Here is a 72,089-nt window from a genome sequence, read left to right as displayed (position 1 = left end):
GGAGCGAAACCTGCCACCGGGAGTGTTTAAGATCCTCGGCCCCACCCGGTGTGACTGCTGAAGAGGAGGTTCGAGTCGGCGGTGCCAGCTGAGTACCACGATCTTGCTGACGTTTTCAGCAAAGATCTGGCACTCATGCTTCCCCCGCATTGACCGTATGATTGTGCCATTGATTTGATCCCGGGCGCTGAGTTTCCGTCCAGCAAACTGTACAACCTCTCACGCCCCGAGCGCGAATCGATGGAGACCTACATCCGGGACTCTTTAGCTGCCGGGTTGATCCGGAACTCTTCCTCCCCGTTAGGTGCTGGTTTCTTTTTTGTGGGCAAGAAGGACAGCGGACTCCTTACATGCATTGATTTTAGAGGGCTGAACGAGATCACGGTTCGCAACCGATACCCGTTACCCCTATTGGATTCAGTGTTCACGTCCCTGCATGGAGCCAAAATATTTACGAAATTGGATCTTAGGAATGCGTATCACCTGGTTTGGATCCGGAAGGGAGACAAATGGAAGACGGCATTTAACACCCCGTTAGGTCACTTTGAGTACCTGGTCATGCCGTTCGGCCTCACTAACGCCCCCGCGACATTCCAAGCATTGGTAAACGATGTCTTGCAGGATTTCCTGCATCGGTTCATCTTCGTATACCTAGACGATATCCTCATCTTCTCCCCGGATCCTGAGACTCATGTGCAGCATATACGTCAGGTCCTGCAGTGGTTGTTGGAGAACCGGCTGTTTGTTAAGGGCGAGAAGTGCGAGTTCCACCGTACTTCTTTGTCCTTCCTGGGGTTCATCATCTCCTCCAACTCCGTCGCCCCCGATCCGGCCAAGGTTGCGGCGGTGAGAGATTGGCCCCAACCGGCAAGCTGTAGGAAGCTGCAACAGTTCCTCGGCTTCGCTAATTTCTATCGGAGGTTTATCAAGGGCTATAGTCAGGTTGTTGGTCCCCTTACAGCCCTGACCTCCCCAAAAGTTCCCTTCACCTGGTCGGATCGGTGCGAAGCCGCGTTTAGGGAGTTGAAACGCCTGTTCTCGACTGCGCCAGTTTTGGTGCAGCCCAATCCTAGCCGCCAGTTTGTTGTGGAAGTAGATGCCTCTGACTCAGGGATAGGAGCCGTGCTGTCCCAGAGCGGGGAGTCCGATAAGGTCCTCCACCCCTGTGCCTATTTCTCCCGCAGGTTGTCCCCGGCAGAGCGGAATTATGATGTCGGCAATCGGGAGCTCCTGGCGGTGAAGGAGGCCCTGGAGGAGTGGAGACACTTGTTGGAGGGAGCTGTGGTTCCATTCACGGTTTTCACTGACCATCGGAACCTGGAGTATATTCGGACCGCTGAGCGTCTGAACCCCAGGCAAGCCCGTTGGTCTCTATTTTTTGGACGTTTTGACTTCAGGATCACCTATCGTCCCGGGACCAAGAACCAGCGGTCAGATGCACTGTCCCGGGTGCATGAAGAAGAAGTCAAGACGGAGCTGTCGGATCCACCAGAAAACATCATCCCGGAGTCCACTATTGTCACCACACTGACGTGGGACGTGGAGAACATCGTCAGGGAGGCCCTGACGCATTACCCGGACCCCGGCGGTAGACCACCTAACCGTTTGTATGTCCCACCAGACACTAGGACTGCAGTTTTGGACTTCTGTCACGGTTCTAAGCACACCTGCCATCCACGGGTGCAAAGGACTGTGGCAGTTGTCCGGCAGCAGTTCTGGTGGGCGTCTTTGGAAGCCGACGTCCGGGAGTATGTCCGGGCCTGTACCACCTGTGCCAGGGGCAAGGCAGTCCACCAACCGGAAAAAGGACTCCTCCAGCCACTGCCGGTGCGTCGCCCCTGGTCCCACATCGGCCTGGACTTCGTCACGGGTCTCCCTGTGTAGCAGGGTATGACAACCATCCTGACGATAGTGGACCGGTTCTCCAAGGCGGCCCACTTCGTGGCCCTCCCGAAGCTCCCGACGGCCCAGGAGACTGCAGACCTCCTGGTCCACCACGTCATACGTCTGCATGGTATCCCTGCGAACATCATCTCGGATCGTGGTCCCCAGTTCTCCTCACAAGTCTGGAGGAGTTTCTGTAGGGAACTGGGGGCCACCGTGAGCCTTTCGTCCGGGTACCACCCACAGACCAACGGACAAGCAGAGCGGGCTAATCAAGAGCTGGAACAGGCCCTACGGTGTATGACCTCCGCGCACCCGATGGCCTGGAGTCAACATCTGGCCTGGATCGAGTACGCTCATAACAGTCACGTTTCATCAGCAACCGGCCTCTCCCCATTTGAAGCGTGTTTGGGGTACCAGCCCCCATTGTTTCCGGCTGTGGAGGGAGAGGTTGGGGTTCCCTCGGTCCAGGCCCACCTCAGGAGGTGCCGTCGGGTGTGGCGTACAGCCCGCTCTGCCCTGCTGAAAGCCCGGACGAGGGCGAAGAGCCACGCAGACCGCCGACGTGCCCCGTCCCCACAATATCATCCGGGCAGGAGGTCTGGCTGTCAACAAAGAACATTCCTCTCAACACGGAGTCACAAAAGCTGATGGACAGATATATCGGACCATTTAAGATCACCAAAATCATCAGTCCAGCCGCAGTGAAGCTGAAACTCCCAGCTTCACTGCGGATCCATCCAGTTTTCCATGTCTCCAAAATCAAACCATACCACACCTCGGACCTTTGCACCCCCGGACCAGCGCCGCCTCCTGCCCACATCATCGACGGCGAGCCTGCATGGACTGTCCGCAGGCTCCTGGATGTTCGCCAGAGGGGTCGGGGTCTCCAATATCTGGTGAACTGGGAGGGTTACGGACCTGAAGAACACTCCTGGGTGAAGAGGAGCGTCATCCTGGATCTGGCCCTCCCGGCCGAGTTCTACCAGGGACACCCCGACACGAGGCGCCCGTTGGGGGGGGTCCTGTTGTGTGGGCCGCCCGAAGAGGAGGTACTGCTGGCCAACGCCAGAGGGCGCCCTAGCTGTTGTCGGGTTTCAGGCACCAGAGGGCGCAGTTACCACCCAGGAGCCAGGACTAACAGCTGTCAGTAATCATCTCATCACCATCCCATCCTATAAAAGACTGGAGGAGACACCACATCTCTGCCGAGATATCAGCTTACCTCTCAGGTAACCTCTCAGCCATTTGACTGTGCCATACGCACATGTTCTCTTTTTCTGAGTGTTGCAGGAGTTCCTGTCTACTACTGCCAGCTGGAAGCTGGGTTTGTGGTTAGTGGAGGAGTGACGTCTTCACCCCTCACTCCAAACCAGCTAAGTAGTACTTTTCAGGCTCTACATGAACTGTGTTTCCTGTGGAGGTGGTGGAGGTGTTTTTCCCACCCTACTACAGTGAGAACTTATTTTTGCTGACTGCTTACTGGGTGTCCACACACCCACCCTTAACCTGTTTTTGTTCCTGCCAGCAGTACCGGATCTGACAGCTGGAAGCAGAGGCCACCTGGGGACTCGGGACTTGGCGGCTTCAGTATACTGCAGGTCTTCGTTGGCGGTGGAACCTTGTGGGCCCCGGCTCTTCTCTGGATAGGCATCTCCTACCCTCGGGCCTGCCCACACGTCACTTATTGTATCTTGTGATTGACTGTCTAAAAGCAGTATTTGACCTGTTGTGCACTTTTGCCGCAATAAATTGTATTTACTGGATTATCTATTGACCGTTCATTTGCGCCCCCTGTTGTGGGTCCGTGCATTACACTTTCCCCAACAATTTTCCTCACTGTATTTCATGGAATAAAACGATCCTCTTCAGATTTTTACTACTGTGCTGTAGCACACTGTCACTGCCTGGCTCGCCTTCTGTTCACCACTGGAGCAGCTAAAGCACAACATAGAATAAAATTGAGAACTGCATATAAAATTAAAATGGGTATATTTATCTGTGTTATACCACCTACCACAATCAGACATGCTGATTTTGTTTTTACTTTGCAAACTTGATGTTCTTGTGAGAGCCTCACACCAACCTTTTAACATTTATAAGGGCCCCTTCACCCATAGTACAAATGTGGTCAAATTGCGCATGAAGTGAGCATGAAGCAGGAATCATATGCAATACGTGTAAAATTGTAGCTGCCTCTAACGCCTCGTACTCCTGTTGCTACAACTATTTGCACACACCAGAGTCTAAAAGACAGTGTGTGTGCTGTGAGAGCCCATCGAACCCTCTTGTGGCAGGTGTCGGCCAAATTCCAGGTGACACGCATGAACAGCTAACACCGCTCGTTTGGCACTTAGAAAATGTGTGGCCATTCACACTATTAGCATGAAAACAGTCAGCAGACTGTGAAATTTGTCTAAGTACCCCCACGAGTGTGGCTTGAAAGCAACACACATGTGGTGCATGTGCCTCGCACGTGTGTGTTGCATGCACCACCACCCCACCCCCACTTTCCCCGACACATATGGTGTGCCAGGGGGCACACTTGCATAAAATGCTGATATGTAAGTGCAGATCTGATCACATGGGGCTGGACAGCGAGGCCTGAGCACATAGCACAGAGAGATGCCTGACCACATAACACAAAGAGTGACACGTTGGTCTGGGCTCTGTACGGACAGGGGGTGCGTCTGCTCACAGCGGCTGCTGTTGTGATCTGTGCTCCTGGATGTCCCAGCTGGAGAACACCTACTGTGTTTAGAACGACATGAACTTACAACATTCCTCAGTGAGGCTTGTGTCTCTGCCTGCTGTCCTCACATGGAAGTTCATAAAAACATATATTGCTTTTGCGATTGGCTGGAGACCGCGCACATTGACAGGCTGTTCCAGCTGAAATGGACCGTTAGTTGATGTGGACATGCAGCAGGCGATCTGAACGTCACATCTGTCTGACAAGACACATGTATCATGTGGCACAGGACCATATGACAAGCCAACAGTGCGACAAATATACCACTTTCAGTCATGTATCAGCCGAAATATGCCATAACAAATGCTGTTTGGTCAGTTATCACAGCGTTTTTTTTTCTCTCTCTTTTTTAAAAAAGACATTCATCTGCTTGTTGATTTAGCCATTTCACACTCCTGTTATAAGACAGTGGTAAAGTTTGCATCTGGTAATCAGAGCTTACAGGAATCCCGTGAATGACATTTATTTTTTATTTAACCAGGGTTATTAGTATCAACCCAGTGACATTCACTAATTATATAACTGGTTTTTATTTATTTTCCTCCACATCAGTGGCATGATGTGGTGCACCTCGTCCCAGCTGCTTGCATGACGCCATCGTGCGCACGACACTCTTACGCGCATGATACCATTGCACCGAAATTGTGTGCGCCTGCCCGTCAGCTCAATGTTTTCGTGGTTCGCTCAAACGAGCTGTTCCGCCGTGACTCGCCCTGATTTGTCCTTATTCGTACTATGTGTGAAGGGGCCCTAACATTTATATTTACAAGAGTTTGAAGGCAATAAGTATCACTTCTAGAAGACTGAGGAACAAGTTAAAACAGCGTAAATACATTAAACTGATTAAGAACTGATTAAGAACTGATGTAGGTCATTTTGGGGGGGGTTTAGAGCAACAACAACAAAAATCAAAGCTTAATCGTTTAGCAGCCTATTAACATTTTCACAGTTAACTTTTCAGTTTGTGGATTAGCGGTTATTGTATATATATGTTCCTAAATGTGCGTAGGCCCTGACTATACACCATCTTCATTGTGCGGATGTGTCGATGCACACAGGCGTACAGGAGAATCAGTGAATGAGCAGGAGGCTGAAAGTGGATGTGAATTGTTGTGTTGACCCTTGGAGGATTGCTGCAGAATATTATTTTGAATTGAGTCGACTGCGAGATGGCTTCTAGATACATATGGCTACGTGCAATCACACACACGCCTTTGGTGCCGCTTATGGAGTGCGCTGGTGGAAGAAAATACCCAATCTCACACAGGTAGGGAAGGAAAACAGAGGGGGAAGGGAAGCTTGAGAGTGGGAAGAGAAATTGAAAGTGTGAATGAGGTAAAAGACAGAACCATCACCTGAAGAGGCAAAAGGAGGAGGAGGAAGGAACACTGTAAAGGAAAAAAATGAAAGAGATATCTAAAGGGAGGAGAGCGGCGAGGACGAGCGGAGAGGAAGGTGAAACAGAGTGGGGCTTGTTTGAACGGTTTTCAGAGTCTTTGACTCATTTTCTCCCTGTGCTTTGAGCCGACGGATGCATCAGTTTGGGACGTGGAGTCATTTAAAGTTTAGTTTGACTTACAGTTTTGACTTACAGAGTTGGACATACAGCTTAGTAGTTCAGTCTCACTATCATTCTGTGCTTTTGCATTCTTTTTTCTGCATTCGCTTCCTGTCATTTCCTTCCTACATTATTGATAACCATGTGGGATCTAAGGCAGCGCTTCTGCACAAACGGTTTTGGCCTGAAAATGTCTGTTGATGCCAGTTTTACTTTGAGTCTGCTGATTGTTGCAGCAGAGGCAGATTGATATAAAGCTGGATGGGGCTGGAGACCAGGGCTCCCAAAATCACACAGGAGAAAAATACATCTCTGTACAAAAATATAATGTATGAGCACACACACACTCACTAGTCACTTTATTGGGTACAGTGGGGTAAAAAAGTATTTAGTCAGTCCCTGATTGTGCAAGTTCTCCTACTTAGAAAGATGAGAGAGGTATGTAATTTTCATCATAGGTACAGTTCAATTATGAGAGACAAAATGAGAAAAAAAAATCCAGAAAATCACATTGTAGGAATTTTAAAGAATTTATTTGTAAATTATGGTGGAAAATAAGTATTTGGTCATCCACAAACAAGCAAGATTTCTGGCTCTCACTGACATGTAACTTCTTCTTTAAGAAGCTCTTCTGTCCTCCACCTGTATTAATGGCATCTGTTGGAACTGGTTATTGTATAAAAGACACCTGTCGACAGCCTCAAACAGTCAGACTCCAAACTCAACCATGGCCAAGACCAAAGAGCCGTCAAAGGACACCAGGAAGAAAACTGTAGATGCGCACCAGGCTGGGAAGAGTGAATCTACAATAGTCAAGCAGGTTGGTGTGAATAAATCAACTGTGGGAGCAATTGTAAGAAAATGGAAGACATACAAGACCATTGATAATCTCCCTCGATCTGGGCCTCCAAGATGTCATCCCGTGGGGTCAAAATGATCATGAGAACGGTGAACAAAAATCCCACAGCTACATGGAGGGACATAATGAATGACCTGCAGAGAGCTGGGACCAAAGTAACAAAGGCTACACACTATGCAGAGAGGGACTCAAATCCTGCAGTGCCAGGCGTGTCCCTCTGCTTAAGCCAGTACATGTCCAGGCCTGTCTGAAGTTTGCCAGAGAGCATATGGATGATCCAGAAGAGGATTGGGAGAATATCATGTGGTCAGATGAAAGCAAAATAGAACATTTTGGTAAAAACTCAACTCATCGTCTTCAGAGGAAGAAGAATGCTGAGTTGCATTCCAAGAACACCATATCTACTGTGAAGCATGTGGGTGGAAACATCATGCTTTGGGGCTGTTTTACTGCAAAGGGGACAGGATGACTGATCCATGTTAAGGGAAGAACGTGGCCATGTATTGTGAGATTTTAAGCCAAAACCTCCTTCCATCAGTGAGAGCATTGAAGATGCAACGTGGCTGGGTCTTCCAGCATGACAATGATCCCAAACACACCACTCGGGCAACGAAGTCGTGGCTCCGTAAAAAGCATTTCAAGGTCCTGGAGTGGCCAAGCCAGTCTCCAGACCTCAACCCCATAAAAAAGTTGCTGAGGGAGTTGAAAGTCCGTGTTGCCCAGCGACAGCCCAAAAATATCTCTGCTCTAGAGGAGATCTGCATGGAGGAATGGGCCAAAATACCAGCTACAGTGTGTGCAAACCTGGTGAAGACTTACAGGAAACGTCTGACCTCTGTCATTGCCAACAAAGATTATGTTACAAAGTATTGAGTTGAAGTTTTGTTATTGACCAAATACTTATTTTCCACCATAATTTACAAATAAATTCTTTAAAAATCCTACAATGTGATTTCCTTTTGTGATTTTTTTTTTCTTATTTTGTCTCTCATAGTTGAAGTGTACCTATGTTGAAAATTACAAACCTCTCTCATCTTTCTAAGTAGGAGAACTTGCACAATCAGGAGCTGACTAAATACTTTTTAGCCCCACTGTACACCTTGCGAGTACCAGTATTGCAGACCGAACGGTTCCCCCCTTAAAATTGGTCCGCCCTGCCTCCACTGCGCATGCATCATTTGGGACCACAGCAGCTCGTCTGAGACTGATTCTCTTCACCCATAGTGATCAACGGGAATAATGTGATTATTACATCAGATGACAGGGTAAAGCCTCTTAAATCATTCCAAAGTCAGTTTTAAGCAGAAACAAGGCAATAATTGGTGAGTCGCTACTGACGCTTTGAAATGACAACGGCGCAGTGAACGCAGCAGCAGCTTGTCTGGCTGTTGGGCTCTGATCGCTTCCTCTGTCTTTTATTATGAAATAATGCTAAATAATGCCACCACCAACGGAGCTGAAGAACACCGGAGCCGCCAAGCCCTGCGCCCCAGGTGGCCGCTGTCTTCAGCAGTCAGACCCGGTACTGCTGGCAGAAAACAGAGACAGTCCTGATAGTGTGAGTTCGCACACTCAGTAATCCCACAGTCAGTGTTCAGTAAAGGAGGGAGAACCTCCACCTCCAATCACACACTCGTGCAGCTCCTGTCTAACCACTTATCTGGTTGGAGTGTGAAGCGAAGCCGTCGCTGATCACACCAAACGCCAATCCCACAGAAAAACACCACAGGAAAACGGCTGCAAAGAAGTACAGATTATTACTCAATGTTTTGAGTCAGCAGAGAAAGTTACCTGAATGGTAGCTGATTTCTCGGCGAGGAGGTGGAGTTGCAGTCCGGCCTTTATGGTGATAGTGATGATGATGAATGAGTGACAGCTGGTGCTGAGGATGAGTGACAGCTGTCACTCCCAGTGGCTCCGGCGCCCTCTCGTGCTTGAAGCCCGCACTCCAAGCAGGGCGCCATCTGGTGGTGGTGGGTCAGCAGTACCTCCTCTTCAGCGGCCCACACAACAAAAAGAGTCTTAAAAGAGTCAATTGAAGGAGCCAGTCGGACATTCAATGGCAGAGAGTTCCAGAGCTTGGGCCCTGCAACAGCAAAGGCTCTGTCTCCCCTGGTCTTCAGCTTAGACCTGGGACAGACCAGTAAACTCTGGTCCGCAGAGCGCAGAGCTCTTCCTGGAGTGTGCAATGACAGCATATCAGATAAATAGAATGGGGCTTGACCATGAATTGATTTAAAAACAAGCAACAAAATCTTAAAATCAATTCTAAAAGCAACAGGTAACCAGTGCAGTGAAGATAAAACAGGAGAAATGTGTTGGTGCAGTTTGGCTCCAGTGAGCAGACACACAACTGCATTTTGCACCATCTGGAGGCGATGCAGAGACGACTGATTAAGACCAACATACAGAGAATTGCAGTAGCCTAAACGAGACGTGATCAAGGCGTGCACAACCTGTTCCAGCTGTTTCGGGGGCAGGTAATGCTTGATTTTACTTAAAAGTATAAGCTGGAAGAAGCTTGTTTTGACCACTGTGTTGATCTGCTTCTCGAATTTAAAAGAGCTGTCTATAAAAACACCAATGGTCTTAGCAGATGAACGACAGTAGGAGGCGAGTGAACCAAGGGCAGAAAGGTCCAGGTCACCAAGGGCCACAATCTCTGTTTGCTTTCATTTAGATTCAAAATGTTTAAAGACATCCAGTCTTTGACTTCTTGAAAGCAAGTCTGTAGGATGGCAGATGAGTTTGTTTTAAGGTTCAGAGGTAGATAAATCTGCACATCATCAGCAAAGCAGTGAAACTGAATGTTATATTTCTTAAAAATTGATCCTAACAGAAGCAAATAGAGCAAAAATAGAATTGGCCCTAAAATTGAACCTTGAGGGTACTCCACAAGTCAAAGGGGCTTTCTGTGATGCAAAGGGACCAAGGTTTACAGAAAAGCACCAACCAGTCAAATAGGACTTGAACCATTTGAGCACTGTGCCATTTAAACCAACACACGATTCAAGGCGAGATAATAAGATTTTGTGGTCAACAGTGTCAAAGGCTGCAGTTAAATCTAAAAGCACAAGCACAGCTGAGCTGCCAGAGTCTATGATTAAAAGAAGATCATTAAAAACTTTTAAAAGAGCAGTTTCAGTGCGGTGCAAAGGTTTAAAACCAGACTGGAATTTTCAGTTATGTCAAATGCAGTAAGGTGCGACTGTAATTGAGTATAGACCACCTTTTCAAGTATTTTAGATAAAAATGGCATCTTAGAAATGGGTCTATAATTAGCAAAAACAGCAGGGTCCAAATTAAGTATTTTTAAGAGGGGCTGTATTATGGCCTGTTAAAGGAACGAGGAACGACACCTGAAGTCAGAGAGGCATTAATCAACTGTAAAATACAGGGCCAACTGAATCAAGGACTTCTTTCAAAAGCTTAGCAGGAAGGAAATCCAGTGCACAGTCTGAAGGCCTTAAACTTTGAACAGTTTTAGATAGGTCACATAGAGAAATAGGCTCAAATTGACTAAAACAGCTGTGCACTCAGGAATGATGCAGGGGTCAGTGATGACAGTGGGCAAAGAGGATCGAATAAGTGAGATTTTGTCACTGAAAAACTGACAAAATTTGTCACACAAAGAAACAGAGGGAACAGCACCAGTTGATCAATAGGGTTAACATTTTGTTCAAAACATTAAAAAGAACTGGCGTTTGTGAAGATTTGTAGACCAATATTTGCCATATACTCTGATTTTGCAGTCTTAAACAGCATCTTGATAATTCGTAAGTGAATGTCTTAAAATCCCCAATGATACTTGAAGTTGATCTTTCTTCCATTTCCGTTCTGCACGGCGGCCTTCCCGTCTGCGTGTGCGCGTGATGTCATTGTGCCATGGCTCTGAGCATTTTGCATGCCGATTAGTGAAAGGGGCGACACACAGAATCTCTGAGCATGTAGTATTGAACAAGCTAACCAAACTCCTCAATATCTTGTATTAGAATCATAAGACATAAGTTCAGAAGCATGAAACGTAGCAGAAAGAGTGGCGCAGTAGCGGGGCAAATAGGGCGCCGTTGGCACACCCGGAACGCATTATTTCCTAATGGTGGAGGACCACCGCGACAGAAAAAAGCACAGGAAAATGGTCCGATATGCCTGCGTTACAGATCTCTATGACTTTTCACATTTAGACAACTGAATAAGATACTAACAAGCTGATTTTGAGTTTTAACACCACAATCGCTTCTGAAAACATCAAAGGCGACGACAGACCCAAACAATGAGTCAGCACTTCTGTCTTTGAGCGTCCTGCACCCTGCTGGAAGCTCCAGTTTGCTGCATGGCTTCCAACACAAACAGCTGAGAGAAGCCACCAAAGCTCAGCTCTCTACTCAATCACAACGCTGCCATCAGGCAGAGGTCTTGGAAATAAAGCAATGCTGACTATGGTTTGGTGTAAATACAATGAATACTGATAGAATAACTCCATTAATGTCAATTCTGTCATTTGTGCAAAGTTATAAAGATTAAAAAAAGATTAAACATTAAAGATATAACATATATCTTTTAATGTTGAATAATGTACTAATTCTGAGTTTTGTAACAAACAGACAGATGGCATTCTGGGTAAAATGTGCCTCCGCTAACACGATTGTTTGACTCATTCATTCTATGTAAACCAACACTTAATGTGAGGTGTGTCGTGTTTGGTGTTTACAGATAAATGTGCTTTTGTAAATATGCCATTTTTATTTGTTAAAAGAAATGCATTTTCAAAAAAAAAAGCCAAGTTGTAATTAGATAACCGTCTGATATAACCGGTGTCAAATAAATAGAATACTGCCATGATCTACTGGTGCCAGTGTGAGTTTTCACCATTTTTCAGCTGATTTTTCATTCGTGTGAGAATTTTTTGGATCACACCGACGTTTCAGGTTATCGCGCATCCTGCCTCATTTATTATACATGGAGTTAACAAGCTGCATTTAACATTCACAACCACCTCCTGATCGCCGATCGTATGGTCAGATGAAAATCAAACCTGTTTGATATTCTGGTCGGCCGTCGTGAGGGTATTCCGCTGCTGAAGCGCTACAAGTGTCCAAAACTCTTGCACTGTGCCTGTGCAAACACTGCAGACCTGTCTTGTAATGTTTTTTGTTTGTTTTTTGTTTGTTGGTTTTTTAAAACTTTGATGTCTCCCATCGAGACGTTTACGTTTACGTTTTGCTTCTGGAAACATGAGGCCGACGTGTGGTTTTTGTATGTACAATGTGTGTGAGAACATAAATCGTGCGCTCTGAACTTTTACACCCATGCGGTTCTGTGGTACAGTTTGAGGTGGAACCGAGTACAGTGATTGAAATATCAGCCCAGCTTCAGGGCGGAATACTACCACAAACACTACTGGCCAGGAGATAGCAGTAGAGACCTTGAAAACTTGCCAAAACAAAATTCCAAATAATGTGTGTCTGCTACTCTGTACGTTTAAGATGCATGGAATTTTATAAACGCAACACCAGTAACGGCTATAAACCCAGAGAATATATTCACAAGAGTTTTAGGCACTAGAGTTTAATGCTGTTGTTTGCGGTTGGAGCCTGATCAGAGTGTCTCAATGCATTTTCCATGTCGTGAACGTACTGAGATTACCCTATCATACCCTAATGCACCTGGACACAGCATGTCCACACTAAAACCTTAAAAATTTGCGTATTATTTTAAAACTAAAACATATATCTGATATTTTCACTTATAAAACTTCAGACGTGACGTTAATTTAAAAACTTGAAATTGAAAATTTGAACCATAAGTTAAAATGTATGCCTCTGGATGACTTGGGTGATATTGCCCGCGTATCAGTATGGGGTTAAAGCAATGAGTTTGTGTGTGTGTGTGTGTGTGTGGTGTGTGTGTGTGTGTGTGTGTGTGTGTGTGTGTGTGTGTTGTGTGTGTGTGTGTGTGTGTGTGTGTGTTGTGTGTGTGTGTGGGTGTGTGTGTGTGTGTGTGTGTGTGTAACCAGTTCTCCTTTGCCTGCAGAGGATAGAGCGGTTCTTCTAGAAGCAACTCTCCTCTGTTTGCAGAGGGTAGAACTACACATCTGCTACAAAACAGGTAGGTGCTCAACTGATTTAAATTTTATAAGTGTTTGTAGATGTTCAGCTTGTTACCATGTCAACAGTCTAAAATTTTTCGGACAAAATAATCAGAAGATAATTATTCCGATAATGGTTTTCAAAGTTATCTGAAAAGATAATCCGATAATGAAAATATTATCTTTGATAATTATCGGTTATTGGATTATCGCAACTGTGCCCACCACTGCTTATCAGTACCTGACAGTGTACTGAGTCCATACTAAAAGTTAGCGGTTAACTGTAACTTCTGGAAAATTCTTTTGTGGTTTATCGGTTTAGCGTTATAAAAGTTAACTTTTCAGTTAGCGGATTAGCGGTTATCGAGCTACAGAATAATAGTAGTGCTATGTGACTTCTTCTTCTTTGTCTTTCGGCTGTTCCCGTTAGGGGTCGCCACAGCAGATCAATCGTTTCCATCTCACCCTGTCCTCTGTATCTTCCTCTGTCACACCAACCACCTGCATGTCCTCTCTCAGCACATCCATGAACCTCCTCTTTGGTCTCCCTCTTCTCCTCCTGCCTGGTGGCTCCATCCTCAGCATCCTTCTCCCTATATACCCTGGGTCCCTCCTCTGCACATGTCCAAACCATCTCAATCTCGCCGCTCTGACTTTGTCTCCAAAACCGTCCCACCTGAGCTGTCCCTCTGATATGTTCATTCCTAATCTTGTCCATTCTTGTCACTCCCAAAGAGAATCTCAACATCTTCAGCTCTGCCACCTCCAGCTCTGCCCTCCTGTCTTTTTGTCTCTGTCTCTAAACCATACAACATAGCTGGTCTCACTACTGTTTTGTAAACTTTCCCCTTCACTCTTGCTGATATTCTTGGTCACAAATCACTCCTGCCACCTTTCTCCACCCACTCCACCCTGCCTGCACTCTCTTCTTCACCTCTCTACCACACTCTCCATTACTTTGAACAGTTGACCCCAAATATTTAAACTCATCTACTTTCACCACTTCTACTCCTTGTAACTGCACTATTCCACTGGGCTCCCTCTCATTCACACACATGTACTCAGTCTTGCTTCTACTGACTTTCATTCCCCTTCTCTCCAAAGCATATCTCCACTTCTTCAGACTAGACTCAACTTGCTCTCTACTCTCACTACAGATCACAATGTCATCTGCAAACATCATAATCCATGGGACTCCTGTCTGATCTCATCTGTCAACCTGTCCATCACCACTGCAAACAAGAAAGGACTCAGAGCTGATCCTTGGTGTAATCCCACCTCCACCTTGAATGAGTCTGTCATTCCGACTGCGCATCTCACCGCTGTCACACTATTTTTGTACATGTCCTGCACTACCCTAACATACTTCTCTGCCACTCCAGACTTCCTCATACAATGCCACAACTCTTCTCTTGGCACCCTATCATAAGCTTTTTCTAAGTCCACAAACACACAATGTAACTCTTTCTGTCCTTCTCTGTACTTTTCCAACAGTATTCTCAGAGCAAACATTGCATCTGTAGTGCTCTTTCTCAGCATGAAACCATATTGCTGCTCACAGATCTTCACCTGTTTTCTAAGCCTAGCTTCTACTACTCTTTCCCATAACTTCATGCTGTGGCTGATCAGCTTTATGCCTCTGTAGTTACTGCAGCTCTGCACATCACCCTTGTTCTTGAAAATAGGAACCAGCACACTTCGTCTCCACTCCTCAGGCATCCTCTCACTTTCCAAGATTTTATTAAACAATCTGGTTAGAAACTCTACTGCCATCTCTCCTAGACATTTCCATGCCTCCATTGGAATGTCATCTGGACCAACTGCCTTTCCACTCCTCATCCTCTTCATAGCAGCCCTCACTTCTTCCTTGCTAATCTCTTTTACTTCCTGATTTACTCTCACCACATCATCCAGCCTTTTCTCTCGCTCATTTTCTTTATTCATCAACTCTTCAAAATATTCCCTCCACCTTCTCAGCACACACTCCTCACTTGTCAGCACATTACCATGTGCATCTTTTACCACCCTAACCTGCTGCACATCCTTTCCAGCTCTGTCCCTTTGTCTGGCCAATCGGTACAAGTCCTTTTCTCCTTCCTTACTATTCAGCTTCTTGTACAGCTCGCAATATGCCTTTTCCTTTGCTTTTGCCACTTCTCTTCTTGCCTTACGCCGCATCTCCTTGTACTCCTGTCTACTTTCTTCATCTCTTCGACTATCCAAAAACTTTTTCGCCAACCTCTTTCTCCTTATGCTTTCCTGGACCTCTTCATTCCACCACCAAGTCTCCTTGTCTTCCTTCCACTGTCCAGATGTCATACCCAGTACTGCCCTAGCTGTCTCCCTCACCACATCTGCAGTACTTTTCCAGTTGTCCAAAATTGCTTCCTCTCCAACTAGTGCTTCTCTCACCTGCTCGCTAAATTTCACACAACAGTCTTCCTCCTTCAGCTTCCACCATCTGATCCTTTGTTGAGCTCTCACTCTCTTCTTCTTCTTTACCTCTAAAGTCATCCTGCAAACAACCATCCTATGATGTCTAGTGACACTCTCTCCTGCTACCACCTTACAGTCTGTGATTTCTTTTAGCTTGCATCTCCTATAAAGAATGTAGTCCACCTGTGTGCACCTTCCTCCACTCTTATATGTTACCCTGTGCTCCTCCCTTTTCTTAAAGTAGGTATTCACCACAGCCATTTCCATCCTTTTTGCAAAATCAACTACCATCTGTCCTTCCCCATTCCTATCCTTGATACCATATCTACCCATTACTTCCTCATCACCTCTGTTCCCTTCACCAACATGCCCATTGAAGTCTGCTCCTATCACCACTCTTTCATGCTTGGGCACACTCTCCACCACCTCATCTAACACACTCCAGAAATCTTCTTTCTCCTTCATCTCACAACCTACCTGTGGGGCATATGCACTGATGATATTCATCATCACCCCTTCAATTTCCAACTTCACACTCATCACCCTGTCAGACACTCGCTTAACCTCCAACACACTTTTAACATACTCTTCCTTTAAAATGACCCCAACACCATTTCTCTTCCTGTCCTCACCATGGTACAACAACTTGTACCCACCGCCGATGCTCCTGCTCTTACTTCCCTTCCACTTGGTCTCTTGCACACACAATATGTCTACCTTTCTCCTCTCCATCATATCAGCCAGCTCTCTCCCTTTACCAGTCATACTACCAACATTCCAAGTCCCCACTCTCATTTCCACCCTTCTAGTTTTCTTCTTCTCCCGCTGTTCGTGGCAACGTTTTCCTCCTCTTCTTCGTCGTCTTCGCCCAGCAGTAGCCCAATTTCCACCGGCACCCTGTTGGGCAATAGCACCGGTGGTGGACGTTGTTAACCCGGGCCGCGACCAATCCGGTATGGGAATTCGATTCTGAGTCTACATAGTTGGGTTGGCTTGTTTTACACCAGATGCCCTTCCTGACGCAACCCTCCTCATTTATCCGAGCTTGGGACCGGCACTCAGAATTTACTGGCTGCACACCCCCTATGTGACTAAAAAGATTAATCCAGGTTTTGAGTATATTTCTTATTGTTACATGGGAAACAAGGTACCAGTAGATTCAGTCGATTCTCACAAATCCAACAAGACCAAGCATTCATGATATGCACACTCTTAAGGCTATGAAATTGGGCTATTAGTAAAAAAAAAGTAGAAAAGGGGGTGTTCACAATTATAGTAGTGTGGCATTCAGTCAGTGAGTTTGTCAGTTTTGTGGAACAAACAGGTGTGAATCAGGTGTCCCCTATTTAAGGATGAAGCCAGCACCTGTTGAACATGCTTTTCTCTTTGAAAGCCTGAGGAAAATGGGAGGGGGAAACTTCTATGCAGGTGCAAAAAATTATAGTCTGTTCATCTACAATGATCTCCAATGCTTTAACATGGACAAGAAAAAACAGAGACGCATGGAAGAAAACGGAAAACAACCATCAAAATGGACAGAAGAATAACCAGAATGGCAAAGGCTCACCCATTGATCAGCTCCAGGATGATCAAAGACAGTCTGGAGTTACCTGTAAGTGCTGTGGCGTTAGAAGACACCTGTGTGAAGCTAATTTATGTGCAAGAATCCCCCACAAAGTCCCTCTGTTAAATAAAAGACGTGCAGAAGAGGTTACAATTTGCCAAAGAACACATCAACTGGCCTAAAGAGAAATGGAGGAATATTTTGTGGACTGATGAGAGTAAAATTGTTCTTTTTGGGTCCAAGGGCTGCAGACAGTTTGTGAGCCAACCCCCAAACTCTGAATTCAAGCCACAGTTCACAGTGAAGACAGTGAAGCATGGTGGTGCAAGCATTATGATATGGGCATGTTTCTCCTACTATGGTGTTGAGCCTATATATCGCATACCAGGTATCATGGATCAGTTTGGATATGTCAAAATACTTGAAGAGGTCATGTTGCCTTATGCTGAAGAGGACATGCCCTTGAAATGGGTGTTTCAACAAGACAATGACCCCAAGCACACTAGTAAACCAGCAAAATCTTGGTTCCAAACCAACAAAATTAATGTTTTGGAGTGGCCTGCCCAATCCCCGGACCTAAATCCAATTGAGAACTTGTGGGGTGACATCAAAAAAGCTGTTTCTGAAGCAAAACCAAGAAATGTGAATGAATTGTGGAATGTTGTTAAAGAATCTTGGAGTGGAATAACAGCTGAAAGGTGCCACAAGTTGGTTGACTCGCAGATGTGAAGAAATCATGAAAAAACTGTGGTTATACAACTAAATACTATTCACAGGATTGCTAAAAAAGCAGTTTGAACATAATAGTTTTGAGTTTGCAGCGTCAACAGCAGATGCTACTATTATTGTGAACACCCCCGTTTCTACTTTTTTTACTAATAGCCCAATTTCATAGCCTTAAGAGTGTGCATATCATGAATGCTTGGTCTTGTTGGATTTGTGAGAATCTACTGAATCTACTAGTACCTTGTTTCCCATGTAACAATAAGAAATATACTCAAAACCTGGATTAAGCTTTTTAGTCACGTAGCACTACTATTATTCTGAACACTACTGTAACAGGTTCATGTTCAGGTGACTATTATTTGTACCTGTAGGTAGATTTGACTTGCAGCAAACAGTAAAGGGCATCTATGTTAGTCAAACACAACAATAACAATGAAAACACTAAAAACACTAACGAAGAACATATGCAAAACAAAATGTAACACAAACACCACCGGGGACTCACAAGCTTACTAAACCACTAAAAAAGAAGCATTTGGAAAAACCACTAAAAGATGGTCAGCATAAAACTGATGTGCAAAGGGCAAATAAATATGTGCAAAACCTAAGATTTGTTCAAATGCACAATTGCCGCTGGGACAAAACTACTCCTGTAGCGTTTTGTCCTACACCTTGGGACTTTAAACCTACGGCCAGAAGGTAGGAGCTGAAATTCATTAGCCAGGGGATGGGAGTCAGCAACTGTGATGCAGCTGGCTGTAATTGTTTGGTGTACAAGGACTCTAAACTCAGCTGCGACTCACCAATCAGCTGACTGGACCATTTAATAATCTGACCCAGTCTGTTAGGAACAGACTGGGTCACATTAGCTGGGTGGGCACAGCTAACATTTTGGTTAGCTGTGCCCACCACTGCCTAAGTCCCCCTTCTTCCCCATTCTGATGCTCAGTTTGAACTTCACCAAGTTGTCTTCACCACATCTAGATGCCTAAATGCATCGAGTTCCACATGACTGGATCCAGGCCAGTGAACAGGTGTGACTAATAAAGTAGCGGGTGAGTGTACAGAATAAACATTGTTCATATTACAACACAAAACAATAAATGCTATCACTAGCTACTAGCAACAGTCCCATTGTTTGAACTGATGCACCGCTGGATGCTACAACAGTGTGATGTTTATTAACACTAAATGTGACTAAACAATATAAACAATAACAATGAACAATGCAATGTTTTAAAAGTCTCCTTTAAAAATTGTAGTATAATTGATACTTTGACTAAAAAAATACTGAAAGTGGTTGGAAATTTTATTTGCAATATTTGCACCCACATATTGGTGCCAGCAAATCACTTGTGATGAAACAGAATTAACAAACTGACTTCAATAAATAAAAAGTCAGATGTGTGCATGTGGGTGGGTATGTGTTTCCTGCCCACACATACACAACCCATACATGAACTACCTCCTAACCCCCAACACATAACCCCCGCCACCCACACCCACACAAACACACACACACACACACACGCAACTTCCCCTATAAATATAAAGCTCCATGTCATGAGCAAGATTAAAGGTCAAACCATTTTGTCATGCATCATTTCAACCATGTTTACATCATATACACTGCCCTCCAAAAGAATTGGAACACTTGGTATTTTACACTTTTAATTGTTTAAAATGTGTGATTAATATGGTTAATGTTTTCTGGTGTGTGTGTGTGTGTGTGTGTGTGTGTGTGTGTGTGTGTGTTGTGTGTGTGTGTGTGGTGTGTGTGTGTGTGTGTGTGTGTGTGTGTGTGTGGTAGACTACTATATTTTTATATTTTGAAAAAAATCTGAGTCAGCGAACCCACAGAGGGAGCTCACATACCACTAGTGGTACGTGAGCTGCTAGGTGCAGTAGTACGCGTACTACAATTTGAGAATTATGAACAATTATGACCCTGAATTCTACCTGTCTGAAGGAAACTGTTGACAAACCTGCAAAAGTCCAAAGATTAAAGGCAATGATCATTCCTTTCATCTATAAATACATTAGATACTTTATACACTGGCTACTTGCAAGTGGGAAATCCAAGAAATCTTCACACACACCACACACACCACTCCCCCCCAACACTTACAAAGATCAGTGAGCAGGATTAAAACATGAGCAATCAAGATCAAAGCCCAGCAAACAGAATTAAAGACAAGGAATTATCATCTAAGCCCATCGAGCAGGATAAGGCAACCTATCAAGATCAAAGCTCAGTGAGAAAGATTAAAGGCAAGCAGTCAAGATCAAAGTTCCGTGAGTAGAATCAAGATCAAATCCTTTCACCATGCAACACTTCCACCATGTTTACTCCATATAGTTTTTCATAACTGAATTACGTTTCCAGCACTGTGTATTGTAGCTCAGCCTAACTGGTGGAAGTGAAAGCTGAGTGACATTACTAACGCTAACCCTAACAATCTCAGAACTCATGACAGGAAGAGTCATTGTTTGTTTTGATGCCATCATTGTGAATGATAAAGCACTTCTTCTACAGGTCTTGTGGTGAGTCAGTAGGGGAACTTGCAGGACAAACGCTGAGACTGTCTCCAGAGGAAGAGGATGATGACGGTGCTGCACTCATCTGTGAAGCAGCGAAATCTTCATGTCTCTGCAGTGATGGAAACTAAGAAGTTGGTTTATCCTGGGTATGATCTTCACCCGGGTGAAGCCAGGTACTTCTGCTACTATGTGTGTATATGTATGCAGTGGTGCTGAAAAGGGTGAGAATAAAGACAAGGATTCTAGGGCCCCATGATTGACAGGGGCCCAGAGAGACCCCTAATACAATAATAATAATGACAAACTAATATGGGGGGGCAGTAAGATTTATTTTCATGGACTCAAAACCCTGGCGGTGCCCCTGTGTAATATGACATGTTTGGTGAAAACTGGATTGAAAATTAAATTCCATGACCTTGATTCAATCATCCATACCTTTGCCCATATGATACCTTTAAAAGGCAAATTCTGCGGGTCAGTCTTCATCCACATACCATGTTTGACAGAAATTGAGCAAAGAGACAGAAGAACCTCCTGACACACAGACATGACCTTCTGCCTAATGACAATTCAGGAGAAATTTGATCTCATCTGGTCATTACAGATCACACCTACGTGTGTGTGCCTTATTGGTGCAAATCTGAGTTGGGCCTGGGGATGGGGGGCATTTTGACCTTTGACCACAATTCTCTTGACCTTTTCTGAAACAAAACCTTTAAGAGCAATCCCAGTGTCGACCTTTAACAACACGCCAAGTTTGATGGAAATCAGCCAAGGAAACTGTAAGGAGGAGTCAGGGAACAAACAAGCCAAAAGCCAACACAATAATTACAAGATGAAGTACAACCCCAATTCCGATGAAGTTGGGATGTTGTGTAAAATGTAAATAGAGTTTTAACTTGCACTTGTAGATGTAGCAATGAGCTGTGTTAACTGACAATGGTTTTCTGAAGTGTTCCTGAGCCCACGCGATAAGATCCTTTACACAATGATGTCGGTTTTTAATGCAGTGCTGCCTGAGGGATCAAAGGTCACGGGCATTCAATGTTGGTTTTCGGCCGCTTACATGTAGAAAGTTCTCCAGTTTCGCTGAATCTTCTGATTATGTTATGGACTGTAGATGATGGAATCCCTTAATTCCTTGCAATTGAACGTTGAGAAACATTGTTCTTAAACTGTTAGACTATTTTTTTCACGCAGTTGTTCACAAAGTGGTGATCCTCGCCCCCTCTTTGCTTGTGAATGGCTGAGCCTTTTGGGGATGCTCCTTTTATACCATTCATGACACTCACCTGTTTCCAATTAACCTGTTCACCTGTGGAATGTTCCAAACAGGTGTTCTTTGAGCATTCATCAACTTTCCCAATCTTTTGTTGCCCCGTCCCAGCTTTTTTGAAATGCACTGAAAAAAATGATACTTTAGATCAACTTAAAAAAAATTATGTAATTTGTTACAGCTAACTTTTTTAGTTTTTCACAATGTATATTTATGACTTGGTAAAGTGATTCCAGCAGATTTAAACTGGAAACCACAATTTTCCATTAGACCAGTATAAATAAGTACTTTGAATGAAGTGCACTGATATTTCACTTTTTTCAGTGTGTGTTGCAGGCATCCATTTCAAAATGAGCAAATATTTGCACAAAAACAAAAAAAAATTCTATCAGTTTGAACATTAAATATTTTGTCTTTGTGGTGCATTTAATTGAATATAGGTTGAAGAGGATTTGCAAATCATTATATTCTGTTTTTATTTACATTTCACATAACGTCCCAACTTCATTGGAATTGGAGTTGTGTATAAAAATTAAACTTAACATATTAGTAAATAAGGATTTTGATATCACAGGAAATATTTTATCTTTGAGCTCCACACAGCTGGAAGGGTTCATTCTGCCCCAGGCAGTACCAAGCTAAATCACAAACTTTGTCCCTTTAGCCCACATGAAATACTAATAAATCCAGAACAAATACCACCTTCTGAAGATCTTCTTCCCAATTCAGCCACTAAAACAACAAATTGTGTGTCAACTCTGTCTGCCATCTTGTTACGAGTTATTTATGTCTGAAAAATTTTATAATGTGCAAGCTCTTCGGCGCCCAAACCAACTATAAATCCACTTAAATTTATGCAATATTTATCTTGGGTGTTTTTAATATATTTATTTATTCTAAGACTACGTTTGCATCACTGATCCTGGTAGCTTTTGAGGACTTCTGGTAACTCTTTATATTAAGGTCTTTGTAATACATTTCAGATAATTAGTAGTACAACCCTCGGAAGATGCTTATTAATGTTGTGTTATATTAACATATGTATGCTGCTTGATTCCATGCAATACAATGCAATCAGATACAAGTCTTTTTTATGATAAATTAGAATGTGACAAATGTGGCATTGCTTACCTTCAAATACATATTTCATGAAAAACCAGAGAATTAACTTCATAAGGTTTTTGCTACTGTGCTGCAGCATGTTGGCACTGCCTTTGCTCACCTTTTGTTCACCACTGGGGGTAGCACCACAAACAGCAGCAGAAAGCACAGCATTGAAGAAGCCCAGAAGATGATGCGAGCTGTTGTTAGAATATTAATGGTAGCATAGCACAACTGTCCTGTTCTGAATCGGCATGAACTGTGTTTCAAGGTCCACCTATTACTTTATAATCAACTTTGTACCTGTCAGTCGTTACACTCCAGTAACGTAAGTAATGTTTATTACAAGAACCTTCATGTAAAGAGTAACCAGGATTTACAGTAACTGAATTACGCTTCAAGTTCTGTATACAGTAGCACGGCCAAACTAGAAGATGTGAACACTGACCGACATCTCAGCAATCTCAGAAATCTTTACAGGAAGTCATTGTGGTTTGTTTTGACACCATCGTTTTGAACCATAAAGCACTTCATCTCTGGTGAGACACAAGAACTAAATTGTAAATTGTCAAGTACCCACCTTTGGTCTGCACACACACTCACACCACTTCCCCCAACACTTACAAAGATCAGAATTAAAGCCAAGCAATTAACATCTAAGCCCATCTATCAGGATTAAAGGCAACCTATCAAGATCAAAGTTGAGTGAGAAAGATTAAAGGCAAGCAGTCAAGATCACAGTTCTGTGAATAGAATCAAGATCAAATCCTTTCACCATGCAACACTTCCACCATGTTACTCCATATAGTTTTCATAACTGAATTACGTTTCCAGCACTGTGTATTGTAGCTCAGCCTAACTGGTGGAAGTGAAAGCTGAGTGACATTACTAACGCTAACCCTAACAATCTCAGAACTCATGACAGGAAAGAGTCATGTTTGTTTTGATGCCGTCATTGTGAATGATAAAGCACTTCTTCCCCAGGTCTTGTGGTGAGACAGAAGGGGAACTTGCAGGACAAACGCTGAGACTGTCTCCAGAGGAAGAGGATGATGACGTGTACTGCACTCGTCTGTGAAGCAGCGATCATCACTGAAGTCATTTTTCTGCCTTGCATGCTAAATTCCCATTTGCAATGATTTGAAAAGTTTGCCAGTTTTGTGACACTTCCGTTTACCTGCATGTCGAGACACAAACGTGTCCTTTCATCCCTTTGATACCTCCTTTATCTCAGCTGTCTCTCGCTTGTTGTGAGATAAAGTGGAGGTGACACTTGTGTGGCTAAGATGATATTATGTTGCACGCAGAAGTGATTTATTAGAAGAAAAATGTTTTTTTCGCCCAGCGTGTGATGAACTCTTCATTTCAACTTGTCTTTGTTACCATGCTTTCCCAGGAAAACAGCAGAGATTCCTTTGTCTTCACTTCCAAAATCTGTACATTGTTGTTCTTGCGCTTCTTCTTGTTCTGCTCAGGCCTGATTAACTTGCAGGACAAATTATTGCCTTGTATCTATTCGTGTCGTCCAGGTGCTCTGGCCTACTGAGCGATCAGAACTAAAGAGGTCCAATCCAGCCAGCAGATGAATTCTCTTCATGCGATGGAGGACAAAGGAGCACACTGGGTTTGGCGATTATGCCACCGAGTTTCACACCAGCGGCTTGTTCTGCCAGACGGCAGATTTACGATCTACTCGCATTACACCAACAGGCTGTTCTCTCCGCCCTTCTGAAGTAAATGATTGTATACACGGAGTTTATTCAATTTGTGCCACACTGAGTTCCAGTAAAACTGAACAGTGTGTTTACTGAGGATAAATGCAAAAGACCAAAACACTGGATGCAAAGCGAACAATGCGAAATGTAAAGTGCACATTAAATCAGCTGGGATTTGTTGTGGCAGAAGGCACGATTATGCTTCCTCTGGATGAGAAGCACAATGCTATATTACTCCAGGTCAGCAAACATGAAATTCTTCACATTAGTCTGGTTTTTGGGAATTTGCATGTAAGGGCCCTGTCCCACTGGCGTTTAGGAGGATTTGCGTATGGAATACACACAAAATTGGTCTATATTCACCAAACATCCGCAATATCCGTGTAACATGCCTGTATGAGTCGGCCGTCATCCGAATACGTCCGTGATCATCCACAGAGGCATGCATGTCCGCAGCCAGGATTTTTGAGCTGTTCAAAAATCTGGATGCGGATGACAGCGCCTGACATACTCCATATATACTCCATTCATACACAATACATACTCACTCTATGCGCTGTATATCTGCCGTTAACCGCTGATATCCGCAACTGACGGGGATTTGCGGGCTTGGCAGCGGACCGGGACAGTGTGTAAACAGATAGATATATTGCGTGCCCATCATGTCCACATCACAAACTAAATAAGTTTGTAGCAAATGCATACAAATTGGCCACGAATAAAGTGTTTTTTTTACATCTGCTTTGCTGCAGTGATTTGAGGACAATCTGTGAATGCATAACAAACACCATCACGTAAACCCAAATTATTATATGTGGCAGAAAGCGACATACCTGCCAGTCAGTGCTGGTCCGGCTGTGTAGATCCACAAAGACGTAGCTGCTGCAATCGGGTCTCCTCCAGGACTTTTATTTAACACCAACAAAAGGAAGAGTTGCTGTTTAGCCACAACTCACGCTGAAGTCTGTTTTCTGTAACACTGTCAAAAAAAAAAAAACACTGTCTCACACCCCGAGTGGCTTCCCCCCTCCCGCTCCCCAAACTCATGAACAGTTAACCCTCGCATGACAACATGAACAAACTCTGTGATCAACTTGTCCAAATCCAGCAAATGCTCCAGAGGCTGTATTGTTGGTGTGAACAGTGATGCCGAAAGGCCCGAGTGATCTTATTTTATGACCGCAATGCAGATGCCGTGCACACACAACACGTGCATGATGCATTCATAATACACCGGTAATACTGCCGTGATAATCTCAATGTGTCGGATCAGTTTCCTCACTACATGCGTTATATAACCGTGACTGTTCATCATATATTGCTATATATTATTAATATATCCGTAATTCATACTGGGACATTTGTCATTTGGGCCATTTTTGTTGCGGACGACAACGAACGCCCGTAATTTGTGTACTCAATTCATGCACAATTGATCCTCTTCCCAGTGGGACAGGGCCCTTAGCAAATGCAGCCTCGATGACCACCAGACCTAGACTTTGAGAAAAAAGAAAAAAAAAAAACCTGATAAACAAGCCCATACTGAGGTATGTGTTGGAAAGTGTAGGAACACGGACCCACAACAGGGGGCGCAAATGAACGGACAATGGAGTAAGTCAAAATAACAACGCTTTACTGTTGTGAATGTGCACAACGAATACAACCAATTACAGAAATGGACAAAAGTCAATACACAAAGGTGTCGGTGGGCAGGCTCGAAGATAGGAGACGCCTCTCCAAGGTAAGACCGGAACCACACGGCTTCCTCCGCCACAGGACCCCGGGAATACTGGAGCCGCCAAGTCCCGAACTCCCAGGTGGCCACTGCCTCCGCGTGTCGGACCTGGTACTGCTCTCTGGTAGAAACGATATCTCGGCAATGAGGTGGAGATGCCGTCCTGCTGATATACCCCCACTGATGATTGCCGTCAGCTGTCTCAGGTGATGGGTGACAGCTGTCACCGAGGCTGCTCCCGTGAGGCGGCGGCGCCCTCTGGTGCCTGGAGCCCGCACTCCAGGCAGGGCGCCCTCTGGTGATGGTGGGCCAGCAGTACCTCCTCTTCAGCGGCCCACACAACAGTATGTGTTACTCTAAAACCACACATGTAGAGAGATATTCCAAGAGCCAAGGAAGAAAGTCTGCTTCAGGTTTATTCATACAAATCCTTTCTGTAGGGTTGTGTGTTGGTTTGTCCGTATTTGATTTTTAGGACTTAATCACTCTGCTTTAGTACATTTCTGCAGAAAGACTGTCTCATTGGGTCTCATAAACTCCATACCACACCACCCATCTCCCTCCTCTTTTTCTCTTTCACAGCTAAATTTCATGCCAGATTCTTTCGGTGGGGTTGTGTGCATGTATGACTAAATTATTTGAGTTTTAAAGCATAACCATTCTGATTTAGTATATGTCTGCATAGAATCTCTCTCTCTCTCTCTCTCTCTCTCTCTCTCTCTCTCTCTCAACAAAATCCTTTCTGCAGGGTTGTGTGCAGGTATGACGAAATTATTTGCATTTTAGAACGTAACTCTGATTTTGTAGATTTCTGTGCCCCCCTCCCCCATTCACTTTGACTACGTATTTGAGTTTTCAAACAATTAGAAAGTCATAAATTACTTTTCTCATTAATATATTTCTGTGTGGAAATAATGTCTCTCATTGACAGCTACACCTATTCCTCATCCATCATCAGTCCAGAATCCATTACCCATCCAGCAGCTGGCAGACATATGTATGGGCACTACATAGGCTAAACAAAGTTATTTTCTGTTTTGTTCTTATGTTTTATTTTGTGGTTTTTTGATTGATAAGGTTAATCAAAATTGACCAAATTTGTTTCTACCATCTATTCAAACTATATTTTAAAATAAATCATGGTTGACCAAGCCTTTTTAAATAAGCTATCCATCCATCAATCCATCCATTTTTTTCCGCTTATCCGAGGTCAGGTCGGGGGGGCAGCAGCTCAAGCAAAGCCGCCCAGACATACCAATCCACAAACACCTCCCCCAGCTCCTCCGGGAGAACCCAAGGCGTTCACAAGCCAGCTGAGAAACGTAGTGCCTCCAGTGTGTCCTGGGTCTTCCCCGGGGCCTCCTCCCGATGGGACGTGCCCGGAACACCTCTCCAGCGAGGCGTACAGGGGGCATCCAGAAAAGATCTTGGAGCCACCTCAGCTGGCTCCTTTCGATGTGGAGGAGCAGCGGCTCGACTCTGAGCTCCTCCCAAGTGACAGAGCTCCCTCACCCTATCTCTAAGGGATCGCCCAACCACCCTGCGGAGGAAACTCATCTTGGCCGCTTGTACTCGCGATCTTGTTCTTTTCGGTCATGAGCCAAATCTCATGACCATAGGTGAGGGTCAGAATGTAGATCGATCGGTAAATCGAGAAATTTGCCCCCCTGCTCAGCTCTCTCGTCACCACGATGGTCCGATACAGCGACCGCATCACTGCAGACGCTGCACCGATCTGTCTGTCGATCTCACGCCCATCGTCCCTCTCTCATGAACAAGACCCCGAGATACTTAAACTCCTCCACTTGAGGCAAGGACACCCCACCGACCTGAAGATGGCAAGACACCTTTATCCGGTCGAGAACCATGGCCTCAGATTTGGAGGTGCTGATCCTCATCCCGGACGCTTCACACTCGGCTGCAGACCGCCCCAGTGCACGCTGAAGGTCCTGGTTTGACGAAGCCAACAGGAGCACATCATCCGCAATGGCAGAGATGAGATTCTGTGGTTTCCAAACCAGACCCCTCTACACCCTGACTGCACCTAGAAATTCTGTCCATAAAGGTGATGAACAGAAACCGAAGACAAAGGGCACCCTGGCGGAGGCTGATGTGCACTGGAAACAGGTTTGACTACCGGCAATGCGAACCAAGCTCCTGCTGCGGCCATACAGGGACAGGATAGCCCTTCAAACTCCCAGAGCACCCCCCACAGGGCACGTAGAGGGATACGGTCAAACGCCTTCTCCAGATCCACAAAGCACATGTGGACTGGTTGGGCGAACTCCCATGAACCCTCTAGCACCCAATGTAGGGTGTAGAGCTGATCCAGTGTGCCACAACCAGGACAAAAACCACACTGCTCCTCCTGAATCCGAGGTTCAACTATCGGTCGAATTCTCCTCTCCAGTACTCTGGAATAGACCTTACCGGGGAGGAATAAGCTATTCAGCCTCAAAGTCATAAAATATCTAACTAAAATAAAATAAATTACATAAATAATCCATCCTCTGACTTGTCTGAAGTCACTTGTATGGAAAAGTGATCATTTAGTTGTGTAATAGTAAAGGAGTACAATCCATTAAACCAATCTAAAATTTGATCATAATGACCTTGATCTTCACCAAATGTTTGGCCTGTGCTGATCTTGCCAGGGCAACTTTGGAATCCACCTAAATTAGTGTGAGTTAAAATTTAATTCATTGACCTTTGCCAAAATGAATCCTGAAAGAACATATCGAACTCCAATCAACACTGACTTTTAAAAAATTATACATCAGATGAGTCATTACTTCCAACTCTAATTTGTGGGAGTCCTGATGTAGCTGATAAAAATAAAATTGTTCATACAGCATCTGAAAAATGCACACAGATTCAGAGCTGTTTTAGCCATAAAAGTGACGTGACCTCAGGTGCTGTCTGAAGGTCACTCCACCTGTATCCACTTCATGATGTACAACAGTACACACAGTCAGTCTGGGTTGTTTTTTGTCTCCAAATTTAATATGGCTTTAATGTTTTTAATGTGACTTTAATTTGGCTTTTAAATCAAATCACTGTGTTTTGTGATCAACATTTGTTTGTCTCCTCCTTGTAATCCACAGTGTATTCAGAAAGAACAAAACATTGTCTCTGCTTTCACTCCTGGCTTGTTCACACGCAGAATTATTGTTACACTCTGTGATGCTGTCCAAAAAAAAAACACCCACCGTCAGCGTTCTTCTCCGGACTTGCTGTTGTCGCTGACACTGGGGCTCCTGGTAGCGCTTACCTTAGCCAACGGTTTAGCTCAGCTTAGCCAATAACTCAAAGGGCTGGGAACTAGTCTACGTTACAGCTGTCCTTTTAACAGCGGTCACTCGTCATCGCCTTTCTGTCCGACTCCGTGATCACACAAGCGGCTTCCTCAGCGAGATTCGCTGGCATTCCACACGTAGCATCTTAACTTAGCGAGACAGGACTCCATAGCACAAACCCAATTTCAGGTTTCTGGGAGATGAAACATGCTTTTTTAAGAATTTTCTCCTGGCCACATGAAAGGAAAGGATGAAATCTGTGGTTAGATCCATGCTTTAAAGAACATTCTCACGCTGTGCCGGGCTTCATTGTACTGTTTGTATGAGATGTACTATTAAAAAAAAAATCTCACTTTCTTCCTCAAAATATTATCTTTGGAAAATCTGTCCACCTAATAATCAACACTAGTCATCCTCATAAAGCACTTTGAATATGTCAAACCATTTTGACGTATTCACCATTAAAGTCCACAAAAAACACTGATTTCACACTCCTCTTTCATTTCAATAGAACATCTCGAGAAGCGTGGCCTGAGATGATGTCACCAAAGTTCATATTCCTGACAGCTTGAGGTTTCTGAGTGTTTATCAGAGGCGGGTAAAATGCTTATTTCCCCATGTTTATGACTTCATTTCTCTGAGCATATGGGACCCAAAAAAATGAAATACATCAATATTTTCATCATTCTTTACTTTATAATAGTCAGCTCATTTGATATTTTATTTACTAGTGATACACACTTTAAAGGTTATTTGGGAGTCAGTCATCATACTGTAGATACATGACATTTCAGAGAAATCGGCAAAAGGACCTGGAAGGAGTGGGCCAACAAACAAAGACAATGTTGCTCAGTGATTGACATTTGGCAAATGTGACCTTGCTGCACAATTCCAGAACACATCTGTGTGTCATGTTTGGTGCAAATCAGAGCGAAAATCCTCAATGGCCAAGACCCCAGTAATTGAAGTTTGGTCAGTTTGATCTTGCCTGGGAAATTCCAGAACCCTCATCCATATGCGCCCCAAGCTTTGATGCAAATCGGAACTGGGAGGAATTTTTTTACCATGATCCCAATGACCTACACCTTAGACAAGAACAACCCTTTAAGGGCAATTCCAGAATTGACCTTCATCCACATAGCACCTTTGGTATAAATGGTACAAAGTACCGGGGGGAGTAGAGAAGACAAACAGGTTAAGTCTGTATTACTATGGGACTAACTTTTACTAGAGTTCTGCACTAAGTTTAATTGATGAGCTAATGTATGATTAGCATTTTTAATGTAGGTAGATCATTTTGACTTGGTCATTTTAATAGTAGCTTGCAAGCCCAAAAGGTCGGGCGCTCCGATTTAGGATTTTGGCTTGTGGGTTTAAAAATAGTAACAACATGCCATAACATACAGGTGAATTCAATTTCCCAGCATGCCATGCGAGTGTCAAATGTTCCTGCTACTTAACAAACTAACGATTAATGGTTAGTAAGAGTGTGCATGTCCCTAATAAACTGATACATTATTTATCACATACATGGGATACAATATTATTCAGGATAATACTTTTTTATTTTGGAACAGTTTGATGCCTTTTGACACAATACAGTGCAATCTGGTACTATTCTTGAACGTAGACAGTTTTCCACAATAAGTTAGAATACATCAAGTGTGGCATTTCTTACTTTCAAATACATACAGTGAGGAAAATAAGTTTTGGACCCTGCAATTTTGCAAGTTCTCCCACTTAGAAATCATGGAGGGGTCTGAAATTTTCAACTTAGGTGCATGTCCACTGTGAGAAAAAAAATACTAAAAAAAAAAAATCAGAAATCACAATGTGTGATTTTTTTAATAATTTATTTGTATGTTACTGCTGCAAATAAGTATCTGAACCCCTACCAACCAGTTTGAATTCTGGCTCACACAGACCTGTTAATTTTTCTTTAAGAAGCCCTCTTATTCTGCACTCTTTACCTGTATTAATTGCACCTGTTTGAGTGTGTGAACAGGTGTTTTATACAGGTAACAAGTTCAATCAATCACACTCCAACCTGTCCATCATAGCCAAGACCAAAGAGCTGTATAAGGACACCAGGGACAAAACTGTAGACCTGCACAAGGCTGGGATAGACTACAGGACAACAGGCAAGCAGCTTGGTAGAAGACAACAACTGTTATGATTATTTATTTATGAAAGTGGAAGAAACACAAGATGACTGTCAATCTCCCTCGGTCTGGGATTCCATGCAAGATCTCACTTTGTGGGGTAAGGATGATTCTGAGAAAGCTCAGAACTACACAGGAGGACCTAGTCAATGACCTGAAGAGAGCTGGGACCACAGTCACAAAGATTACATTAGTAACACATGATGCTGTCAGGTTTAAAATCCTGCAGGGCAGCAAGGTCCCCCTGCTCAAGCCAGCACATGTCCAGGCCCGTTTGAAGTTAACCAGTGACCATCTGGATGATCCAGAGGAGGCATGGGAGAAGGTCATGTGGTCAGATGAGACCAGAATAGAGCTTTTTGGAATCAACTCCACTTACCATGTTTAGAGGATGAGAACAACCCCAAGGAAACCATCCCAACCATGAAGCATGGCGGTAGAAACATTATACTCTGGGGGTGCTGTTCTGCAAAGGGGACAGGATGACTGCACCGTACTGAAGGGAGGATGGACGGGGTCATGTATTGTGAGATTTTGGCAAACAACCTCCTTACCTCAGTAAAAGCATTGAAGATGGGTCATGGCTGGGTCTTCCAGCATGACAATGACCCCAAATACACAGCCAGGGCAACTAAGGATTGGCTCCGTAAGAAGCATTTCAAGGTCCTGGAGTGGCCTGGCCAGTCTCCAGACCTGAACTCAATAGAAAATCTTTGGAGGGAGCTGAAACTCTGAAAGGTCTAGAGATCTGTGTGGAGGAGTGGACCAAAATCCCTGCTGCAGTGTGTGAAAACTTGGTCAAGAACTACAGGAAACGTTTGACCTCTATAATTGCAAACAAAGGCTACTGTACCAAATATTAACATTGATTTTCACAGGTGTTCAAATACTTATTTGCAGCAGTAACATACAAATAAATTATTTAAAAAAAAATCATACATTGTGATTTCTGGATTTTTTTTTTTTTTTTTTTTTTAGATTATGTCTCTCACAGTGGACATGCACCTAAGATGAAAATTTCAGACCCCTCCATGATTTCTAAGTGGGAGAACTTGCAAAATCGCAGGGTGTTCAAATACTTACTTTCGTTGTGTGGGCCGCCCGAAGAGGAAGTACTGCTGGCCAACGCCAGAGGGGCCCTGCTTGTTGTCGGGTTTCAGGCACCAGAGGGCGCAGTTACCACCCAGGAGCCAGGACTAACAGCTGTCAGTAATCATCTCATCACCATCCCATCCTAAAAGACTGGAGGAGACACCACATCTCTGCTGAGATATCAGCTTACCTCTCAGCCGTTTGACTGTGCCATACGCACATGTTCTCTTTTCTGAGTGTTGCAGGAGTTCCTGTCTACTACTGCCAGCTGGGAGCTGGGTTTGTGGTTAGTGGAGGAGTGATGTCTTCACCCCTCACTCCAAACCGGCTAAGTAGTACTTTTCAGGCTCTACACGAACTGTGTTTCCTGTGTAGGTGGAGGTGTTTTTCCCACCGTACTACAGTGAGAACTTATTTTTGCTGACTGCTTACTGGGTGTCCACACACCCACCCTTAACCTGTTTTTGTTCCTGCCAGCAGTACCGGATCTGACAGCTGGAAGCAGAGGCCACCTGGGGACTCGGGACTTGGCGGCTTCAGTATACTGCAGGTCTTCGTTGGCGGCGGAACATGTGGGCCCCGGCTCTTCTCTGGATAGGCGTCTCCTACCCTCGGGCCTGCCCACATGTCACTTATTGTATCTTGTGATTGACTGTCTAAAAGCAGTATTGACCTGGTGTACTTTTGCCGCAATAAATTGTATTTATTGGATTATCTATTGACCGTTCATTTGCACCCCTGTTGTGGGTCCGTGCATTACACTTTCCCCAACGGATATCTCGGCCAACGTCATGGATCCCGAGGGGCACAACCCACCCGTTGAACAGTCAATGGAGACGCAAGGTGCACAGGCTTCTGCAGGAGGAATATGGGTGAGTTGCAGCAATTCTTGGCCGCCTTCACTGCTCGGTTGGATTTGGTAACCGAGCAGAATGTACTACTCAATTGTAGGTTGGAGGCTCTCACCGCACAGGTGGAAGTGCGTGCACAGGGCGCGGCTGGCTCCTCCTCCTGCCGACCTGTTGCAGAACAGGGACCCTCCAGTGGTCATTCAACGGACCCCCCCCATCCCCTGAAGCATACATAAGTCCCCCGGAGCCGTACGGAGGCTGTGTAGAGACGTGCGCGGACTTCTTAATGTAGTGCTCGCTTGTCTTCGCTCAGCGTCCAGTAATGTATGCGTCAGACTCCAGCAGGGTGGCTTATGTTGTCAATTTGCTTCGAGGTGAGGCACGCCTGGGCTACGGCGCTTTGGGAGCAGAATTCACGGCTCCTAACGACATACATGGGTTCGTACGGGAATTCAGACAAGTGTTTGATCACCCTAATTGAGGCGAATCTGCTTCCCTCTGCTGCTGTCCATTCGACAGGGGCGTCGGAGCGCTGCAGAGTATGCAGTCGACTTCCGTGTCGCGGCCGCGAGGGCCGGCTGGAATACGGTAGCGCTGTTAAGGATTTTATATATATATATATATATATATGTTATCACTGTTAAACATTTGTAGCTTTGTCTTCTTTCTCATGAGAACGGTGTTGTGCTGTTTTGCACTTCACCCTGAGAACGTACGTGTTATTCAACCTTGTTTTAGCTTGTCTTCTTTCTCATGAGAACGGAGATGTGCTGTTTGCACCTGTCTTAATGCAATCCTGAGAATTCAATTTGTTTTAGCACTCTGGGGTCAATCTGAACTGGGAATGAAGGACTGGATGTACTTATTGTTATAACATAACTTTGTTTTCGTAGCCGCTAACGACTGGGAGTAAAAGAACTGAAGGTTGAATTTTGACTGATTGTGATGCTTAGTGTTCCAGGCAGATGCAAAACAGCTGATAACTGCAACAGACGAACGAGATGTGCTGACCTGAAGTGTTCTTCCTTACAGCTGCACTTGACGTATGCGTTTATGTTATGGGAAGAAACTTGTCTTGCATCATTACCCCCACCCTTAGGACAAGTTTCTTGTTTATGTGATGAGGGCGTCTCTTAATAAAAAGAGCGGAAAAGCAGGCCAGACTTTAGTGTAGCCTTGGTGTACAGCCTGGCCGCACTCCGCGCGTAATATTTGACTTTCTGTCTCACTGGTGTTTCTTGACTCTGTTTGTCTTGTTAAAGGTTTAAAAATGTTTGGAGGAGAAAATACCCAACAGCGCTCCGCGCCGCCTTCGTAAATAGACTGTCTTCAGTCCTGAAGGAGCACCTGGTGGGTAGAGATGAGACGCGGGATTTAGACGGGCTTATTGATTTAGTCATACGTTTAGACAACCGATTGGAAGAACGTCGACGGGAGCGAGACGAAAGACGTGGCCGGGCACGATCCGCCCCTCTCTCTTCCCGGTCCGAAGCAGCCCGCTTTCCCACGCTCCAGAGTCAGAAGCTCTGTGTGAAGACCCCCTGCTGACGAAGCTATGGACACGAGCAGGGCCAAAATAAAATGAGAAAACAGACAGAGGAGGCTGGCCCGCGGAGAGTGCTTTTTCTGTGGCTCTAATGAGCATTTGCAGAAACAATGCCCCAAGCGGTTAAACACCAATGCTCGTCCTTAGAGATTGGGCTAAGGGTGGGCCATAACACACACACGGGTAATGCACGAAAATCCGCACGAATCCCAGTTGTGATCCTCTGTGGGGATTTAACCCTTCAAGCCCCAGCACTAATCAACACAGGGTCAGAAGGGAATCTGCTAGATAGCAGATGGGCTAAAGAATTAGGGCTCCCTCTAGTGGCCCTTCCTTCACCAGTGAGGGTACGGGCACTAGATGGCACCCTCCTTCCACTCATAACACACCAGACACAGCCCTTAACACTGGTTGTGTCTGGAAACCACAGGGAGGAGATTGTGTTCTTCGTAACACCTTCTACCTCCAGAGTTATTTTGGGCTATCCATGGATTAGTAAGCACAATCCCCGGATCGATTGGCCGTCTGGGGTTGTGGCTCAATGGAGCGAAACCTGCCACCGGGAGTGTTAAGATCCTCGGCCCCACCGGTGTGACTGCTGAAGAGGAGGTTCGAGTCGGCGGTGCCAGCTGAGTACCACGATCTTGCTGACGTTTTCAGCAAAGATCTGGCACTCATGCTTCCCCCGCATTGACCGTATGATTGTGCCATTGATTTGATCCCGGGCGCTGAGTTTCCGTCCAGCAAACTGTACAACCTCTCACGCCCCGAGCGCGAATCGATGGAGACCTACATCCGGGACTCTTTAGCTGCCGGGTTGATCCGGAACTCTTCCTCCCCGTTAGGTGCTGGTTTCTTTTTGTGGGCAAGAAGGACAGCGGACTCCTTACATGCATTGATTTTAGAGGGCTGAACGAGATCACGGTTCGCAACGATACCGTACCCCTATTGGATTCAGTGTTCACGTCCCTGCATGGAGCCAAAATATTTACGAAATTGGATCTTAGGAATGCGTATCACCTGGTTTGGATCCGGAAGGGAGACAAATGGAAGACGGCATTTAACACCCCGTTAGGTCACTTTGAGTACCTGGTCATGCCGTTCGGCCTCACTAACGCCCCGCGACATTCCAAGCATTGGTAAACGATGTCTTGCAGGATTTCCTGCATCGGTTCATCTTCGTATACCTAGACGATATCCTCATCTTCTCCCCGGATCCTGAGACTCATGTGCAGCATATACGTCAGGTCCTGCAGTGGTTGTTGGAGAACCGGCTGTTTGTTAAGGGCGAGAAGTGCGAGTTCCACCGTACTTCTTTGTCTTCCTGGGGTTCATCATCTCCTCCAACTCCGTCGCCCCGATCCGGCCAAGGTAGCGGCGCGGTGAGAGATTGGCCCCAACGGCAAGCTGTAGGAAGCTGCAACAGTTCCTCGGCTTCGCTAATTTCTATCGGAGGTTTATCAAGGGCTATAGTCAGGTGTGGTCCCCTTACAGCCCTGACCTCCCAAAAGTTCCCTTCACCTGGTCGGATCGGTGCGAAGCCGCGTTTAGGGAGTTGAAACGCCTGTTCTCGACTGCGCCAGTTTTGGTGCAGCCCAATCCTAGCCGCCAGTTGTTGTGGAAGTAGATGCCTCTGACTCAGGGATAGGAGCCGTGCTGTCCCAGAGCGGGGAGTCCGATAAGGTCCTCCACCCTGTGCCTATTTCTCCCGCAGGTTGTCCCCGGCAGAGCGGAATTATGATGTCGGCAATCGGGAGCTCCTGGCGGTGAAGGAGGCCTTGGAGGAGTGGAGACACTTGTTGGAGGGAGCTGTGGTTCCATTCACGGTTTTCACTGACCATCGGAACCTGGAGTATATTCGGACCGCTGAGCGTCTGAACCCCAGGCAAGCCGTTGGTCTCTATTTTTGGACGTTTGACTTCAGGATCACCTATCGTCCCGGGACCAAGAACCAGCGGTCAGATGCACTGTCCCGGGTGCATGAAGAAGAAGTCAAGACGGAGCTGTCGGATCCACCAGAAAAATCATCCGGAGTCACTATTGTCACCACACTGACGTGGGACGTGGAGAACATCGTCAGGGAGGCCCTGACGCATTACCCGGACCCCGGCGGTAGACCACCTAACCGTTTGTATGTCCCACCAGACACTAGGACTGCAGTTTTGGACTTCTGTCACGGTTCTAAGCACACCTGCCATCCACGGGTGCAAAGGACTGTGGCAGTTGTCCGGCAGCAGTTCTGGTGGCGTCTTTGGAAGCCGACGTCCGGGAGTATGTCCGGGCCTGTACCACCTGTGCCAGGGGCAAGGCAGTCCACCAACCGGAAAAAGGACTCCTCCAGCCGCTGCCGGTGCGTCGCCCCTGGTCCCACATCGGCCTGGACTTCGTCACGGGTCTCCCTGTGTAGCAGGGTATGACAACCATCCTGACGATAGTGGACCGGTTCTCCAAGGCGGCCCACTTCGTGGCCCTCCCGAAGCTCCCGACGGCCCAGGAGACTGCAGACCTCCTGGTCCACCACGTCATACGTCTGCATGGTATCCCTGCGAACATCATCTCGGATCGTGGTCCCCAGTTCTCCTCGCAAGTCTGGAGGAGTTTCTGTAGGGAACTGGGGGCCACCGTGAGCCTTTCGTCCGGGTACCACCCACAGACCAACGGACAAGCAGAGCGGGCTAATCAAGAGCTGGAACAGGCCCTACGGTGTATGACCTCCGCGCACCCGATGGCCTGGAGTCAACATCTGGCCTGGATCGAGTACGCTCATAACAGTCACGTTTCATCAGCAAGCCTCTCCCCATTTGAAGCGTGTTTGGGGTACCAGCCCCCATTGTTTCCGGCTGTGGAGGGAGAGGTTGGGGTTCCCTCGGTCCAGGCCCACCTCAAGGAGGTGCCGTAGGGTTGTGGCGTACAGCCCGCTCTGCCCTGCTGAAAGCCCGGACGAGGGCGAAGAGCCACGCAGACCGGCCGACGTGCCCCGTCCCCACAATATCATCCGGGCAGGAGGTCTGGCTGTTCAACAAAGAACATTCCTCTCAACACGGAGTCACAAAAAGCTGATGGACAGATATATCGGACCATTTAAGATCACCAAAATCATCAGTCCAGCCGCAGTGAAGCTGAAACTCCCAGCTTCACTGCGGATCCATCCAGTTTCCATGTCTCCCAAAATCAAACCATACCACACCTCGGACCTTTGCACCCCCGGACCAGCGCCGCCTCCTCGCCACATCATCGACGGCGAGCCTGCATGGACTGTCCGCAGGCTCCTGGATGTTCGCCAGAGGGTCGGGTCTCCAATATTGGTGAACTGGGAGGGTTACGGACCTGAAGAACACTCCTGGGTGAAGAGGAGCGTCATCCTGGATCTGGCCCTCCCGGCCGAAGTTCTACCAGGGACACCCCGACACGAGGCGCCCCGTTGGGGGGGGTTCCTGTTGTGTGGGTCCGCCCGAAGAGGAGGGTACTGCTGGCCAACGCCAGAGGGCGCCCCTAGCTGTTGTCGGGTTTCCTGCACCAGAGGGCGCAGTTACCACCAGGAGCCAGGACTAACAGCTGTCAGTAATCATCTCATCACCATCCCATCCTATAAAGACTGGAGGAGACCACCACATCTCTGCCGAGATATCAGCTTACCTCTCAGGTAACCTCTCAGCCATTTGACTGTGCCATACGCACATGTTCTCTTTTTTCGAGTGTTGCAGGAGTTCCTGTCTACTACTGACAGCTGGAAGCTGGGTTTGTGGTTAGTGGAGGAGTGACGTCTTCACCCCTCACTCCAAACCAGCTAAGTAGTACTTTTCAGGCTCTACATGAACTGTGTTTCCTGTGGAGGTGGTGGAGGTGTTTTTCCCACCTTACTACAGTGAGAACTTATTTTTGCTGACTGCTTACTGGGTGTCCACACACCCACCCTTAACCTGTTTTTGTTCCTGCCAGCAGTACCGGATCTGACAGCTGGAAGCAGAGGCCACCTGGGGACTCGGGACTTGGCGGCTTCAGTATACTGCAGGTCTTCGTTGGCGGTGGAACCTTGTGGGCCCCGGCTCTTCTCTGGATAGGCATCTCCTACCCTCGGGCCTGCCCACACGTCACTTATTGTATCTTGTGATTGACTGTCTAAAAGCAGTATTTGACCTGTTGTGCACTTTTGCCGCAATAAATTGTATTTACTGGATTATCTATTGACCGTTCATTTGCGCCCCTGTTGTGGGTCCGTGCATTACACTTTCCCCAACAATTTTCCTCACTGTATTTCATGGAATAAAACGATCCTCTTCAGATTTTTACTACTGTGCTGTAGCACACTGTCACTGCCTGGCTCGCCTTCTGTTCACCACTGGAGCAGCTAAAGCACAACATAGAATAAAATTGAGAACTGCATATAAAATTAAAATTGGGTATATTTATCTGTGTTATACCACCTACCACAATCAGACATGCTGATTTTGTTTTTACTTTGCAAACTTGATGTTCTTGTGAGAGCCTCACACCAACCTTTTAACATTTATAAGGGCCCCTTCACCCATAGTACAAATGTGGTCAAATTGCGCATGAAGTGAGCATGAAGCAGGAATCATATGCAATACGTGTAAAATTGTAGCTGCCTCTAACGTCTCGTACTCCTGTTGCTACAACTATTTGCACACACCAGAGTCTAAAAGACAGTGTGTGTGCTGTGAGAGCCCATCGAACCCTCTTGTGGCAGGTGTCGGCCAAATTCCAGGTGACACGCATGAACAGCTAACACCGCTCGTTTGGCACTTAGAAATGTGTGGCCATTCACACTATTAGCATGAAAACAGTCAGCAGACTGTGAAATTTGTCTAAGTACCCCCACGAGTGTGGCTTGAAAGCAACACACATGTGGTGCATGTGCCTCGCACGTGTGTGTTGCATGCCACCACCACCCCACCCCCACTTTCCCCGACACATATGGTGTGCCAGGGGGCACCACTTGCATAAAATGCTGATATGTAAGTGCAGATCTGATCACATGGGGCTGGACAGCGAGGCCTGAGCACATAGCACAGAGAGATGCCTGACCACATAACACAAAGAGTGACACGTTGGTCTGGGCTCTGTACGGACAGGGGGTGCGTCTGCTCACAGCGGCTGCTGTTGTGATCTGTGCTCCTGGATGTCCCAGCTGGAGAACACCTACTGTGTTTAGAACGACATGAACTTACAACATTCCTCAGTGAGGCTTGTGTCTCTGCCTGCTGTCCTCACATGGAAGTTCATAAAAACATATATGCTTTTGCGATTGGCTGGAGACCGCGCACATTGACAGGCTGTTCCAGCTGAAATGGACCGTTAGTTGATGTGGACATGCAGCAGGCGATCTGAACGTCACATCTGTCTGACAAGACACGTGTATCATGTGGCACAGGACCATATGACAAGCCAACAGTGCGACAAATATACCACTTTCAGTCATGTATCAGCCGAAATATGCCATAACAAATGCTGTTTGGTCAGTTATCACAGCGTTTTTTTTTCTCTCTCTTTTTTAAAAAAAGACATTCATCTGCTTGTTGATTTTAGCCATTTCACACTCCTGTTATAAGACAGTGGTAAAGTTTGCATCTGGTAATCAGAGCTTACAGGAATCCCGTGAATGACATTTATTTTTTATTTAACCAGGGTTATTAGTATCAACCCAGTGACATTCACTAATTATATAACTGGTTTTTATTTATTTTCCTCCACATCAGTGGCATGATGTGGTGCACCTCGTCCCAGCTGCTTGCATGACGCCATCGTGCGCACGACACTCTTACGCGCATGATACCATTGCACCGAAATTGTGTGCGCCTGCCCGTCAGCTCAATGTTTTCGTGGTTCGCTCAAACGAGCTGTTCCGCCGTGACTCGCCCTGATTTGTCCTTATTCGTACTATGTGTGAAGGGGCCCTAACATTTATATTTACAAGAGTTTGAAGGCAATAAGTATCACTTCTAGAAGACTGAGGAACAAGTTAAAACAGCGTAAATACATTAAACTGATTAAGAACTGATTAAGAACTGATGTAGGTCATTTTGGGGGGGTTTAGAGCAACAACAACAAAAATCAAAGCTTAATCGTTTAGCAGCCTATTAACATTTTCACAGTTAACTTTTCAGTTTGTGGATTAGCGGTTATTGTATATATATGTTCCTAAATGTGCGTAGGCCCTGACTATACACCATCTTCATTGTGCGGATGTGTCGATGCACACAGGCGTACAGGAGAATCAGTGAATGAGCAGGAGGCTGAAAGTGGATGTGAATTGTTGTGTTGACCCTTGGAGGATTGCTGCAGAATATTATTTTGAATTGAGTCGACTGCGAGATGGCTTCTAGATACATATGGCTACGTGCAATCACACACACGCCTTTGGTGCCGCTTATGGAGTGCGCTGGTGGAAGAAAATACCCAATCTCACACAGGTAGGGAAGGAAAACAGAGGGGGAAGGGAAGCTTGAGAGTGGGAAGAGAAATTGAAAGTGTGAATGAGGTAAAAGACAGAACCATCACCTGAAGAGGCAAAAGGAGGAGGAGGAAGGAACACTGTAAAGGAAAAAAATGAAAGAGATATCTAAAGGGAGGAGAGCAGCGAGGACGAGCGGAGAGGAAGGTGAAACAGAGTGGGGCTTGTTTGAACGGTTTTCAGAGTCTTTGACTCATTTTCTCCCTGTGCTTTGAGCCGACGGATGCATCAGTTTGGGACGTGGAGTCATTTAAAGTTTAGTTTGACTTACAGTTTTGACTTACAGAGTTGGACATACAGCTTAGTAGTTCAGTCTCACTATCATTCTGTGCTTTTGCATTCTTTTTTCTGCATTCGCTTCCTGTCATTTCCTTCCTACATTATTGATAACCATGTGGGATCTAAGGCAGCGCTTCTGCACAAACGGTTTTGGTCTGAAAATGTCTGTTGATGCCAGTTTTTACTTTGAGTCTGCTGATTGTTGCAGCAGAGGCAGATTGATATAAAAGCTGGATGGGGCTGGAGACCAGGGCTCCCAAAATCACACAGGAGAAAAATACATCTCTGTACAAAAATATAATGTATGAGCACACACACACTCACTAGTCACTTTATTGGGTACAGTGGGGTAAAAAAGTATTTAGTCAGTCCCTGATTGTGCAAGTTCTCCTACTTAGAAAGATGAGAGAGGTATGTAATTTTCATCATAGGTACAGTTCAATTATGAGAGACAAAATGAGAAAAAAAAATCCAGAAAATCACATTGTAGGAATTTTAAAGAATTTATTTGTAAATTATGGTGGAAAATAAGTATTTGGTCATCCACAAACAAGCAAGATTTCTGGCTCTCACTGACATGTAACTTCTTCTTTAAGAAGCTCTTCTGTCCTCCACCTGTATTAATGGCATCTGTTGGAACTGGTTATTTGTATAAAAGACACCTGTCGACAGCCTCAAACAGTCAGACTCCAAACTCAACCATGGCCAAGACCAAAGAGCCGTCAAAGGACACCAGGAAGAAAACTGTAGATGCGCACCAGGCTGGGAAGAGTGAATCTACAATAGTCAAGCAGGTTGGTGTGAATAAATCAACTGTGGGAGCAATTGTAAGAAAATGGAAGACATACAAGACCATTGATAATCTCCCTCGATCTGGGCCTCCAAGATGTCATCCCGTGGGGTCAAAATGATCATGAGAACGGTGAACAAAAATCCCACAGCTACATGGAGGGACATAATGAATGACCTGCAGAGAGCTGGGACCAAAGTAACAAAGGCTACACACTATGCAGAGAGGGACTCAAATCCTGCAGTGCCAGGCGTGTCCCTCTGCTTAAGCCAGTACATGTCCAGGCCTGTCTGAAGTTTGCCAGAGAGCATATGGATGATCCAGAAGAGGATTGGGAGAATATCATGTGGTCAGATGAAAGCAAATAGAACATTTTGGTAAAAACTCAACTCATCGTCTTCAGAGGAAGAAGAATGCTGAGTTGCATTCCAAGAACACCATATCTACTGTGAAGCATGTGGGTGGAAACATCATGCTTTGGGGCTGTTTTACTGCAAAGGGGACAGGATGACTGATCCATGTTAAGGGAAGAACGTGGCCATGTATTGTGAGATTTTAAGCCAAAACCTCCTTCCATCAGTGAGAGCATTGAAGATGCAACGTGGCTGGGTCTTCCAGCATGACAATGATCCCAAACACACCACTCGGGCAACGAAGTCGTGGCTCCGTAAAAAGCATTTCAAGGTCCTGGAGTGGCCAAGCCAGTCTCCAGACCTCAACCCCATAAAAAAGTTGCTGAGGGAGTTGAAAGTCCGTGTTGCCCAGCGACAGCCCCAAAATATCTCTGCTCTAGAGGAGATCTGCATGGAGGAATGGGCCAAAATACCAGCTACAGTGTGTGCAAACCTGGTGAAGACTTACAGGAAACGTCTGACCTCTGTCATTGCCAACAAAGATTATGTTACAAAGTATTGAGTTGAAGTTTTGTTATTGACCAAATACTTATTTTCCACCATAATTTACAAATAAATTCTTTAAAAATCCTACAATGTGATTTCCTTTTGTGATTTTTTTTTTCTTATTTTGTCTCTCATAGTTGAAGTGTACCTATGTTGAAAATTACAAACCTCTCTCATCTTTCTAAGTAGGAGAACTTGCACAATCAGGAGCTGACTAAATACTTTTTGGCCCCACTGTACACCTTGCGAGTACCAGTATTGCAGACCGAACGGTTCCCCCCTTAAAATTGGTCCGCCCTGCCTCCACTGCGCATGCATCATTTGGGACCACAGCAGCTCGTCTGAGACTGATTCTCTTCACCCATAGTGATCAACGGGAATAATGTGATTATTAACATCAGATGACAGGGTAAAGCCTCTTAAATCATTCCAAAGTCAGTTTTAAGCAGAAACAAGGCAATAATTGGTGAGTCGCTACTGACGCTTTGAAATGACAACGGCGCAGTGAACGCAGCAGCAGCTTGTCTGGCTGTTGGGCTCTGATCGCTTCCTCTGTCTTTTATTATGAAATAATGCTAAATAATGCCACCACCAACGGAGCTGAAGAACACCGGAGCCGCCAAGCCCTGCGCCCCAGGTGGCCGCTGTCTTCAGCAGTCAGACCCGGTACTGCTGGCAGAAAACAGAGACAGTCCTGATTAGTGTGAGTTCGCACACTCAGTAATCCCACAGTCAGTGTTCAGTAAAGGAGGGAGAACCTCCACCTCCAATCACACACTCGTGCAGCTCCTGTCTAACCACTTATCTGGTTGGAGTGTGAAGCGAAGCCGTCGCTGATCACACCAAACGCCAATCCCACAGAAAAACACCACAGGAAAACGGCTGCAAAGAAGTACAGATTATTACTCAATGTTTTGAGTCAGCAGAGAAAGTTACCTGAATGGTAGCTGATTTCTCGGCGAGGAGGTGGAGTTGCAGTCCGGCCTTTATGGTGATAGTGATGATGATGAATGAGTGACAGCTGGTGCTGAGGATGAGTGACAGCTGTCACTCCCAGTGGCTCCGGCGCCCTCTCGTGCTTGAAGCCCGCACTCCAAGCAGGGCGCCATCTGGTGGTGGTGGGTCAGCAGTACCTCCTCTTCAGCGGCCCACACAACAAAAAGAGTCTTAAAAGAGTCAATTGAAGGAGCCAGTCGGACATTCAATGGCAGAGAGTTCCAGAGCTTGGGCCCTGCAACAGCAAAGGCTCTGTCTCCCCTGGTCTTCAGCTTAGACCTGGGACAGACCAGTAAACTCTGGTCCGCAGAGCGCAGAGCTCTTCCTGGAGTGTTCAATGACAGCATATCAGATAAATAGAATGGGGCTTGACCATGAATTGATTTAAAAACAAGCAACAAAATCTTAAAATCAATTCTAAAAGCAACAGGTAACCAGTGCAGTGAAGATAAACAGGAGAAATGTGTTGGTGCAGTTTGGCTCCAGTGAGCAGACACACAACTGCATTTTGCACCATCTGGAGGCGATGCAGAGACGACTGATTAAGACCAACATACAGAGAATTGCAGTAGCCTAAACGAGACGTGATCAAGGCGTGCACAACCTGTTCCAGCTGTTTCGGGGGCAGGTAATGCTTGATTTTACTTCAAAGTATAAGCTGGAAGAAGCTTGTTTTGACCACTGTGTTGATCTGCTTCTCGAATTTAAAAGAGCTGTCTATAAAAACACCAATGGTCTTAGCAGATGAACGACAGTAGGAGGCGAGTGAACCAAGGGCAGAAAGGTCCAGGTCACCAAGGGCCACAATCTCTGTTTTGCTTTCATTTAGATTCAAAATGTTTAAAGACATCCAGTCTTTGACTTCTTGAAAGCAAGTCTGTAGGATGGCAGATGAGTTTGTTTTAAGGTTCAGAGGTAGATAAATCTGCACATCATCAGCAAAGCAGTGAAACTGAATGTTATATTTCTTAAAAATTGATCCTAACAGAAGCAAATAGAGTAAAAATAGAATTGGCCCTAAAATTGAACCTTGAGGTACTCCACAAGTCAAAGGGGCTTTCTGTGATGCAAAGGGACCAAGGTTTACAGAAAAGCACCAACCAGTCAAATAGGACTTGAACCATTTGAGCACTGTGCCATTTAAACCAACACACGATTCAAGGCGAGATAATAAGATTTTGTGGTCAACAGTGTCAAAGGCTGCAGTTAAATCTAAAAGCACAAGCACAGCTGAGCTGCCAGAGTCTATGATTAAAAGAAGATCATTAAAAACTTTTAAAAGAGCAGTTTCAGTGCTGTGCAAAGGTTTAAAACCAGACTGGAATTTTTCAGTTATGTCAAATGCAGTAAGGTGCGACTGTAATTGAGTATAGACCACCTTTTCAAGTATTTTAGATAAAAATGGCATCTTAGAAATGGGTCTATAATTAGCAAAAACAGCAGGGTCCAAATTAAGTATTTTTAAGAGGGGCTGTATTATGGCCTGTTTAAAGGAACGAGGAACGACACCTGAAGTCAGAGAGGCATTAATCAACTGTAAAATACAAGGGCCAACTGAATCAAGGACTTCTTTCAAAAGCTTAGCAGGAAGGAAATCCAGTGCACAGTCTGAAGGCCTTAAACTTTGAACAGTTTTAGATAGGTCACATAGAGAAATAGGCTCAAATTGACTAAAAACAGCTGTGCACTCAGGAATGATGCAGGGGTCAGTGATGACAGTGGGCAAAGAGGATCGAATAAGTGAGATTTTGTCACTGAAAAACTGACAAAATTTGTCACACAAAGAAACAGAGGGAACAGCACCAGTTGATCAATAGGGTTAACAATTTTGTTCAAAACATTAAAAAGAACTGGCGTTTGTGAAGATTTGTAGACACAATATTTGCCATATACTCTGATTTTGCAGTCTTAACAGCATCTTGATAATTCGTAAGTGAATGTCTTAAAATCCCCAATGATACTTGAAGTTGATCTTTCTTCCATTTCCGTTCTGCACGGCGGCATTCCCGTCTGCGTGTGCGCGTGATGTCATTGTGCCATGGCTCTGAGCATTTTGCATGCCGATTAGTGAAAGGGGCGACAACACAGAATCTCTGAGCATGTAGTATTGAACAAGCTAACCAACTCATCAATATCTGTATTAGAATCATAAGACATAAGTTCAGAAGCATGAAACGTAGCAGAAAAGAGTGGCGCAGTAGCGGGGCAAATAGGGCGCCGTTGGCACACCGGAACGCATTATTTCCTAATGGTGGAGGACACCGCGACAGAAAAAAGCACAGGAAAATGGTCCGATATGCCTGCGTTACAGATCTCTATGACTTTCACATTTAGACAACTGAATAAGATACTAACAAGCTGATTTTGAGTTTTAACACCACAATCGCTTCTGAAAACATCAAAGGCGACGACAGACCCAAACAATGAGTCAGCACTTCTGTCTTTGAGCGTCCTGCACCCTGCTGGAAGCTCCAGTTTGCTGCATGGCTTCCAACACAAACAGCTGAGAGAAGCCACAAAGCTCAGCTCTCTACTCAATCACAATGCTGCCATCAGGCAGAGGTCTTGGAAAATAAAGCAATGCTGACTTATGGTTTGGTGTAAATAAAATGAATACTGATAGAATAACTCCATTAATGTCAATTCTGTCATTTGTGCAAAGTTATAAAGATTAAAAAAAGATTAAACATTAAAAGATATAACATATATCTTTTAATGTTGAATAATGTACTAATTCTGAAGTTTTGTAACAAACAGACAGATGGCATTCTGGGTAAAATGTGCCTCCGCTAACACTGATTGGTTGACTCATTCATTCTATGTAAACCAACACGTTAATGTGAGGTGTGTCGTGTTTTGGTGTTTACAGATAAATGTGCTTTTGTAAAATATGCCATTTTTATTTGTCAAAAGAAATGCATTTTCAAAAAAAAAAGCCAAGTTGTAATTAGATAACCGTCTGATATAACCGGTGTCAAAATAAATAGAATACTGCCATGATCTACTGGTGCCAGTGTGAGTTTTCACCATTTTTCAGCTGATTTTTCATTCGTGTGAGAATTTTTTGGATCACACCGAGTTTCAGGTTAATCGCGCATCCTGCATCATTTAGTATACATGGAGTAACAAGCTGCATTTAACATCTCACAACCACCTCCTGATCGCCGATCGTATGGTCAGATGAAAATCAAACCTGTTTGATATTCTGGTCGGCCGTCGTGAGGGTATCCCGCTGCTGAAGCGCTACAAGTGTCCAAACTCTTGCACTGTGCCTGTGCAAACACTGCAGACCTGTCTTGTAATGTTTTTTGTTTGTTTTTTTGTTTGTTGGTTTTTTAAACTTTGATGTCTCCCATCGAGACGTTTACGTTTACGTTTTGCTTCTGGAAACATGAGTCCGACGTGTGGTTTTTGTATGTACAATGTGTGTGAGAACATAAATCGTGCGCTCTGAACTTTTACACCATGCGGTTCTGTGGTACAGTTTGAGGTGGAACCGAGTACAGTGATTGAAAATATCAGCCCAGCTTCAGGGCGAATACTACCACAAACACTACTGGCCAGGAGATAGCAGTAGAGACCTTGAAAACTTGCCAAAACAAAATTCCAAATAATGTGTGTCTGCTACTCTGTTACGTTTAAGATGCATGGAATTTTATAAACGCAAACACAGTAACGGCTATAAACCCAGAGAATATATTCACAAGAGTTTTAGGCACTAGAGTTTAATGCTGTTGTTGCTGTTGGAGCCTGATCAGAGTGTCTCAAATGCATTTCTCATGTCGTGAACGTACTGAGATTACCCTATCATACCCATAATGCACCTGGACACAGCATGTCCACACTAAAACCTTAAAATTTGCGTATTATTTTAAAACTAAAACATATATCTGATATTTTCACTTTATAAAACTTCAGACGTGACGTTAATTTAAAAACTTGAAAATTGAAAATTTGAACCATAAGTTAAAAATGTATGCCTCTGGATGACTTGGGTGATATTGCCCGCGTATCAGTATGGGGTTAAAAGCAATGAGTTTTGTGTGTGTGTGTGTGTGTGTGTGTGTGTGTGTGTGTGTGTGTGTGTGTGTGTGTGTGTGTGTGTGTGTGTGTGTGTGTGTGTGTGTGTGTGTGTGTGTGTGTGTGTGTGTGTGTGTGTAACCAGTTCTCCTTTGCCTGCAGAGGATAGAGCGGTTTCTTCTAGAAGCAACTCTCCTCTGTTTGCAGAGGGTAGAACTACACATCTGCTACAAAACAGGTAGGTGCTCAACTGATTTTAAATTTTATAAGTGTTTGTAGATGTTCAGCTTTGTTTACCATGTCAACAGTCTAAAATTTTTCGGACAAAAATTAATCAGAAGATAATTATTCCGATAATGGTTTTCAAAGTTATCTGAAAAGATAATCCGATAATGAAAATATTATCTTTGATAATTATCGGTTATTGGATTATCGCAACTGTGCCCACCACTGCTTATCAGTACCTGACAGTGTACTGAGTCCATACTAAAAGTTAGCGGTTAACTGTAACTTCTGGAAAATTCTTTTGTGGTTTATCGGTTTAGCGTTATAAAAGTTAACTTTTCAGTTAGCGGATTAGCGGTTATCGAGCTACAGAATAATAGTAGTGCTATGTGACTTCTTCTTCTTTGTCTTTCGGCTGTTCCCGTTAGGGGTCGCCACAGCAGATCAATCGTTTCCATCTCACCGTGTCCTCTGTATCTTCCTCTGTCACACCAACCACCTGCATGTCCTCTCTCAGCACATCCATGAACCTCCTCTTTGGTCTCCCTCTTCTCCTCCTGCCTGGTGGCTCCATCCTCAGCATCCTTCTCCCTATATACCCTGGGTCCCTCCTCTGCACATGTCCAAACCATCTCAATCTCGCCGCTCTGACTTTGTCTCCAAACCGTCCCACCTGAGCTGTCCCTCTGATATGTTCATTCCTAATCTTGTCCATTCTTGTCACTCCCAAAGAGAATCTCAACATCTTCAGCTCTGCCACCTCCAGCTCTGCCTCCTGTCTTTTTGTCTCTGTCTCTAAACCATACAACATAGCTGGTCTCACTACTGTTTTGTAAACTTTCCCCTTCACTCTTGCTGATATTCTTTGGTCACAAATCACTCCTGCCACCTTTCTCCACCCACTCCACCCTGCCTGCACTCTCTTCTTCACCTCTCTACCACACTCTCCATTACTTTGAACAGTTGACCCCAAATATTTAAACTCATCTACTTTCACCACTTCTACTCCTTGTAACTGCACTATTCCACTGGGCTCCCTCTCATTCACACACATGTACTCAGTCTTGCTTCTACTGACTTTCATTCCCCTTCTCTCCAAAGCATATCTCCACTTCTTCAGACTAGACTCAACTTGCTCTCTACTCTCACTACAGATCACAATGTCATCTGCAAACATCATAATCCATGGGGACTCCTGTCTGATCTCATCTGTCAACCTGTCCATCACCACTGCAAACAAGAAAGGACTCAGAGCTGATCCTTGGTGTAATCCCACCTCCACCTTGAATGAGTCTGTCATTCCGACTGCGCATCTCACCGCTGTCACACTATTTTTGTACATGTCCTGCACTACCCTAACATACTTCTCTGCCACTCCAGACTTCCTCATACAATGCCACAACTCTTCTCTTGGCACCCTATCATAAGCTTTTTCTAAGTCCACAAACACACAATGTAACTCTTTCTGTCCTTCTCTGTACTTTTCCAACAGTATTCTCAGAGCAAACATTGCATCTGTAGTGCTCTTTCTCAGCATGAAACCATATTGCTGCTCACAGATCTTCACCTGTTTTCTAAGCCTAGCTTCTACTACTCTTTCCCATAACTTCATGCTGTGGCTGATCAGCTTTATGCCTCTGTAGTTACTGCAGCTCTGCACATCACCCTTGTTCTTGAAAATAGGAACCAGCACACTTCGTCTCCACTCCTCAGGCATCCTCTCACTTTCCAAGATTTTATTAAACAATCTGGTTAGAAACTCTACTGCCATCTCTCCTAGACATTTCCATGCCTCCATTGGAATGTCATCTGGACCAACTGCCTTTCCACTCTTCATCCTCTTCATAGCAGCCCTCACTTCTTCCTTGCTAATCTCTTTTACTTCCTGATTTACTCTCACCACATCATCCAGCCTTTTCTCTCGCTCATTTTCTTTATTCATCAACTCTTCAAAATATTCCCTCCACCTTCTCAGCACACACTCCTCACTTGTCAGCACATTACCATGTGCATCTTTTACCACCCTAACCTGCTGCACATCCTTTCCAGCTCTGTCCCTTTGTCTGGCCAATCGGTACAAGTCCTTTTCTCCTTCCTTACTATTCAGCTTCTTGTACAGCTCGCAATATGCCTTTTCCTTTGCTTTTGCCACTTCTCTTCTTGCCTTACGCCGCATCTCCTTGTACTCCTGTCTACTTTCTTCATCTCTTCGACTATCCAAAAACTTTTTCGCCAACCTCTTTCTCCTTATGCTTTCCTGGACCTCTTCATTCCACCACCAAGTCTCCTTGTCTTCCTTCCACTGTCCAGATGTCATACCCAGTACTGCCCTAGCTGTCTCCCTCACCACATCTGCAGTACTTTTCCAGTTGTCCAAAATTGCTTCTTCTCCAACTAGTGCTTCTCTCACCTGCTCGCTAAATTTCACACAACAGTCTTCCTCCTTCAGCTTCCACCATCTGATCCTTTGTTGAGCTCTCACTCTCTTCTTCTTCTTTACCTCTAAAGTCATCCTGCAAACAACCATCCTATGATGTCTAGTGACACTCTCTCCTGCTACCACCTTACAGTCTGTGATTTCTTTTAGCTTGCATCTCCTATAAAGAATGTAGTCCACCTGTGTGCACCTTCCTCCACTCTTATATGTTACCCTGTGCTCCTCCCTTTTCTTAAAGTAGGTATTCACCACAGCCATTTCCATCCTTTTTGCAAAATCAACTACCATCTGTCCTTCCCCATTCCTATCCTTGATACCATATCTACCCATTACTTCCTCATCACCTCTGTTCCCTTCACCAACATGCCCATTGAAGTCTGCTCCTATCACCACTCTTTCATGCTTGGGCACACTCTCCACCACCTCATCTAACACACTCCAGAAATCTTCTTTCTCCTTCATCTCACAACCTACCTGTGGGGCATATGCACTGATGATATTCATCATCACCCCTTCAATTTCCAACTTCACACTCATCACCCTGTCAGACACTCGCTTAACCTCCAACACACTTTTAACATACTCTTCCTTTAAAATGACCCCAACACCATTTCTCTTCCTGTCCTCACCATGGTACAACAACTTGTACCCACCGCCGATGCTCCTGCTCTTACTTCCCTTCCACTTGGTCTCTTGCACACACAATATGTCTACCTTTCTCCTCTCCATCATATCAGCCAGCTCTCTCCCTTTACCAGTCATACTACCAACATTCCAAGTCCCCACTCTCATTTCCACCCTTCTAGTTTTCTTCTTCTCCCGCTGTTCGTGGCAACGTTTTCCTCCTCTTCTTCGTCGTCTTCGCCCAGCAGTAGCCCAATTTCCACCGGCACCCTGTTGGGCAATAGCACCGGTGGTGGACGTTGTTAACCCGGGCCGCGACCAATCGGGTATGGGAATTCGATTCTGAGTCTACATAGTTGGGTTGGCTTGTTTTACACCAGATGCCCTTCCTGACGCAACCCTCCTCATTTATCCGAGCTTGGGACCGGCACTCAGAATTTACTGGCTGCACACCCCCTATGTGACTAAAAAGATTAATCCAGGTTTTGAGTATATTTCTTATTGTTACATGGGAAACAAGGTACCAGTAGATTCAGTCGATTCTCACAAATCCAACAAGACCAAGCATTCATGATATGCACACTCTTAAGGCTATGAAATTGGGCTATTAGTAAAAAAAAAGTAGAAAAGGGGGTGTTCACAATTATAGTAGTGTGGCATTCAGTCAGTGAGTTTGTCAGTTTTGTGGAACAAACAGGTGTGAATCAGGTGTCCCCTATTTAAGGATGAAGCCAGCACCTGTTGAACATGCTTTTCTCTTTGAAAGCCTGAGGAAATGGGAGGGGGAAACTTCTATGCAGGTGCAAAAAATTATAGTCTGTTCATCTACAATGATCTCCAATGCTTTAACATGGACAAGAAAAAACAGAGACGCATGGAAGAAAACGGAAAACAACCATCAAAATGGACAGAAGAATAACCAGAATGGCAAAGGCTCACCCATTGATCAGCTCCAGGATGATCAAAGACAGTCTGGAGTTACCTGTAAGTGCTGTGGCGTTAGAAGACACCTGTGTGAAGCTAATTTATGTGCAAGAATCCCCCACAAAGTCCCTCTGTTAAATAAAAGACGTGCAGAAGAGGTTACAATTTGCCAAAGAACACATCAACTGGCCTAAAGAGAAATGGAGGAATATTTTGTGGACTGATGAGAGTAAAATTGTTCTTTTTGGGTCCAAGGGCTGCAGACAGTTTGTGAGCCAACCCCCAAACTCTGAATTCAAGCCACAGTTCACAGTGAAGACAGTGAAGCATGGTGGTGCAAGCATTATGATATGGGCATGTTTCTCCTACTATGGTGTTGAGCCTATATATCGCATACCAGGTATCATGGATCAGTTTGGATATGTCAAAATACTTGAAGAGGTCATGTTGCCTTATGCTGAAGAGGACATGCCCTTGAAATGGGTGTTTCAACAAGACAATGACCCCAAGCACACTAGTAAACCAGCAAAATCTTGGTTCCAAACCAACAAAATTAATGTTTTGGAGTGGCCTGCCCAATCCCCGGACCTAAATCCAATTGAGAACTTGTGGGGTGACATCAAAAAAGCTGTTTCTGAAGCAAAACCAAGAAATGTGAATGAATTGTGGAATGTTGTTAAAGAATCTTGGAGTGGAATAACAGCTGAAAGGTGCCACAAGTTGGTTGACTCGCAGATGTGAAGAAATCATGAAAAACTGTGGTTATACAACTAAATACTATTCACAGGATTGCTAAAAAAGCAGTTTGAACATAATAGTTTTGAGTTTGCAGCGTCAACAGCAGATGCTACTATTATTGTGAACACCCCCGTTTCTACTTTTTTTACTAATAGCCCAATTTCATAGCCTTAAGAGTGTGCATATCATGAATGCTTGGTCTTGTTGGATTTGTGAGAATCTACTGAATCTACTAGTACCTTGTTTCCCATGTAACAATAAGAAATATACTCAAAACCTGGATTAAGCTTTTTAGTCACGTAGCACTACTATTATTCTGAACACTACTGTAACAGGTTCATGTTCAGGTGACTATTATTTGTACCTGTAGGTAGATTTGACTTGCAGCAAACAGTAAAGGGCATCTATGTTAGTCAAACACAACAATAACAATGAAAACACTAAAAACACTAACGAAGAACATATGCAAAACAAAATGTAACACAAACACCACCGGGGACTCACAAGCTTACTAAACCACTAAAAAAGAAGCATTTGGAAAAACCACTAAAAGATGGTCAGCATAAAACTGATGTGCAAAGGGCAAATAAATATGTGCAAAACCTAAGATTTGTTCAAATGCACAATTGCCGCTGGGACAAAACTACTCCTGTAGCGTTTTGTCCTACACCTTGGGACTTTAAACCTACGGCCAGAAGGTAGGAGCTGAAATTCATTAGCCAGGGGATGGGAGTCAGCAACTGTGATGCAGCTGGCTGTAATTGTTTGGTGTACAAGGACTCTAAACTCAGCTGCAACTCACCAATCAGCTGACTGGACCATTTAATAATCTGACCCAGTCTGTTAGGAACAGACTGGGTCACATTAGCTGGGTGGGCACAGCTAACATTTTGGTTAGCTGTGCCCACCACTGCCTAAGTCCCCCTTCTTCCCCATTCTGATGCTCAGTTTGAACTTCACCAAGTTGTCTTCACCACATCTAGATGCCTAAATGCATCGAGTTCCACATGACTGGATCCAGGCCAGTGAACAGGTGTGACTAATAAAGTAGCGGGTGAGTGTACAGAATAAACATTGTTCATATTACAACACAAAACAATAAATGCTATCACTAGCTACTAGCAACAGTCCCATTGTTTGAACTGATGCACCGCTGGATGCTACAACAGTGTGATGTTTATTGACACTAAATGTGACTAAACAATATAAACAATAACAATGAACAATGCAATGTTTTAAAAGTCTCCTTTAAAAATTGTAGTATAATTGATACTTTGACTAAAAAAATACTGAAAGTGGTTGGAAATTTTATTTGCAATATTTGCACCCACATATTGGTGCCAGCAAATCACTTGTGATGAAACAGAATTAACAAACTGACTTCAATAAATAAAAAGTCAGATGTGTGCATGTGGGTGGGTATGTGTTTCCTGCCCACACATACACAACCCATACATGAACTACCTCCTAACCCCCAACACATAACCCCCGCCACCCACACCCACACAAACACACACACACACACACACGCAACTTCCCCTATAAATATAAAGCTCCATGTCATGAGCAAGATTAAAGGTCAAACCATTTTGTCATGCATCATTTCAACCATGTTTACATCATATACACTGCCCTCCAAAAGAATTGGAACACTTGGTATTTTACACATTTTAATTTGTTTAAAATGTGTGATTAATATGGTTAATGTTTTCTGGTGTGTGTGTGTGTGTGTGTGTGTGTGTGTGTGTGTGTGTGTGTGTGTGTGTGTGTGTGTGTGTGTGTGTGTGTGTGTGTGTGTGTGTGTGTGTAGACTACTATATTTTTTATATTTTGAAAAAAATCTGAGTCAGCGAACCCACAGAGGGAGCTCACATACCACTAGTGGTACGTGAGCTGCTAGGTGCAGTAGTACGCGTACTACAATTTGAGAATTATGAACAATTATGACCCTGAATTCTACCTGTCTGAAGGAAAACTGTGACAAACCTGCAAAAGTCAAAAGATTAAAGGCAATGATCATTCCTTTCATCTATAAATACATTAGATACTTTATACACTGGCTACTTGCAAGTGGGAAATCCAAGAAATCTTCACACACACACACACACCACTCCCCCCAACACTTACAAAGATCAGTGAGCAGGATTAAAACATGAGCAATCAAGATCAAAGCCCAGCAAACAGAATTAAAGACAAGGAATTATCATGTAAGCCCATCGAGCAGGATTAAAGGCAACCTATCAAGATCAAAGCTCAGTGAGAAAGATTAAAGGCAAGCAGTCAAGATCAAAGTTCCGTGAGTAGAATCAAGATCAAATCCTTTCACCATGCAACACTTCCACCATGTTTACTCCATATAGTTTTCATAACTGAATTACGTTTCCAGCACTGTGTATTGTAGCTCAGCCTAACTGGTGGAAGTGAAAGCTGAGTGACATTACTAACGCTAACCCTAACAATCTCAGAACTCATGACAGGAAAGAGTCATTGTTTGTTTTGATGCCATCATTGTGAATGATAAAGCACTTCTTCTACAGGTCTTGTGGTGAGTCAGTAGGGGAACTTGCAGGACAAACGCTGAGACTGTCTCCAGAGGAAGAGGATGATGACGTGTGCTGCACTCATCTGTGAAGCAGCGAAATCTTCATGTTCTCTGCAGTGATGGGAAAACTAAGAAGTTGGTTTATCCTGAGGTATTGATTCTTCACCCGGGTGAAGCCAGGTACTTCTGCTACTATGTGTGTATATGTATGCAGTGGTGCTGAAAAGGGGAGAATAAAGACAAGGATTCTAGGGCCCCATGATTGACAGGGGCCCAGAGAGACCCCTAATACAATAATAATAATGACAAACTAATATGGGGGGCAGTAAGATTTATTTTCATGGGACTCAAAACCCCTGGCGGTGCCCCTGTGTATATGACATGTTTGGTGAAAACTGGATTGAAAATTAAATTCCATGACCTTGATTCCAATCATCCATACCTTTGCCCATATGATACCTTTAAAAGGCAAATTCTGCGGTCAGTCTTCATCCACATACCATGTTTGACAGAAATTGAGCAAAGAGACAGAAGAACCTCCTGACACACAGACATGACCTTCTGCCTAATGACAATTCAGGAGAAATTTGATCTCATCTGGTCAATTACAGATCACACCTACGTGTGTGTGCCTTATTTGGTGCAAATCTGAGTTGGGCCTGGGGATGGGGGGCATTTTTGACCTTTGACCACAATTATCTTGACCTTTTCTGAAACAAAACCTTTAAGAGCAATCCCAGTGTCGACCTTTAACAACACGCCAAGTTTGATGGAAATCAGCCAAGGAAACTGTAAGGAGGAGTCAGGGAACAAACAAGCCAAAAGCCAACACAATAATTACAAGATGAAGTACAACCCCAATTCCGATGAAGTTGGGATGTTGTGTAAAATGTAAATAGAGTTTTAACTTGCACTTGTAGATGTAGCAATGAGCTGTGTTAACTGACAATGGTTTTCTGAAGTGTTCCTGAGCCCACGCGATAAGATCCTTTACACAATGATGTCGGTTTTTAATGCAGTGCTGCCTGAGGGATCAAAGGTCACGGGCATTCAATGTTGGTTTTCGGCCGCTTACATGTAGAAAGTTCTCCAGTTTCGCTGAATCTTCTGATTATGTTATGGACTGTAGATGATGGAATCCCTTAATTCCTTGCAATTGAACGTTGAGAAACATTGTTCTTAAACTGTTAGACTATTTTTTTCACGCAGTTGTTCACAAAGTGGTGATCCTCGCCCCCTCTTTGCTTGTGAATGGCTGAGCCTTTTGGGGATGCTCCTTTTATACCCATTCATGACACTCACCTGTTTCCAATTAACCTGTTCACCTGTGGAATGTTCCAAACAGGTGTTCTTTGAGCATTCATCAACTTTCCCAATCTTTTGTTGCCCCGTCCCAGCTTTTTTGAAATGCACTGAAAAAAAATGATACTTTAGATCAACTTAAAAAAAATTATGTAATTTGTTACAGCTAACTTTTTTAGTTTTTCACAATGTATATTTATGACTTGGTAAAGTGATTCCAGCAGATTTAAACTGGAAACCACAATTTTCCATTAGACCAGTATAAATAAGTACTTTGAATGAAGTGCACTGATATTTCACTTTTTTCAGTGTGTGTTGCAGGCATCCATTTCAAAATGAGCAAATATTTGCACAAAAACAAAAAAAAATTCTATCAGTTTGAACATTAAATATTTTGTCTTTGTGGTGCATTTAATTGAATATAGGTTGAAGAGGATTTGCAAATCATTATATTCTGTTTTTATTTACATTTCACATAACGTCCCAACTTCATTGGAATTGGAGTTGTGTATAAAAATTAAACTTATTAACATATTAGTAAATAAGGATTTTGATATCACAGGAAATATTTTATCTTTGAGCTCCACACAGCTGGAAGGGTTCATTCTGCCCCAGGCAGTACCAAGCTAAATCACAAACTTTGTCCCTTTAGCCCACATGAAATACTAATAAATCCAGAACAAATACCACCTTCTGAAGATCTTCTTCCCAATTCAGCCACTAAAAACAACAAATTGTGTGTCAACTCTGTCTGCCATCTTGTTACGAGTTATTTATGTCTGAAAAATTTTATAATGTGCAAGCTCTTCGGCGCCCAAAACCAACTATAAATCCACTTAAATTTATGCAATATTTATCTTGGGTGTTTTTAATATATTTATTTATTCTAAGACTACGTTTGCATCACTGATCCTGGTAGCTTTTGAGGACTTCTGGTAACTCTTTATATTAAGGTCTTTGTAATACATTTCAGATAATTAGTAGTAAAACCCTCGGAAGATGCTTATTAATGTTGTGTTATATTAACATATGTATGCTGCTTGATTCCATGCAATACAATGCAATCAGATACAAGTCTTTTTTATGATAAATTAGAATGTGACAAATGTGGCATTGCTTACCTTCAAATACATATTTCATGAAAAACCAGAGAATTAACTTCATAAGGTTTTTGCTACTGTGCTGCAGCATGTTGGCACTGCCTTTGCTCACCTTTTGTTCACCACTGGGGGTAGCACCACAAACAGCAGCAGAAAGCACAGCATTGAAGAAGCCCAGAAGATGATGCGAGCTGTTGTTAGAATATTAATGGTAGCATAGCACAACTGTCCTGTTCTGAATCGGCATGAACTGTGTTTCAAGGTCCACCTATTACTTTATAATCAACTTTGTACCTGTCAGTCGTTACACTCCAGTAACGTAAGTAATGTTTATTACAAGAACCTTCATGTAAAGAGTAACCAGGATTTACAGTAACTGAATTACGCTTCAAGTTCTGTATACAGTAGCACGGCCAAACTAGAAGATGTGAACACTGACCGACATCTCAGCAATCTCAGAAATCTTTACAGGAAGTCATTGTGGTTTGTTTTGACACCATCGTTTTGAACCATAAAGCACTTCATCTCTGGTGAGACACAAGAACTAAATTGTAAATTGTCAAGTACCCACCTTTGGTCTGCACACACACTCACACCACTTCCCCCAACACTTACAAAGATCAGAATTAAAGCCAAGCAATTAACATCTAAGCCCATCTATCAGGATTAAAGGCAACCTATCAAGATCAAAGTTGAGTGAGAAAGATTAAAGGCAAGCAGTCAAGATCACAGTTCTGTGAATAGAATCAAGATCAAATCCTTTCACCATGCAACACTTCCACCATGTTTACTCCATATAGTTTTCATAACTGAATTACGTTTCCAGCACTGTGTATTGTAGCTCAGCCTAACTGGTGGAAGTGAAAGCTGAGTGACATTACTAACGCTAACCCTAACAATCTCAGAACTCATGACAGGAAAGAGTCATTGTTTGTTTTGATGCCGTCATTGTGAATGATAAAGCACTTCTTCCCCAGGTCTTGTGGTGAGACAGAAGGGGAACTTGCAGGACAAACGCTGAGACTGTCTCCAGAGGAAGAGGATGATGACGTGTACTGCACTCGTCTGTGAAGCAGCGATCATCACTGAAGTCATTTTTCTGCCTTGCATGCTAAATTCCCATTTGCAATGATTTGAAAAGTTGCCAGTTTTGTGACACTTCCGTTTACCTGCATGTCGAGACACAAAACGTGTCCTTTCATCCCTTTGATACCTCCTTTATCTCAGCTGTCTCTCGCTTGTTGTGAGATAAAGTGGAGGTGACACTTGTGTGGCTAAGATGATATTTATGTTGCACGCAGAAGTGATTTATTAGAAGAAAAATGTTTTTTTCGCCCAGCGTGTGATGAACTCATTCATTTCCACTTGTCTTTGTTACCATGCTTTCCCAGGAAAACAGCAGAGATTCCTTTGTCTTCACTTCCAAAATCTGTACATTGTTGTTCTTGCGCTTCTTCTTGTTCTGCTCAGGCCTGATTAACTTGCAGGACAAATTATTGCCTTGTATCTATTCGTGTCGTCCAGGTGCTCTGGCCTACTGAGCGATCAGAACTAAAGAGGTCCAAATCCAGCCAGCAGATGAATTCTCTTCATGCGATGGAGGACAAAGGAGCACACTGGGTTTGGCGATTATGCCACCGAGTTTCACACCAGCGGCTTGTTCTGCCAGACGGCAGATTTACGATCTACTCGCATTACACCAACAGGCTGTTCTCTCCGCCCTTCTGAAGTAAATGATTGTATACACGGAGTTTATTCAATTTGTGCCACACTGAGTTCCCAGTAAAACTGAACAGTGTGTTTACTGAGGATAAATGCAAAAGACCAAAACACTGGATGCAAAGCGAACAATGCGAAATGTAAAGTGCACATTAAATCAGCTGGGATTTGTTGTGGCAGAAGGCACGATTATGCTTCCTCTGGATGAGAAGCACAATGCTATATTACTCCAGGTCAGCAAACATGAAATTCTTCACATTAGTCTGGTTTTTGGGAATTTGCATGTAAGGGCCCTGTCCCACTGGCGTTTAGGAGGATTTGCGTATGGAATACACACAAAATTGGTCTATATTCACCAAACATCCGCAATATCCGTGTAACATGCCTGTATGAGTCGGCCGTCATCCGAATACGTCCGTGATCATCCACAGAGGCATGCATGTCCGCAGCCAGGATTTTTGAGCTGTTCAAAAATCTGGATGCGGATGACAGCCGCCTGACATACTCCATATATACTCAATTCATACACAATACATACTCACTCTATGCGCTGTATATCTGCCGTTAACCGCTGATATCCGCAACTGACGGGGATTTGCGGCTTGGCAGCGGACCGGGACAGTGTGTAAAACAGATAGATATATTGCGTGCCCATCATGTCCACATCACAAACTAAAATAAGTTGTAGCAAATGCATACAAATTGGCCACGAATAAAGTGTTTTTTTTACATCTGCTTTGCAGCTGATTTGAGGACAATCTGTGAATGCATAACAAACACATCACGTAAACCCAAATTATTATATGTGGCAGAAAGCGACATACCTGCCAGTCAGTGCTGGTCCGGCTGTGTAGATCCACAAAGACGTAGCTGCTGCAATCGGGTCTCCTCCAGGACTTTTATTTAACACCAACAAAAGGAAGAGTTGCTGTTTAGCCACAACTCACGCTGAAGTCTGTTTTCTGTAACACTGTCAAAAAAAAAAAAACACTGTCTCACACCCCGAGTGGCTTCCCCCCTCCCGCTCCCCAAACTCATGAACAGTTAACCCTCGCATGACAACATGAACAAACTCTGTGATCAACTTGTCCAAATCCAGCAAATGCTCCAGAGGCTGTATTGTTGGTGTGAACAGTGATGCCGAAAGGCCCGAGTGATCTTATTTTATGACCGCAATGCAGATGCCGTGCACACACAACACGTGCATGATGCATTCATAATACACCGGTAATACTGCCGTGATAATCTCAATGTGTCGGATCAGTTTCCTCACTACATGCGTTATATAACCGTGACTGTTCATCATATATTTGCTATATATTATTAATATATCCGTAATTCATACTGGGACATTTGTCATTTTGGGCCATTTTTGTTGCGGACGACAACGAACGCCCGTAATTTGTGTACTCAATTCATGCACAATTGATCCTCTTCCCAGTGGGACAGGGCCCTTAGCAAATGCAGCCTCGATGACCACCAGACCTAGACTTTGAGAAAAAAGAAAAAAAAAAACCTGATAAACAAGCCCATACTGAGGTATGTGTTGGGAAAGTGTAGGAACACGGACCCACAACAGGGGGCGCAAATGAACGGACAATGGAGTAAGTCAAAATAACAACGCTTTACTGTTGTGAATGTGCACAACGAATACAACCAATTACAGAAATGGACAAAAGTCAATACACAAAGGTGTCGTGTGGGCAGGCTCGAAGATAGGAGACGCCTCTCCAAGGTAAGACCGGAACCACACGGCTTCCTCCGCCACAGGACCCCGGGAATACTGGAGCCGCCAAGTCCCGAACTCCCAGGTGGCCACTGCCTCCGCGTGTCGGACCTGGTACTGCTCTCTGGTAGAAACGATATCTCGGCAATGAGGTGGAGATGCCGTCCTGCTGATATACCCCACTGATGATTGCCGTCAGCTGTCTCAGGTGATGGGTGACAGCTGTCACCGAGGCTGCTCCCGTGAGGCGGCGGCGCCCTCTGGTGCCTGGAGCCCGCACTCCAGGCAGGGCGCCCTCTGGTGATGGTGGGCCAGCAGTACCTCCTCTTCAGCGGCCCACACAACAGTATGTGTTACTCTAAAACCACACATGTAGAGAGATATTCCAAGAGCCAAGGAAGAAATGTCTGCTTCAGGTTTATTCATACAAAATCCTTTCTGTAGGGTTGTGTGTTGGTTTGTCCGTTATTTGATTTTTAGGACTTAATCACTCTGCTTTAGTACATTTCTGCAGAAAGACTGTCTCATTGGGTCTCATAAACTCCATACCACACTCACCCATCTCCCTCCTCTTTTTCTCTTTCACAGCTAAATTCATGCCAGATTCTTTCGGTGGGGTTGTGTGCATGTATGACTAAATTATTTGAGTTTTAAAGCATAACCATTCTGATTTAGTATATGTCTGCATAGAATCTCTCTCTCTCTCTCTCTCTCTCTCTCTCTCTCTCTCTCTCTCTCTCTCTCTCTCTCTCAACAAAATCCTTTCTGCAGGGTTGTGTGCAGGTATGACGAAATTATTTGCATTTTAGAACGTAACTCTGATTTTGTAGATTTCTGTGCCCCCCTCCCCCATTCACTTTGACTACGTTATTTGAGTTTTCAAACAATTAGAAAGTCATAAATTACTTTTCTCATTTAATATATTTCTGTGTGGAAATAATGTCTCTCATTGACAGCTACACCTATTCCTCATCCATCATCAGTCCAGAATCCATTACCCATCCAGCAGCTGGCAGACATATGTATGGGCACTACATAGGCTAAACAAAGTTATTTTCTGTTTTGTTCTTATTGTTTTATTTTGTGGTTTTTTGATTGATAAGGTTAATCAAAATTGACCAAATTTGTTTCTACCATCTATTCAAACTATATTTTAAAATAAATATCATGGTTGACCAAGCCTTTTTAAATAAGCTATCCATCCATCAATCCATCCATTTTTTTCCGCTTATCCGAGGTCAGGTCGGGGGGGCAGCAGCTCAAGCAAAGCCGCCCAGACCTACCAATCCACAAACACCTCCCCCAGCTCCTCCGGGAGAACCCCAAGGCGTTCACAAGCCAGCTGAGAAACGTAGTGCCTCCAGTGTGTCCTGGGTCTTCCCCGGGGCCTCCTCCCGATGGGACGTGCCCGGAACACCTCTCCAGCGAGGCGTCCAGGGGGCATCCAGAAAAGATCTTGGAGCCACCTCAGCTGGCTCCTTTCGATGTGGAGGAGCAGCGGCTCGACTCTGAGCTCCTCCCAAGTGACAGAGCTCCTCACCCTATCTCTAAGGGATCGCCCAACCACCCTGCGGAGGAAACTCATCTTGGCCGCTTGTACTCGCGATCTTGTTCTTTCGGTCATGAGCCAAATCTCATGACCATAGGTGAGGGTCAGAATGTAGATCGATCGGTAAATCGAGAAATTTGCCCCCCTGCTCAGCTCTCTCGTCACCACGATGGTCCGATACAGCGACCGCATCACTGCAGACGCTGCACCGATCTGTCTGTCGATCTCACGCTCCATCTGTCCCTCTCTCATGAACAAGACCCCGAGATACTTAAACTCCTCCACTTGAGGCAAGGACACCCCACCGACCTGAAGAGGGCAAGACACCTTTATCCGGTCGAGAACCATGGCCTCAGATTTGGAGGTGCTGATCCTCATCCCGGACGCTTCACACTCGGCTGCAGACCGCCCCAGTGCACGCTGAAGGTCCTGGTTTGACGAAGCCAACAGGAGCACATCATCCGCAAATGGCAGAGATGAGATTCTGTGGTTTCCAAACCAGACCCCTCTACACCCTGACTGCACCTAGAAATTCTGTCCATAAAGGTGATGAACAGAACCGAAGACAAAGGGCACCCCTGGCGGAGGCTGATGTGCACTGGAAACAGGTTTGACTACCGGCAATGCGAACCAAGCTCCTGCTGCGGCCATACAGGGACAGGATAGCCCTTCAAACTCCCAGAGCACCCCCCACAGGGCACGTAGAGGGATACGGTCAAACGCCTTCTCCAGATCCACAAAGCACATGTGGACTGGTTGGGCGAACTCCCATGAACCCTCTAGCACCCAATGTAGGGTGTAGAGCTGATCCAGTGTGCCACAACCAGGACAAAAACCACACTGCTCCTCCTGAATCCGAGGTTCAACTATCGGTCGAATTCTCCTCTCCAGTACTCTGGAATAGACCTTACCGGGGAGGAATAAGCTATTCAGCCTCAAAGTCATAAAATATCTAACTAAAATAAAATAAATTACATAAATAATCCATCCTCTGACTTGTCTGAAGTCACTTGTATGGAAAAGTGATCATTTAGTTGTGTAATAGTAAAGGAGTACAATCCATTAAACCAATCTAAAATTTGATCATAATGACCTTGATCTTCACCAAAATGTTTGGCCTGTGCTGATCTTGCCAGGGCAACTTTGGAATCCACCTAAATTAGTGTGAGTTAAAATTTAATTCATTGACCTTTGCCAAAATGAATCCTGAAAGAACATATCGAACTCCAATCAACACTGACTTTTAAAAAATTATACATCAGATGAGTCATTACTTCCAACTCTAATTTGTGGGAGTCCTGATGTAGCTGATAAAAATAAAATTGTTCATACAGCATCTGAAAAATGCACACAGATTCAGAGCTGTTTTTAGCCATAAAAGTGACGTGACCTCAGGTGCTGTCTGAAGGTCACTCCACCTGTATCCACTTCATGATGTACAACAGTACACACAGTCAGTCTGGGTTGTTTTTTGTCTCCAAATTTAATATGGCTTTAATGTTTTTAATGTGACTTTAATTTGGCTTTTAAATCAAATCACTGTGTTTTGTGATCAACATTTGTTTGTCTCCTCCTTGTAATCCACAGTGTATTCAGAAAGAACAAAACATTGTCTCTGATTTCACTCCTGGATTGTTCACACGCAGAATTATTGTTACACTATGTGATGCTGTCCAAAGAAAAACAACACCCACCGTCAGCGTTCTTCTCCGGACTTGCTGTTGTCGCTGACACTGGGGCTCCTGGTAGCGCTTACCTTAGCCAACGGTTTAGCTCAGCTTAGCCAATAACTCAAAGGGCTGGGAACTAGTCTACGTTACAGCTGTCCTTTTAACAGCGGTCACTCGTCATCGCCTTTCTGTCCGACTCCGTGATCACACAAGCGGCTTCCTCAGCGAGATTCGCTGGCATTCCACACGTAGCATCTTAACTTAGCGAGACAGGACTCCATAGCACAAACCCAATTTCAGGTTTCTGGGAGATGAAACATGCTTTTTTAAGAATTTTCTCCTGGCCACATGAAAGGAAAGGATGAAATCTGTGGTTAGATCCATGCTTTAAAGAACATTCTCACGCTGTGCCGGGCTTCATTGTACTGTTTGTATGAGATGTACTATTAAAAAAAAAATCTCACTTTCTTCCTCAAAATATTATCTTTGGAAAATCTGTCCACCTAATAATCAACACTAGTCATCCTCATAAAGCACTTTGAATATGTCAAACCATTTTGACGTATTCACCATTAAAGTCCACAAAAAACACTGATTTCACACTCCTCTTTCATTTCAATAGAACATCTCGAGAAGCGTGGCCTGAGATGATGTCACCAAAGTTCATATTCCTGACAGCTTGAGGTTTCTGAGTGTTTATCAGAGGCGGGTAAAATGCTTATTTCCCCATGTTTATGACTTCATTTCTCTGAGCATATGGGACCCAAATTAAAATGAAATACATCAATATTTTCATCATTCTTTACTTATTTATAATAGTCAGCTCATTTGATATTTTATTTACTAGTGATACACACTTTAAAGGTTATTTGGGAGTCAGTCATCATACTGTAGATACATGACATTTCAGAGAAATCGGCAAAAGGACCTGGAAGGAGTGGGCCAACAAACAGACAAGACATTGTTGCTCAGTGATTGACATTTGGCAAATGTGACCTTGCTGCACAATTCCAGAACACATCTGTGTGTCATGTTTGGTGCAAATCAGAGCGAAAATCCTCAATGGCCAAGACCCCAGTAATTGAAGTTTGGTCAGTTTGATCTTGCCTGGGAAATTCCAGAACCCTCATCCATATGCGCCCCAAGCTTTGATGCAAATCGGAACTGGGAGGAATTTTTTTTACCATGATCCCAATGACCTACACCTTAGACAAGAACAACCCCTTTAAGGGCAATTCCAGAATTGACCTTCATCCACATAGCACCTTTGGTATAAATGGTACAAAGTACCTGGGGGGAGTAGAGAAGACAAACAGACAAAGGTTGCTCAGCTTCCTGTGTCATATATGACCTGTAACATGTCTCCAAATCTTCTATCTGTGAGAAAATACGTTTGGAAAAAAATGATGGTAACATTTTTACACTGACACGTCGCATCCAGACCATCATGTTCCTCATTACTTATTAAACATCTCAGACATCCTTCCTAACTAGAAAGCTATTTTGGGGACAGACTGATGTTGGGATCATCTTCCAGCGAGTCACTTTCTCCCCGCGCTCATCATTCTCACACCCAACTCATCTCTTTTCCTCTCTCATCTGCTCATCATTTCGTTCCTCAGAGCTCGAGGCCGGCAATGGCGAGGACATGACAGGTTGGTGGAGGTGTGGGTGGGTGACGGACTATATTGTACATCACGTGACCAGGTCATGCTGTCTGACACTGTGCAGGTAATGGACGCCCTCTATAGATCAGTCACAAAACTACACCCTCACACCAAGGATCAAACAGAAAGCTCTGTCTGCAGTTCTTGCAAAGCATTCAAGGGGAACTCATATTCAACCTTTTGACTGGTCGTATATAGTATATTTTTCAAAAGATCCTTTCTAATACATTCATGCTTTAAAATAGCCATCTTTGTGTTAAAAAAAAACAAAAAGCAAACAAGTGTTTACAAAATAGGTAGCTGAAATTTTTCAAGGGTGGTAATAAATTATGCAAAGCTTCTATGATGAGTTGGAATGGAGTCCAGAATGTTTTTAGAACTTTAGACCTCAACACTTTTTAGAAGAAGAACTCAACCCATTTATTTCCTGTTAATTACATAATTGTTATGTTAATTTACTCTCTTAATGTATTTATAAATTGTTTAGGTTCCTGTTATCATATACACACGACTACTGTTATCACTGTTATTATTATTATTATTACTTCTATTTTGTCATTTGATTTTTAAATGGACCACAGTGGAAATAAGTGTTTTCACTTTCTTGTGTCATCTATGTATTTTTATTAACGTATTTACAATTATATTAGGTACTTACATTGAACTTACTAAATAAAATCATGCACACACGCGCACACACACTTTTAATATAAAGATGATTTACTGCCCCCTGCTAGAATGGCATGTTAGTCCAGAATGTATTTAGCAACATTAGCTAATATCTGTAGTTTCTCCAAAAATATTAGTCCTATCAATGTTCTATTTTCACAGCATTCATCCTTGACCCAAAATACTGACCCATACCAACGGCAAATGTCAGCTCTCTACAGTTTGTCCATGATCAAAGTTATACACACACACACGCACACACGTAAGAAGAGCTTTTTTCCACATTCAGCCACAAGCAGGTGTTTCTATTTTTACACAAGCACAAACAGAGACAGTGGTGGAAGACATCAAATGCACTACACTTTTCACTCATGGTACCGGCAGCATGACACTTAACTCACTCATGGTAACAGCAATATGACACTTAACTAAACTGACTAAACCAATTGAACTACAAAAACACAAATCAATAACACTAACAACACTGTTTAACATGAACCACAATAACAACATTTAAAACCCCAAAACCTTAACTCCCATGGTCCATTACAGCACAATGTCCATTGTTTACTGGTTAGCTAAAATCACAAGTTTCTCCAAAAATATTAGTCCTATCAACTTTCTGTATTCGCAGCATTCATTGTTGACTCAAAATACATATGGATACCAAACAGGCCACTTGGCTGTTATAATATATACACACACACCGAGAGACATATACTGTAGATAGGGAGTAATATATAGATAAGATACATGGACAGCAAAATGGAGTGATATAAATAAACATGAATAAAAAGATACAGATAAATGGTACAGATATAGAGAGTCAGCAATACGTAAAGATTGATACGTATATGGATAGAGATAGAAAGATCAGCAGAGAGTATATAGATATGGATAGATAGACAGATAATTGGGCATCCTTTCTGTTGCACATAGAATTATTTAATAGATATATATACGAGGGCTGTCAATAAAGTAACGGTCCTTTTTATTTTTTTCAAAAACTATATGGATTTCATTCATATGTTTTTACGTCAGACATGCTTGAACCCTCGTGCGCATGCGTGAGTTTTTCCACGCCTGTCGGTGACGTCATTCACCTGTGAGCACTCCTTGTGGGAGGAGTCGTCCAGCCCCTCGTCGGAATTCCTTTGTCTGAGAAGTTGCTGAGAGACTGGCGCATTGTTTGATCAAAATTTTTTCTAAACCTGTGAGACACATCGAAGTGGACACGGTTCGAAAAATTAAGCTGGTTTTCAGTGAAAATTTTAACGGCTGATGAGAGATTTTGAGGTGATTCTGTCGCTTTAAGGACTTTTCACGGTGCGAGACGTCGTGCAGCACTCCCAGGCAGCATCATCAGCCTGTTCAAGCTGAAAACCTCCACATTTCAGGCTCTATTGATCCAGGACGTCGTGAGAGAACAGAGAAGTTTCAGAAGAAGTCGGTTTCAGCATTTTATCCGGATATTCCACTGTTAAAGGAGATTTTTTTAATGAAAGACTGCGGACGGATCCGCGCGTCGGGACGCAGCCGACGCGGTGCGGCGGCACAGGAAAAACACCTCCGTGTTGATAACCATTTGTAAAATCCAGGCGGCTTTTGATGGCTTTCTGTGGAGTGAGTATATGAGAAATTGTTTAACAGGCAGGACATGTTCCAACTTGTCCTTAAGGCTTTCAACAGAGGTGTTTTTCCTGTGGCGGAGCGTCGCGGCGGCTGCGTCCCGACGCGCGGATCCGTCCGCACGTCTTTCATTAAAAAAATCTCCTTTAACAGTGGAATATCCGGATAAAATGCTGAAACCGACTTCTTCTGAAACTTCTCTGTTCTCTCACGACGTCCTGGATCAATAGAGCCTGAAATGTGGAGGTTTTCAGCTTGAACAGGCTGATGACGCCGCCTGAGAGCGCTGAGCGACGTCTCGCACCGTGAAAAGTCCTTAAAGCGACAGAATCACCTCAAAATCTCTCATCAGCCGTTAAAATTTTCACTGAAAACCAGCTTAATTTTTCGAACCGTGTCCACTTCGATGTGTCTCACAGGTTTAGAAAAAATTTTGATCAAACAACGCGCCAGTCTCTCAGCAACTTCTCAGACAAAGGAATTCCGACGAGGGGCTGGACGACTCCTCCCACAAGGAGTGCTCACAGGCGAATGACGTCACCGACAGGCGTGGAAGAACTCACGCATGCGCACGAGGGTTCAAGCATGTCTGACGTAAAAACATATGAATGAAATCCATATAGTTTTTGAAAAAAATAAAAAGGACCGTGACTTTATTGACAGCCCTCGTAAAGTTATTTTGCAGGAGATGAGAGTTAAAAAACTGAGTGCAGTCTATCAGCATTTTACCTCTATGAAGCTGTAAAGTTGTTGCTTGTTAGCACCATTCTGTTCTCCACTCGTCTGTCATAATCCAGTCAAATGTGATTCATAATTGGGCAAACAGTTCTCATAGGCGAGAGGCTTTTTTTTTTTTTTCGCCAGCACCTACTGATGACTGCAAAGATGATCTTCCGCGTGGCTGACAGCTGAAAAAGAACCAAAATATAAATGAAACGGATGAGCAGCATGTGAAAGTGTATTCCCAAGGCAAAGAGGCATGACCATGTTCAGAAATGGAAAAAAGCACCCCAGAGTTGGATGTGAAGAAAGCAAACGAGGTCAAATAAAGATGAATAGAAGAAAACAAGGCTGCGAAATAAAAAGAAAAAAACAACACATGGGTTTCAGAGGTCTGATGTTTATGACGAATTCCACATTTATTTACAGGTTTTCACAATTGTCCACACTCTACAGACACAACCAGCCATTCCTGAAACTCATGTAAAGCTTCATACAGCTCTCATCCACCGAGAAAACGTCACCTACATTAGGATGCTGTTTGTTGACTTCTGTTTGGCATTTACTTCCATCACCTTGAACAAACTGGTCAACAAACAGCAGTATGTGGATTAAGGACTTTTTACACTCAGACCCCAGCAGGTGAGGGTGGACAATCACACATACTCCATCATCACTCACAACAACGGCATTCTGCAAGGCTGCGTCCTCAGCCCACTCCTTTATTATTTCTTCACTCACAACTGTATTCCCATTAACTGCTGTAATACTTCAATCAAATTTACAGACAACACAACCATAGCAGAACTGAAATCCAACAACAATCCATAGGGAAGGCATCCAGCAACTGCATGGGTGTACAGTATAGTGACAATAATCTGAACCTCAATGCAAACTGAAGTTAGACTTTCTCAGAGTCATCAAATATGAGCTCAAGTCTGGGCCGGGAATCTGAACACCACTTTTTTTTTTTTTTTTTTTTTTTTATCCTGAGGTGCAACAAACCACCAAAAACTGCTATTAAATTTTTAGTCACATCATAGAGTGCATTATGATATCCTGCTGCACAGTCTGGCACTCCAGTCATACCATGGCAGGTCATAAAGACTTGCAGCAGGTAGTGAAAATAACAGCTCCCACTCTCAAACATGAGACATCCACCTGTACATTATGTAACAACATGAGAGAATCCACACCCCTCAGACATAATCTGTTTACTGCCCCTCTGGATAGACAAGCTTAGCTGGACCATCTGCTCAAAGATGGATTGACTATGAGCGAAGCTAAAGGCCCGGTCCCACTGGGGAGAGGATTAATCGCACATGAATTGAGTATACAAATGTCGGGCGTTCGTTGTCGTCCGCAACAAAATTGGCCAAAATGACAAATTTCTCAGTATGAATTATTGATATATTAATAGTGTATAGTGAATATATGACAAACAATCACGGATGTATAACGCATGTATTGAGGAAACGGATTGGACGCATTGCGATTATCACAGAAGTATTATGGATGTATTGAGAATGCATTGCGCACATGTTGTGGAAACAGCGGTTGTATTGCGCATGCGTGGCATCTGCATTGCTGTCATGAAAGAAGCACACTCGGGCCTTTCGGCATCACTATTCTATTCACACCAACACCACAGCCTCTGGAGAAGCTGCTGGACTTGGACAAGTTGATTGGTATGTTGTTGGATGGCAGTAAATATCACACTACATCTTTGGGGATCCATAACTACATCTGTACATCTCCACAGCTGGACTGGCAATGTCGATTTCAGTCACATTTATATAGTACTTTGGGTTTACGTGAAATGCTTGTTATGCATTTGCAAATTGTCCACAAATCAGATGCAAAGCAGACATAATACAAATGCTTCGTGGCCAATCTGTATGAATTCACTACAACTTATTTTAGGTCGTGATGTGGACATGATAGGTATGCTATATATCCATTATACACACTGTCCCAGTCCACTGACAAGCCGCAATACCCCGTTAGTTGCGGATATCGGCAGATATACAGCACATGGATTATGTATTGAGTAGGAATTGCATATGTAAGGCGGATGTCATCCGCAACCAAAATTTTGTGCAGCTCAAAAATCCTGGCAATGGAAAAACGTGCCTCTGCGGATAATTGCGGACGTGTGCGGATGTCGGCCGACTCATACAAGCATGTTTCACGGATATTGTGGATGTTTA

Source organism: Thalassophryne amazonica, chromosome 20 (genome assembly GCF_902500255.1).
Source record: "Thalassophryne amazonica chromosome 20, fThaAma1.1, whole genome shotgun sequence".
Lineage (NCBI taxonomy): Eukaryota > Metazoa > Chordata > Actinopteri > Batrachoidiformes > Batrachoididae > Thalassophryne > Thalassophryne amazonica.
The sequence above is the reverse complement of the archived record's forward strand: the minus strand, read 5'-3'. Positions refer to the sequence as shown.